At 46.8% G+C, this 70,876-nt stretch overlaps 2 protein-coding genes and 2 long non-coding RNA genes across 4 annotated transcripts in view; 3 read left to right on the top strand and 1 right to left on the bottom strand.

Annotated features, from left to right (window-relative positions):
- The first annotated feature begins 4,619 nt into the window (after positions 1–4,619).
- Positions 4,620–16,676, top strand: LOC132374056 (major histocompatibility complex class I-related gene protein). Its single transcript, XM_059937550.1, is given in 10 exon segments — positions 4,620–4,701; positions 9,214–9,474; positions 10,261–10,425; positions 12,035–12,064; positions 12,067–12,113; positions 12,115–12,141; positions 12,143–12,311; positions 12,920–13,021; positions 14,236–14,266; positions 14,456–16,676. Coding segments are annotated over 7 exon segments (654 nt in total). The 5' UTR covers positions 4,620–4,701; positions 9,214–9,359; the 3' UTR covers position 13,021; positions 14,236–14,266; positions 14,456–16,676.
- A 7,870-nt stretch (positions 16,677–24,546) lies between these two features.
- Positions 24,547–31,577, bottom strand: LOC132353030 (uncharacterized). Its single transcript, XR_009498938.1, has 4 exons — positions 31,515–31,577; positions 30,186–30,316; positions 28,476–28,540; positions 24,547–27,463 (listed from the first exon to the last, which is right to left on the bottom strand). It is a non-coding gene; the product is annotated as an uncharacterized LOC132353030 (long non-coding RNA).
- An 8,064-nt stretch (positions 31,578–39,641) lies between these two features.
- On the top strand, positions 39,642–41,797 carry IER5 (immediate early response 5). The gene has a single exon (XM_059903888.1). The coding sequence runs from the start codon at positions 39,848–39,850 to the stop codon at positions 40,832–40,834; it is 987 nt and encodes a 328-aa protein (XP_059759871.1). The 5' UTR covers positions 39,642–39,847; the 3' UTR covers positions 40,835–41,797.
- Positions 41,798–55,007: 13,210 nt separating this feature from the next.
- LOC132353042 (uncharacterized) overlaps positions 55,008–70,876 on the top strand; it is a 19,407-nt gene continuing 3,538 nt past the window's right edge. Inside the window, exons 1-4 of the long non-coding RNA XR_009498939.1 lie at positions 55,008–55,081; positions 67,997–68,255; positions 69,978–70,060; positions 70,317–70,433. This is a non-coding gene — a long non-coding RNA (uncharacterized LOC132353042). The remainder of the gene's footprint in view (positions 55,082–67,996; positions 68,256–69,977; positions 70,061–70,316; positions 70,434–70,876) is intronic.

A 70,876-nucleotide genomic window follows, 5' to 3' on the forward strand; every position in this document is an offset into this window, starting at 1 on the left:
CCTCTTTGTTTAATGTATCTGGTGGTAGCTGTGTCCCCCTGCAATATAGTTTTCTACAATATAGTTTTGAACAGCCCTTTCTTCATGGTTCTAGCTCCCATTAGGCCTCAGGAGCACTATTTGCTCCTCCAATCTCTACAGCCCTAAGGGTAGTAATGGCTTCCTATAGTTGCTAGCTTATGGGTGCCCTATCATCCCTCATCTGGTCCTGTAACTTTACTCATACCCCTGCGTGAAGTCCCTTCATTAAAGTTTCTTTATGTGACTCATCTAGGATGAAGTTTGTTACCTGCCAGGATCCTGACTGAGTGTTCTGAGCATTGAGGGGTGCTGACAGGGAAGGGAAATGGGGTTATGAAAAAGGTCTTGGTCTACTTGACATTTGGGCCTAATGTTAACCCTGAGTAGGAGCTTCTAGACATGGAAACGCAGGGAGGAGATACCAGAGTGTTTGGGGGTCACAGCTCAATGACAAGATCACTCCAGCATCACTTCCAGTGTGTTGATTTCATTGACTCCATGGCCTGCAGCAGACTGTGCTTTCCTTTGTACTTCCATAGCTCCTGCTCACAGTTTTATAACTTTCTATTTACCAAAATCTTTCCTGCAAGGCTCTCCTTAAAGGCAGGGAGAGAGATCTTCTCATTTTACTCTTCTTTATTTTCCTCGTACTTCCTAGTGACCAATAGGCACTTAATAAATGCCTCCTGGAATTTAGGTTCCAAGGTGATGTCCCTAAGAAATTGAAGTGATCTGACCGTGTGCCACAGAGAACTTGGTCAGCAATAATGACTAAATTTACAACTGTGGTTTATTCTAGTTGCAGAATTTGTATGAAAAAGAAAGATGTTTCATGCTTTACAGCTCCTCCTGTTCTTCATTTCAGCCTGTGGGAGACTGTGAGCTGGTGACGCAGGTGGGTGTAATCAGGGCGGGGGCATGCATGGGATCGCTCTTGCAGAGGCATATGTGGCTTGTGTGTTTCATCCTGAAAAAGCCAAGGTCAGTCTCTTGATATTACTCATAACTCTATGGATATTTCAATCTGCTATATCAATCTGCTTCATGAATGATGAAGTCCTTCACAGACAAGGAGTAATGATGGATAAGTCCCCTGAACTGTCAACTGGGCTAGTGTTAAAAGACAGATTTGCAAATTATCTGCTTAGAAATGACCTTGAGTTCAAAGAGTTAACATGAGAAAATATGGGCATTTGCTATAGACATTATTAGACTTCAATCTGTTTCCATGGAGCTGTTGCCAAGGCACATGCAGTAGAAATTTCTCCAAGATACTGTTTTACTCCCTTAAGGCCTTCTTCTTCTTGGTTGACATTGAATCTATCTAAATCTGAGAAATTCAACTAATTTGTAGATTTTCTTCTGACTAGTTGCAATGTTTGTCTATTCTCACTAAAACGCATTGACCTCAGTCATCCTGTTACTCCAGAGGATTGCCAAGGACTTGAAGGAAGGGGCCTAGGTTAAAGATCAAGCAAGTGGCTCTTTAAACACTTGCTTTATGAAACCCAAATTGAGACAGATGACAAAGAACATTCTTTCTGACAGCCAAATTTATATTTATTATGGAAAACCCTTCAAGAGTATAAGTACCAAATCACATTTTGTTACAACTTCAATGAATCATTTAAAAAGAATAAAATTCATAAAAATGTAATTCTTCTGGGAAATAGGAGAACATATGGTCATCATTGTATACAGAGAATACTGGGGAAAAAAAACCCCACCGGGGCACATTCTTTCATTCTCTAAAGCTCTACATGGCCCACAGTGATCTCCTTGCTATTCCTCAAATACATGGAACAGGCAACTTCCTTGAGGACTCCGGCTTGTTGTTCCATCTGAAAGGTTCTTCTCCTATGACTCACTTCCTCACTTCATTCACATCTCTGCTCAGACGCCACCTGCTCAGAAGGCCTTTCCTGGTCCCTCTACCTAAAAGGTCAGCCCTCTTCACACTCTACCTCCTTTCCTTGCTTTTTTTTCTTTTTCTTTTTTAAATTTGTTTTTCTCTTTTTAAACTTTTTTTTCTTTCCATTATCTTTTTTTCTTTATTATTATTTGTGTGTGTGTGTGTATTTCCTTTCCCTGCTTTATTTCTCTTCACAACTCTTAGCAGCAGCTGATCCTGTATTATATCTTCACCTACTGCCGCTCTTCCTTCTAGAAAGGAGCTCAGAGGGCTGGGATTTGATGTGTTCATTGCCGTATCCCTAGCAGCTAGGACTGTGCCTACTGGAAGTTCAGAAAAGGATAAAACTTAGAAGAGACATTGGTAACCTCCAAAGGGTAGCCTCAAAAGAGTAGCTAAAGAGTCAAACTGTCGCATTCAGCACTTCCGGGCCCTCGATGACTTCCGGTAGTGAGAGGAGTTGCTAGGAGAGGGACTGGCAGTTCTTGATGCGTATAGAACTACCTACATCACTGCATAGTTTGAGAAGTGTCCAAAGGCCCTCTTAACTAAAAATATCGCCCTCCACTTCTCCCCCTCATTCCCACGATGCCTGAAATTCCAGAGAGTAGTTCCCAGGAATCATAATCATGTTGACTGTATTAAGGCATCGGGCTACTTGGGAGGGCCAACAAATAATTGGGACTTTGTTGAACTGGATATCCAATTGGGACCCACAGCCAATTGTAGGAAGGTCTGGAGCCCGGGTCCCCAGGGACTGGGAAATCCAGGACAGTGAGTCATCCTTGACACAAGGGGGCGGGAGAGAGCAATGGTGATCCGGGCGAGGAGCCTGAAACAGAGCCTGGGGTGGGGAAGTGCCTCTGCTTCGGATCAGCTGGGCAGTCTAAGGCAAAGGGGCTTCTAACCTGAGAGGTCAGAGTGTAATTCCTGGGTCCTCCACTTATGGATTCTAAGGATGATCTTGGGCAATTTTCTTCAACTCTCTGCACCCATTTTCTACCTGTGAAATGGGAATTTTAAGACCTTTAAGACTCAAAAGGTTGCAGTGAGGAATAAATGTAACTCATGCTTATCAGAGGCTTAGCATGGTAACTAACACATGGCGGTACGTGCTCAAGAAATAAGTGCAGTTCTGAGGGTTATGATTCAGATTTTGCTGCCCTCCATGGCTCGCGGAAGGCCTAACTTCATAGCAGGTTTTCTACCTCCTCCTTGTGGATCCCTTTGTGTGAGAGCAGGATCTCTCTCCTAGCCGCTGGAACACCCCATTGGTACCTCTTTTGTGGCACTTACTGCTTGCTGCCATGTGTTTGCCCCCATGGAGGAATACCTGAAAACACTTTATCAATTATTTTATAATCTAGTGATTTTCACAGCCTTTTGTCAAAACGGTCCAACTAGTTAATCTACAGGTTAAAGGGAACATAATATAGGATGTAAAGTCACCACTGCATTTGGTCTAATTGCTGTTAGGTTGTGTTGTTCAGGACTTTCAGCAATGTCTATCCAGGCTATTGGGACAGAGCAGCAAATGCTCTTTGAGAAGCAACTTGACTGGCCTGGACAGAAGACCAAGTTCAAAATTGTAGATTTCAGTTCAATAAGTGGATTGATGTTCATGGAAAGGGAGAGAGAAACCTAATTTCATAATTATTGCAGCAAGAAGAGAGAATCAGAAGGTTAGATTGAATCATATGAAATTGCCATTTTGGTAGATCAAAAATGGTCAAGTACAGGTCTTTTCAAATGATTCAACCTTCACAGTTCTTGCAGAAATCTAATCATCCAGGCAACATATCCATAGGATATAACCTATGACAAGGTCTAATGCAACATGAGAGAAAGGGTACCACGGACTTTCCCCTATTTTTTCTGTGACTCAACATCTGTCAACCAACTTCCCATCACAGCTGAGGTAGCATTTTGGAAGCCCAACTGAGAAGCAAGTGTGACTCATACCTGTGGACGCACCAGGTGGGTAATTGTATCCATGGCAAACGAAGGGGAGAGGGCTGTGATGTTCTGGAGCAGAGCCATGCCACGGCTGCATGAGGCTGGACGGGCAGATGACTGGCAGATGGAGGCCAGCCTTTTGGGGCAGAGCAGCCTTTGAAGTCAGCGCTGGCTAGTGGAGAGAAACTGCTCCAAAACCAGGAATAAGGCTGAGATTGAGGTTGGAGAAAAGGGCGTTACACTGTCCTTGGACAGTATTAGCAACAGACCATGTGCCTCTCTATTTACCTCTTATAAACTCTGGATAATGCAAATCTTTATGAAGTTACATTTTTATAAGAAAGCGAAATTACATGAATTGTAAATATTATGTATGGAGATAATGTCAGTGATACTCATTTAGAAGAAATCCTCCCATTGAGCAGTAATGCCCCAAGTTGGTAATACCTTTTTTTTTTTTTTTTTTTTTGCTTGTTGGCATCTACTAGGCATGTAGACCCCAGATGTCATAAAAGGAAACCCAGATTCCAAGGGAAGTTCTATATGTCAATAACACAGCCTCTTCTTAAATCCCTTCTTCCTTGCTCTCTCCCATTCTTTGCCTGGAATTTGATTTCTATGAGGTTTTTTGCTATCAGTAACTGTGGAAGCCATTCCTAGCTATTTCTTTGCCTCTCATCCCCTCAGCTCCAGCCGCAGGCCTTATTGCTGCTGGAATGTGTCAGCTTGACCTCTCCTCAGGGCCTTTGTACAGGCCCCCCTGCCTGCACTGTGGTCCCCACATGTCTGCCTGGCTCCTTCACTCCCTGCAGGTACTTGTTCAGAAGTCTCCTTCTCGGAGCAGTCTTCCCTAAGTATTGATGTTTAGAATTATATTGCTTAGCCCTCTTTGCGAATTTTTCTCCATTGCACTTTTTTTAAAAAATTTAATTTAATTTAATTTTTTTATACAGCAGGTTCTTATTAGTTATCCATTTTATACATATTAGTGTATACATGTCAATCCCAATCTCCCAATTCATCACACCACCACCACCACCCCCCTGCCGCTTTCCCCCCTTGGGGTCCATACGTTTGTTCTCTACATCTGTGTCTCTATTTCTGTCCTGCAAACCGGTTCATCTGTGCTATTTTTCTAGGTTCCATGTATATGCATTAATATACAATATTTGTATTTCTCTTTCTGACTTACTTCACTCTGTATGACAGTCTCTAGATCCATTGCACTTTTTAAACAACATGTTATATGTATTTATTTTATATTGTCTGCCTTCCTCCTCTCCTCCCGTTAGGATGTAGGCTCCAGAAGGGCAGACATTTTTATCTGTTTTGTCTGTGGTGTGCTCAGGGCCTGGAACAGCGCCTGGCACAGAGGCGGTACTCACATGTTTGTTGAATACTCAGATGGAGACTAAAAAAGTGTGAGAACTAATGTTCCTGACTTGCTCTTCCTTTAGCCTCCATCTTAAAACAGTTGCATATCTGCAAAACCTTTCTAGAGGTGGAGAAATAGAACCGTTTGCAAAATCGGTTGCAGATTCAACCATATTACACCTTTTGCAGACTCCAGGCTGGATGTAAATTAGATTTCAGCTCTGCTCCTTTTATGAAAAGTATTTTTTAAAGTATAAGTTCCTGGGAATTCCCTGGTGGTCCAGTGGTTAGGACTCGGTGCTCTCACTGCTGGGGCCCCAGGTTGGATCCCTGGTCGGGGAACTAAGATCCCACAAGCCATGTGGCAAGGCCAAAATAATTTTTTTTAATTAAGTATAAGTTCAAGTGAAATAGATTCATACTCATTCCAGCATACTTAATTGTTTTGAAGCAGAGAAATAAAGTGTTTTGCCAACAATTTAATTCACAAATATTTACAAAGCACCTACCATGGGCCAGGCTTCCTATGCTAGGCCTTGTAGGAAATAACAGAGGGAAGAAAGTAAGTCCCAGTTCTTTTTTTTTTTTTTTTTGTATTTATTTATTAATTTATTATTTATTTATTTTTGGCTGCATCGGGTCTTAGTTGTGGCATGCAGGGTGGGATCTTTTGTTGCGGCGCACGGGCTTCTCTCTAGTTGTGGTGTGCGGGCTCAGTAGTTGCGGTACGTGGGCTTAGTTGCCCTGAGGCATGTGGGATCTTAGTTCCCCAACCGAGGATGGAACCTGCGTCCCCTGCATTGGAAGGCGGATTCTTAACCACTGGACCACCAGGGAAGTCCCGTCCCAGTTCTTAAGTACCTTAGGATTGAGAAGAGGGTAGGAGGTGAACAAAGACAAAGAGAATAGAAGGCAAAATGTGGCAGCTGTTGTTCTGGGGATAGAATTTGTGCTTCTGCTTTACCCTGGCTCTTGTCTTCATAAGAACTAAGACTTCTATGATGATCTTATGTCCAACCTCAGAGGTTTCCACTGTGTTGCCTCCCCACCCACACAGGAAGGGAAAGGGGTGGGAAATAAAAGGTCAAAGCAGTGCAGAGGGGCACTGGGGCCCTTATGCTCTGCCCAGGCCTGGGGGAGACCAGCCTCCATCTTACCCAGCACCGCAGCTGACATGCAGGATTCAACCTCCAGGGAGGGCCCACGGGGCAGGCGTGCCTGCTCTGAACCCTGCAAGCTGGCCCAACCCCAGCTAGAGGAGCAGGGAGAAAGGGGGGTTTGCATTGCTTTAACAGAACTGGTGCAATCAGTCAGAAGGGGCCCAGCAGGCCTGGTTCGGTCTCAGGGAATCCTGTGTCCCCTCATAATTGAGGTAAGAGTTCCCTGGCCTTGGGGTGATCAGTTCTAAAAGACAGTCTGCACGTTATGAATTCTTTCAGAAGCAGTTTTACAAAAAAGAAAATTACAGACAGACTTGCATGCACAGAAGCTGATCCAACCGTTTCGTGAACTGGTTTTCTTTTAATTTGATTTTTTTCCTTAAATATATATTTACAATGAAGAGGAAGGAGTAAACATTGTTAAGTGGCATTCAGGCTGGGGAATGGGAACCTGACCGCCATCTGAGGCTCTCCACAGTGACAAAGCTTATGTCCGAAGATCCGAGTGCTCAGGGAGCTCACAAAGGGGACAACAGCAATGGGATGGGCTACCTGGAAAAAATTGGGGGAAGTGTTGTCTAGTCCAGCTCTTAGACACAGTAAAGAGAAGCGTGGATACTGCCCCACCCTTTAGAGGGCCCCGCTCTGGCCCTCCCTTCTCCACATCCTTCTCCACAGAGCGAGGGGTCCATGAGGCCAAGGGGAGGTGCTCGCCCCATGTCAGTGCCACACCACAGGTATCTGGATCCTGTAGTTCGTTGCCCAGATGACTCGGGGCTGCTTGGGTTTACACAGGCCTCTTCCTTTGGTCCATCCTCCTAAGGATGAGCTATGCTGCTGGTGAGGCCTCTGCGAGCCCAAGAGGTGGCAAAGAGGCAGTGTTTATGTACGGAGACTGAATGAGACAGCAGGGGTGTCTACACATGGGCACAAAGCCCTTAGCAGGGCTAGGTAGAGCTGGGGTAGGTAGAGAAGGAGACCGGGCTCTCAGGCCAAGGGCCGGAGGCCCACTTTCTCAGCGCCACCACAAAGTCTGAGATTTTTAAATTTGAACTTGGCCTTTGAGGTCATATGAAGGAATATTTGTCGAGGTAGGAGGATAGAACATATTTAACAGTTTGTTAGCTTGATTTATTCCTTTAAAATATTTGGGTCTCTGGAATGTGGGCCTCCTTTGTCCTCTTGACTCAGCCATGCAAATGTCAGTGCTGGTCCTGGGAGTGTCTTTGGAGATGGGTTTTGATGACTGGGGAGGATGTAGATGGGTCAGGATGGCAGGAAGTAACAAGATAAAAGGCTCAGAAGTGGGCATTTCCAGACAACAGCGAGCAGAGCAGGGGAAGAAAGCCACCATGCTGCATGCCTTCTCCCCTCCAGCTCTTCGGCAGGGCATGGGGGCCCTTGGCCTTCTCAGCCTTGGCTCTGCTTACCTCTTGGGCGTCATCTCTCCTCTCCTCTGTGACGCTCACTGTGCTCCAGCGTCCTAGGCCATTGGTTCCCACAGCGGGCCGCGCTCTTCTATCCCCTGTCTGCACACATGGTTTCTACTCTACTCCCACTGTCCTCTCTCCTGTGTCCCTTCCCAGTCTCATTGCCTGCTCACCTCCTACCTGTCCCAGGATCTCCCCTAAGACATACCTTCTCTGGAAAGTCTTCCCTGAGGGCCCATGCCCCTCACTGACCCCATCACAACACCCATCCCACTACCTCAAAACTGCCCTGTTGGGCTTCCCTGGTGGTGCGGTGGTTGAGAATCTGCCTGCCGATGCAGGGGACACGGGTTCGAGCCCTGGTCTGGGAAGATCCCACATGCCGCGGAGCGACTAGGCCTGTGAGCCACAACTACTGAGCCTGCACGTCTGGAGCCTGTGCTCTGCAACAAGAGAGGCCACGACAGTGAGAGGCCCGCGCACCGCGATGAAGAGTGGCCCCCACTTGCCGCAACTGGAGAAAGCCCTCGCACAGAAACGAAGACCCAACACAGCCAAAACAAAAAACAAAAGAAACACAAAAAACTGCCCTGTCTGTCTCTATCAGCCTAGGAGCTTCTTTGTTGAGCTGAGAGAAGTTCAGTGCAGAAGCGGCAAAGTCAAACATTTCATTTTAGCCTACTTTTGACGCTTAGTGATTATTACAGATCTTATAGTGATGTTTGGCCAGAAGAAAAAGTAGAGAAGGAATAGGAAAATTGTTGATGGAGTTGGGTTGGTATAATAGGAAAAGCATTATGCTTTTTAAAAATTTTCCTCAGGAGGCCTGAGTCCTTATGTGGGTTCTCACTGTGGGTCAGTCAAGCAGACTGGCCTGGTGTGTGTGTGTGTGTGTGTGTGTGTACACATGTGCAAGCACAGCAGTGAGATGGGGCCCCTCACTTATCCACCTGGAGCCTCTGTTGGTGAAACATGAGGGTTGGGTTATCAGGGTTTTCAAACCCTCGGAGTCCCTCGGACAGCTCTCCCCTCCAGGGGCCCAGTGAGTGGTCCTGGGCCCTTCTCCCACAGACCAGAACACTCTACTTCACTTACAAGTTGAGTTACCTGTAAAAGTTCATCCTAAGGTTTCCAAACCTGAAAAACCAGGCTCCAAGTCTTGGTGAAAGCTCTAAAGTCCTTTCCGGGTCCCAGTTCCTGGGGTTCTGTGATTCCATAATAGGAAGTATCAGCTGGGTCCCAGGAAGAATGGGTGCAACTGAACATGGAGGACTAACATGGGGATTAAATGGAATCCAGCAGTTTATGGATCTCGATCAGCCGTGACTCTAAATATCTGCCTTCTTTGCCTCTCTCCCAGGGACTCACTCTCTGAGATATTTTCACCTGGGCGTCTCAGATCCCGGCTATGGGATCCCTGAATTTATTTCATTTGGGTATGTGGATTCTCATCCCATCACCACGTATGACAGTGTCTCTCGGTAGAAGGAGCCACAGGCCCCGTGGATGGCGGAGAACCTGGCGTCTGATCACTGGGAGAGGTACGCGCAGCTGCTGCGGGGCTGGCGGCAGACGTTCAAGCTGGAATTGAAGCGGCAGCAGCGTCACTACAATCACTCAGGTGGTGAAGGCAGCAGAGATGAATGCTTTCCGTCTCTAACCCCCCACCCAGTAGAGGTCCCTGGGCTGACAGTGAATGTGAGCAGTTGCTGAGTTGCATTCTTTTGGCAAAGCTTGGACGACCTGGGTTCAGTGCCTGCCCTCTGTCCTGTGCATCTTTCAAATTGTCTGTTTCTCCCCCAGGAGCCCTTTACCCCCATATCCCTATCCCATTCGCATTTAGGCTGCTGACCTGTATCTTCTCCTTTCTCCTCCTAAATTTGGCCAGCACGCGTCTCATTTCCTAGTGGCCAGGCTTAGTGAGGTGCTTGCTTATGCACAATGACGTACTAAATATATTAACTTTCCCAGGGATATTTCTGGCTCCCACATATCTCTCCCTTCTCCACTGCACTAAAAACTTTATCAGTTAGTTGTTCCCAATATAGGATCACTCCCAAGGCGGGAATTATCATACTCCTTTTGTATGCAGTAGGTACTCCGCAGATATCTGTAGATAAATGGGCTTACATCACAGGAACTTCCTGGCGACTCAGTGATGCCATGGCAGGCCTGTGCAGTGATGTATTCTGGGGTAGAAGATGTTTCCAGTCATGCCCCCTGTCACGTCACCTGGGCACCCACCTCCGCATCCCCTTGTCAACCCCTCCCTTCCTGCCTGCATGTGCATTCCAGGGCTTCCACACTTACCAGAGAATGATTGGCTGTGAGTTACTGGAGGATGGAAACACCACAGGGTTTCTCCAATATGCATATGACGGACAGGATTTCATTATCTTCAATAAAGATACCCTCTCCTGGATGGCTATGGATAATGTGGTTCACATCACCAAGTGGGCATGGGAGGCCAGTCGGCATGAGCTACAATATCAAAAGAATTGGCTGGAAGAAGAATGTATTGCCTGGTTAAAGAGATTTCTGGAGTATGGGAAAGGTACCTTACAAAGGACAGGTAAATAGGAGGGAGAACACCTTGTCCTCATATCCTCAGAACCCATGGTTTTATACGTAACTTCCTCTCATCTAAGTTACAGCGACCCTATTCTGAAATCCATTTTGTTACTATCATGTTCTGTAACTCTCCATGAAAACTTTCCCTGGTTACTTTTTATCAGCATTTTGACAACATTCCGCAGTTCTTGTCTTGACAGAGTGGAGTACCTCCAGGGACACTTCCTTTTGGGGGGGATCCAGTGAGACAAATCCTTCCATCTCCTGTCAATGATAAGTTGGGAAGTACTTTGGGAGGGGATGCAATTCTTCAAGTTGTGTAGTAACCAAGGGCTCACACAACACCAGGATGAGTGAAAATCTGAAATTACCAAGAAGACAAAGAGGGTCTTTGCTTTACTAAAGGAGTTAGGATAATATTCCTTTCAGTAAAACTCCTCTTATACATCAAAGATATGATTCAATTGGTCAACTTTTAGTTAACACAGAAATTTTCATGTACGATTTCATTATTCAAAACGAATTACGTCTGCATCATGCTGTGGGAAGCTCCCAGACAAAATGTGCCTTTTCCCGCAGGAGTGATTTTTGATAGTGGAGCTTTCCAGAGCTACGGCGGCCCCTCAGGGAGGCATCTGGGCCACAGGTATGAATATGGACTCTCTGTCCAAGTGCATCAGTTTTGGAGGCAGGTGACTGGAGTTTGTTTCAGTTGTCCCACTCACTAGCTGAATAACCATCTTAATTTTTTAAAGTATATTTATTTATGTATTTGTTTAATTTTGGCTGCATTGGGTCTTAGTTGCTGCTCGCGGGCTTTCTCTAGTTGTGGGACCAGGGACTACTCTTTGTTGTGGAGCATGGGCTCTAGGCGCACGGACTTCAGTAGTTGTGGCACGTGGGCTCAGTAGTTGTGGCTCGTGGGCTCTAGAGCACAGGCTCAGTAGTTATGGTGCACGGGCTTAGTTGCTCCACGGCATGTGGGATCTTCCTGGATCAGGGCTTGAACCTGTGTCCCCTGTATTGGCAGGTGGATTCTTAACCACTGCACCACCAGATAAGCCCCAACCATCTTAATTTTAATGGTTGCAGGTAACAGAAAACTACTCAAACTGGCTTTAGCACAAAGAATTTGTTGTTGTTGGCGAACCAGGGTTCTGGGTCGTTCTTGGTTTTAGATGTTTCCTGCAAAGAAGAAAATTAATTGGGAAATGCAGTTGCTGAGTTCTAATATTGTGTACTCAGTACATAAGATACTTCTGTTTAGGGGCTTCCCTGGTGGCGCAGTGGTTGGGAATCTGCCTGCTAATGCAGGGGACACGGGTTCGAGCCCTGGTCTGGGAAGATCCCACGTGCCGCGGAGCAACTGGGCCCGTGAGCCACAACTACTGAGCCTGCGCGTCTGGAGCCTGTGCTCCGCAACGAGAGAGGCCGCGACAGTGAGAGGCCCGCGCACCGCGATGAAGAGTGGCCCCCGCTCGCCGCAACTAGAGAAAGCCCTCGCACAGAAACGAAGACCCAACACAGCTAAAAAAATAAATAAATAAAATAAATAAATTTATATATATAAAAAAAGATACTTCTGTTTAACTTGAACTTATTCTTCCTAGAGCCCCCACTGGCCAGAGTAAATCACAAAGAAAATTTCCAGGGATTGCAACTCTTTACTGCAGAGCTCACGGCTTTTACCCCCCCAGAAATTTCCATGATCTGGATGAAAAAATGGGGAAGAAATTGTCCAAGAAATGGATTATGGAGACATCCTTCCCACTGGGGATGGGACCTATCAGACATGGGTGTCAGCTGAGCTGGATCCTCAGAGCAGCGACCTTTACTCCTGTCATGTGGAGCACGGCGGTGTCCACGTGGTTCTTCAGGGTTCCCAGGGTAAAGATGGGGTTGTGGCTGTCTGGGGAGTGAGACTGAGGCAAGGGGGGGAGCCGGAAGCATGGATCACTGCGTGCTTTAGAACGGGTCTGTTAAATCAGAGGTTCTCTCACTTTTCGGTCTCAAGCCTCCTTTATACTCTTAAAAAAATTATTGAGTAACCCAAAGAGCTTTTGTTTATTTAGGTTATATCTGTTTCTATTTACTGTATTACAAACTAAAAATTAAAAAAAAATTAAACACTAGAAAACACAAGCACATATTCCATTTGCTATCAGAGTGATGATGTCATCTCATATCATGTGGCCTCTAGAAAACTCCACCGTGCCCATGTGAGAGATGGAGATTTAAAAAAAAGGGAGGGAAATCATGACTTAGATCTCATGGACACCTTGATTGGGTCTTGAGGACCCTTGGGGCATTCAGACTATACTTTGGGAACTGCTGTTCCTCTGTTTTAGACTATTCTCCACAGAGCTGTGAAGTAAGAAGTGACAGTACAAAGAATAGTGTTGGGCTTCCTGGTGATTGCAGGGACAAAAGTTCCCAAACATTAACATAGAAGAGGAGGAGCACTTGTGGATTCTTCCTCATTTGCTTGCTTTTAGAATCGGAAACTATGCTTCTGGCGATGAAAGCTGTTGGGCTCATTGTCCTCGCCATTGCCCTCTCTGGAGTTGGTGTCGTAGCCTGGCAAAGGAAGCCCTGAGGTGAGAGGCCTGTGGAAGGATCCTAGGAGTTGACAGACTGTCTCTCCACAGCTCCATTGAGTTTTTTTTTTTTTTTTTTTTTTTTTTTTATTTATTTGGTTGCACCGGGTCTTAGTTGCGGCAGGCAGGCTCCTCAGCTGTGGCATGAGAACTCCTAGTTGCGGCATGCACGTGAGATCTAGTTCCCTGACCAGGGATCGAACCCCGGCCCCCTGCATTGGGAGTGCGGTGTCTTATCCACTGCGCCACAAGGGAAGTCCCCTCCATTGAGTTTTATTTTCTGCACCTGCCACTCTAAGCTCCATTTAGAAATGCGTTGGGCCTCACTTTACAATCACAGGACCTAGAACACCTCTCTCACCATATAGAGAACACACACCACGGATGATACTTGTAAGGAGAGTGGTCTGTTTCACAGGTGGTGCCTGACATCAACAAAGTAGTACAATTCCTGTCCAGGTGGACAGTCCTCCTAGAAGTTGGGTCAGAGAAGATACAGTGACATCGGTTTGTCTTTTTCCAAGCGATATTGTTATTATTAATTACTATCGACTTTTGAGGGAATTTTGTCCTTTGTTTCAAAACTTCAGTTAAGTTTTCCCATTTTGACAAACATTATTCTGCTTCAATCATATGGAAGTCACTTTTCTTCTAAATTCATCTTTCAACCCATGAAACGTGGAAGAGATACCTTTGGAAAATGGAATTCAGGGTAAGAAAAAGGGGAAGGAGAAATGGGAGAGATATAGGCTCTTAGTACCTTGGGGAAAAAACTTCATTCATTCAGTAAACATGTGTTAAATGCCTACTATGTTCTAAGCACTGTATTAAATGCTGGGATACAGCAATGCAAAAGACAGACATGATCCCTGTTAGAGAGCTTACAGTCTAGTCTTGTAAGGTCATTTCCCACCTCTGGCCTCACTAGGTGCTCAAGTTGATCACAGCATAATATTGATGAGTCCTGGATAATGGGTTTGAAGCCAGTGTGGGCCAGGAATTTGGCTTTGTTTCATAGCCACAGACTTAAACCTCGATTCAGGTGATACCATGCAAAGCATGTTACTAGTTCAAAGTAAAACCAACCCTCTACTAGAAAATTAACTCAGAGTTAATGGGCCATTATGTTTTCTTTAGAAAGTATAGCACTAATCCCAATCCAGCAAGTGATAGCTGCTGAAGCAAAAAAAAAATTTTTTTTTCTTTTTATACAGTGACACACCTCTCTCAAGAATGATACGCACCGTGAGTTCCTGCTTTTTATCTTGCGGAGTTTGTGAATTTGAGTTAAAATTTGTCAAGTACTAAGAGAATCTTGACCAAGTAGGCTAAAAATGTCAATGCCAGCTTCTCAGTCTTTGCTGAACATTGCATAATTTATTTTTGAGCTATAAGGAAAAATGCACATATCTGACTAAAAACTTTTCCTTTCAGAGCAAAATGGAGTTGTCTACCTTCCTACACCAGATCACTGATGGGAGATGGCTATTTTCCAGCTGTCTTTCCTCTAGGAACCATGGTCTCCTCTGTCCCATATGGACTCAAGTCCAGCGCTCAAAGCTCTTGACCACACCCACAACAGACATGGACATTATAGGATTAATTATTTATGGCAGACAGATAGGAGCTACAAAATGTTATTTGTTCTTTGGCTCCAAAAAGACTGTCAGCTATCAGGCTCTTTTGATGGACTCCTTCATTACATTTCCTCTAAATGTGAATGCTCTCATGGCACAACACTTCCTTAGGTCCCATTTGTCAACAGTGGTTTGCGGGTAGATTAGAGAATCTCAGGGCTGGGAGAAAACTTCAATCCAGGGCTGGAAATGTCTTCTCCAATGCCTTTGCCTTGAGCATCTAGCCTCCACTTGAATTCCACCAGTGCACATCACCTCGCTACGTCAAAAAAGGCCTCTCTCTTCTTTCATGAGAGTGTTGACTAGGCAAAAGCGGTGGGTGCCATGACTGTGACCCTACAGACAGGTTGGACCACCCCATGAGAGCAGTCAGCCAGTCTCTACGATGGCCTGTGTGCTGGTGTGATCATTTTACACCTTCCCTGGCCTGAGAGAAAGCAAAAAGTGCCCTGTTCTTTTGCCAGGCAGCTCTGCCTGGTAGCTTGGCATCTTGGAAATATACCTGGTCAGATCTGTGGAGGTGATCTCATTCTGTCTTTTGTAAGAAAGTAAGAAAAATAAGTATCGGACATTATCACCTTTAGTAGAAATACAGAGACTTGAACCCAATTGCTATCTTTTAATGTAAAAATGATAGTGTGTCTCAGAAGAGCGTCCAGTTCTAATTTCTGTCCTTCCTCTGCTGGCTTATTGTAGATGGGCCCGACTCACCTTTATACATGTGCTTTTTCTCCATACATCTGCCCTGGGAATAAATAAAAGTCCCACCGTGAGAATTAGCATCCCCTTGATCCTCCTTACTCTTCCCAACCCCCCAAAATCCTCACCATCATTTACCTCTTGTCCTGCCGTGTGTAGCCACTGGTCCCTGGGTTGACCATCAGTTATACATTCATCTGTCCCACTTCACTGACTCTGACCGCACACGTCAGCTCTGATACTCGCTTCAGTGGCCCCAACTTTGACAACTGACTTTGAACATGTATGTCAGACTTGACCTTTGCTTTCCCTTGACCAATGCATTTGCCCTCTGGCTTTAATCATCACAGCCACAGGTGCAGACATTCTCAGCGTGCTAGGGCAATTCCTTGCTCCGCTGTCCCCACCTCCTTCCATGGTTGAAGTTCCCACCCCGTGTCTCTTTACTGGCGCCCGCTGAGTTGCATAAGAGCACGATCGTGTTTGTTTATTTTGCTTTTAGGGTTGCCATGGGCAATTGCCATACCATCTTTTAAGCAGTGTTGCACTGTGCAGAGAGCAGCTTTATTTCTGGAATGGTTTCTTCTTACAATTAGAATAGTTAGGACTTAAAATATTTTTGTATGGACACTTACGGTGATTCAGATGCTGTATCTATATAAATGTCTTCTCCAACTGCCTGGTACTCTCATCAAAGACGTGAACGGTCAAAGCCTTTTTGTGCTCCCAGGGCCTTGCCCTACACTTAACATGTAATAAAAATGTCCATATGGATGAAGAGGAGGAGGCAGAGGCAAGGGCAAGGATGTGGTGATGAGACCTTCTGTAGTGCAATTGCAGCATCTCTGTTTCTCCCTTGGGGATTTTATAATATAAAGAGAGTTATCATATAAATATAATATCAAGGGATGATTTTTCAATAATACCTAAAATTTTGCACCTTCATTTTACAAGGGGCTCAAGATTACACTATTTCTTAATAATTTTAGACTTGAAATTGAGTTATTTGTAGTGAGGTGGATGGACCTAGAGTCTGTCATACAGAGTGAAGTAAGTCAGAAAGAGAAAAACAAATACCGTATGCTAACACATATATATGGAATCTAAGGGAAAAAAAAAAAAAAGGTCATGAAGAACCTAGGGACAAGACGGGAATAAAGACACAGACCTACTAGAGAATGGACTTGAGGATATGGGGAGGGAGAAGGATAAGCTGGGACAAAATGAGAGAGTGGCATGGACATGTATACACTACCAAACGTAAAACAGATAGCTAGTGGGAAGCAGCCACATAGCACAGGGAGATCAGCTTGGTGCTTTGTGACCACCTAGAGGGGTGGGAGAGGGAGGGTGGGAGGGAGGGAGACGCAAGAGGGAAGAGATATGGGAACATATGTATATGTATAACTGATTCACTTTGTTATAAAGCAGAAACTAACACACCATTGTAAAGCAATTATACTCCAATAAAGATGTTAAAAAAAATAATAATAATAATTTTACACTTATTGCTTCATTAACTCGTGTTTGTTGATTACAGATGCTTGGTAATTGGAAACTATGAAATATTTGATAACGTAATCTAAACATTAAAAACAAAGGACTGTGCTATCACCACAATCATGTTTTGACTTTGGATTGTCTTTACTTAATATTTGGATTAAGAACACTGGATGAGAAATCTGTTCAACTCTCTTCTTCATCATATTTTTTTTTAAGTCTATTGTCTATTTTCTTTTTAAGCACATACAGACCAAAATATAGTATATTTAAGTGGCAGTGTAACAGGGAGGGAAGAAAAGCAGTTTGAAGAGCGGGGTGAAAGTCAGGCAAAGTTTTCCTGGACCAGGCTCCTCTGTTGTAGGGGTGAGCTGTCCCGTCGGAGGGCTGGCCTTCTCTGCCTCTTCCGCTATTTTCAAGTTCTTCTGGGCCGTTCCTTATTTCTGAGGAACACGTACTTGGTTTTTCCTCTTCTGTCTACTTTTTTTTTTTTTTTAATAAATTTATTTATTTATTTTTGGCTGCGTTGGGTCTTTGTTGCCGCGAACAGCAGCTACTCTTCGTTGCGGTGCACGGGCTTCTCATTGCGGTGGATTCTCTTGTTGTGGAGCACGGGCTCTAGGCGCGCGGGCTTCAGTAGTTGTGGCACGTGGGCTCAGTAGTTGTGGTGCACAGGCTTAGTTGCTCCACGGCATGTGGGATCTTCCCGGACCAGGGCTCGAACCCGTGTCCCCTGCATTGGCAGGCGGATTCTTAACCACTGCGCCACCAGGGAAGCCCTTCTGTCTACTTTTGACCTAAGAGGAGATTGTTCTCACAGTTGTGGCCATGAGGAATAGTCGTTCACTAGGGAAGCCAGTTGATCGTTTTCTGGCAGGGTCCTTCTGAGAGGCCACACCTTATTTTGATTGCCCGTGTCTGGGGTCTTTGCCTTAACATGTGCAGGTCAAGCATCCCCACGGGTGCATAAACTGGAGTGCCAATGTATTCATTTACTGTGAGAAACACGATTGCCAAGTGGGTCAGATATTTGTCTCAGCTGGTCAGTACATCTTCCAGCATCAGAGTCTACGTGAGAACAACTAATCACAGGCAGAGCTGTGTGTGGTGGTCCCACAACTGGTGCATGGGGTGGGGTGGCGGTGTGGGACAATTCTTGCTCTTTAGCTCCCCCTTTCCAGGGTTAGCTGTTCTTTCACACACTATTCATTCACAGAACATTCTCCAGGGAGAGTGGGCAGCAGTGCTGGAGGGGTTCAGGGTCGCTTGTGTCCCAGCCCAGGTGTTTTCCACTTGACTGCACTGCCCTTCTCAGAGGAAAAGTCTCCACTGCCCTTCCTGAAATGTCTTCACCACCTCTCTTCCTTTGGACATTTGCCATCTTTTAGCCTTTGATCTTGCTGTAACATCTCTACATCTCGCTTTACTCTGGGCTCCCTCTCTCCAAAGTCCTTTTATCTTCTGGTTGTCCCAAACCCTGCAGGCTGTGTAACAAATCTCAAACCCTGCTGGTTTAAAACAACAACAATCGTTTTATTACCTTTCATAGTTTCTGTGGGTTGGGGATTTGGGTAGGGCTTGGTTAGGCAGTTCTGGCTTGGGGTTTCAAGTCAAATAGTGGCTGGAGTTAAAACAGTGCAGTACTGGAGGAGCTGGGGGTGGGGGGTGGTCAGGTATCTCTCTCTGTGGAGACTTGGGGGCTCTCCATGTGGTCTCTTTGTGTGGGTTAGATTGGGCTTCCTCACAGCATGGTGGCCTCAGGGCAGCGCGACCGCTTACATGGCAGCTAGCTTCCCTCAGAGCAAGTATCCCAAGAGATCAGGGCAGAAGTGCATAGCATTTCTCTGACCTAGCCTTGGAAGTCACATAATGTCACCTTTGCCCTACTCTAAGTAGTCAAAGAAATCACAAAATCCTGTTCAGGTTCAAGGGGCGGGTATAGAGATCCCAACACTCAATGGGAAGACTGTCAAAGTCACGTTGTGAGAAGAACATGTGGGTGGGAGGTATTGTTGTGGCCATTTTTGGAAAGATAGAACCCATCACAAGTGCCATGACCCACCATCTGCTCCCCATTCCACCTTGTATTAGTGTCCTAGGGCTGCTGTAACAACGTACTGCAAACTGGGTGGCTTCTAGAACAACAAAAAGTTTTCGTCTCACTGTTCTGGAGACCAGAAGTCCAAAATCAAGGTGTTGGCAGAGCTGTGCTCCCTCTGAAGGCTCTAGGGAAGTATCTGTCCCAGGCTTCTCTCCTAGCTTCTGGTAGTTCCTTGGTTCGTGGCTGTATAACTCCAGTCTTCAGATGGTGTTCTCCTGTGTGTGTGTCTCTGTGTCCAATTTCCCTTTTTATAAGGACACCAGTCATACTGGATTAGGGGTCCATGCTACTCCAGTAGGACCTCATCTTAACTAACTACATCTGCAACTACTCTATTTCCAAATAAGGTCACATTCTTATGTACTGGGGTTAGGACTTGAATCGGGGGTGTACACAATTCAACCCATAGCACACCTGTACCAAACCTCTGCAGGCTTCCCTCAATCCAGCAAAAGCTCCTTTTGCTCCAGTGAATCAGCTAGCACTTAGGAAATCAAACTAATTAAATGAATTCTCCCTATAGTGAGATTGACTAGTAATCAGTCCACCTTACCTTAACTCTCCATGAGAAGAGTTAGGTCAAATGAATCTGGCAGAATTTTCTATGGTTCTGGGGGAATTTGGGAGACAGCAATCCTTTCTTTAAATCAGGCTTAGTTGCTCCGTGGCATGTGGGATCTTCCCGGACCAGGGCACTTGGTTTTCCTCCATTTATAAGGCTCATCTCCCAACCTCTGCAGGACAAGGAAAGGTGTTCTTGACCTCCAACTTTTATCCCTGATGGTGAAGGCAGTTGCTCATTGATCTACTTGCCCAACAGCTTCTCCTCTAGAACCTGAGGCTTCTGATGCCTGCTGTCTTTGATTCTCTTAAGAAGGTCACATTCTGCCAGAGGGGGAATGCTTGTGTCTTTCAGTAGGTTAAATATGCGTTCAGACCCCTGGACATAAGATTTCTGGAAACACTTAGACCGTGGGCACCCCCTGCTGAGGAAGAAACCCAAACTGTGACTCCAGAGGAACTCACCAAGCTTTCACTGAGGCGTCCTTCTCCTTCTCTCTTGCTTCCCCATAGTTGGCTTGGCTGAGTAAAAAGAACACCAAATACCGCCACATACATGAGTGGCTTGCCATGTAGCTAGATAGACACCATATCTGCCATTAAATATATCTTTGTTGTAAATCTTGTTTGACTACAACACTAAACTCTGCACATTTATTCTATTTCTGGGGGTTAGGACCACAGCTAACCCATAAGGGACATTTGTGCAAATTAGAAAATTGTTCCCTTCCTCTGGGTGAACACTGACTAAGGCCGGGTCGCAGGGCTGAACCAGCAGAACATAGAGTGGATTTCTGCCCTGTCTGTCCCCTTGGTGGGGTGTCCTCGTACAGAGCACAACTTTACATGGCAGCTCTGGTCCTACCCTTAGAAAATGGATGGAAATTGGCTGTAGACTAAGATGAATGAATCAGTTTGGAAGAGAGGGGTAATGCTGGAAAAATACAGGTCAAGTCATTCAAAATGGTGGAATTAGAAGCCCTGTGTGTGGACACAAACAGCTAAAATTATCTGAAAGGTTTTACATAATCCTATCATCGAATTTATTTATGGCGATCTATTTTTAAATTTCTATGTCATATTAGACAGTCTGTTTGCACAAGGCCTTGTATGTAGTAGGAACTCAGTAAATACTTCTTGAATGAACCAGTACAGTATTTTAATTAGCTAGTCCTCATGTACTGGTGCAAAAGAACAGTGTCATGTTACAGCTGAAGTCATAGAGGGGAAATATCCCACTCAGGATTGTATGACATTCAAGGGGCCCAGGATGAACACTCCAAGGATTCATCTGAATTCTTTAAAGGTTTCATCAGCGTTAACATTCTTTACTTAATACTTTATCGTGTTATTGCCTTGTCTGTGAGCTTAGGGATCCCAAACATTCTAACCACACTCCTCCTCCCCGACACACATGTTAGGGACAAGGACAGATTTCAGAGGTTCTTACATGAGGCACCTTTTTCTGGAAGGCTTTGAGAAGAGGCACTGAGAAATGAGTTCTCAACCATCTTGGGGGCCCAAATGTCTGATACTTAATATATATCTTTTTATTCTTAAGGCCAGTAGAGCTGTTACATAATCTGAATTTTCTTTTCTATCATCACTTGGGTATTTAGCTAATGAAAGTTCTTGGGAATTCCCTGGCGGTCCAGTGGTTAGGACTCGGTACTTCCACCGCAGAAGGCCCGGGTTTGATCCCTGGTCGGGGAAATAAGATCCCACAAGCCACGTGGCACAGCCAAAAAAGAGAGAGAGAGAGAGAAAGTTCTTGAAATACAAATTCTATCAGTTCTTACCCATGACCTATGAAGTATAGGAAAGTGCTTGTTCTAAGGAGAATTGATCATGTATTTGTTCTCCTTTTCCCCTTCCTCCCATTCAGTGTTAGCTGAACCCAGCAGAAGCTTCTGCATTTGTTCCTTGGTGTGGGTTGGGTGTGAGAGAATGTTTGGGACCAGAAGGTTCTGAGTCGGTTGGAGCTGGACAGTTGGAGTGAACAGCTGAGGGGCAGCTGGAAGGCTGGGTTGGCCTGGAGCCCTGGCAAACCGAGGCCGGGGCTGAGGCAAGTGCCGTGGCGGCAGCCAGACCTGCAAAGAAGCAAAACAGGGGCCAGAGAGTGGCAACAACTAAGGAGAAAAACAACTTCTGAGAAAATAGCTTCTTTCTTTTTTTTTTAAATTTAATTTTATTTTTTTATACAGCAGGTTCTTATTAGTTATCTATTTTATACATATTAGTGTATATATGTCAATCCCAATCTCCCAATTCATCCCACGACCATCACCCCACCCCCGCTGCTTTCCCCCCTTGGTATCCACACGTTAGTTCTCTACAACTGTGTCTTTATTTCTGCCTTGCAAACCGATTCATCTGTACCATTTTTCTAGATTCCACATATATGCATTAATATACGATATTTGTTTTCTGAGAAAATAGCTTTTTAAATGGAAAAGAAATTCAGGGAACAGGAGGCTCCAGAACAAAATGGGAAGCCACTAGAATGGAAAAGGAAGTGAAACCAAGGGAAAAATGAGACATTTAACCCCAAGCTAAAGCAGTCTTTGCTTTTTTCCCTTTTTGAAGAATCAGTGTGGATTCTAAGGTGAATTTGTTAGCTGAACTGAGTAAAAGCTCTCTATTTTTTTAAAGCAACACGACAGTAGCCTAAATAGAGAATTCTGGGAACACCGGAAAAGACACAAACTCTAAAAGGTGACAATTCCAGGAAAATCTGGAACAATAAAAAGTAAAACATTTGGAGTCCCATCATCTACTGAAATACAACCCCTTGATGTACTTAAAAGATCCCAACGCATATACTCTGCGTATTACATAACAGCTACAGATACATGGGCCCTGTATGATGTACCACAGGAAGTTGCCAGACCAGATGTAACCCTCAGAGGCTGAGAACTTGGGCTGCCTGCCCCCTGACTTTAAAAAAACTGAATTAGTCATTGATCCCTGAGGATCAAGGAGGGTTGAGGACGAAAGGCAAGCTGCTCTAACCCAATTTAGGCCTTTGCAACTGAAACTGCGATCAAATTTCAAAGATTTGTAAATTGCCCAGCTTCATAGACCTGCCATCGGTCTACAAGATGACATGTTTATAGGCCCAATGATGACATTTTCAAGGATTGGCCTCTGCCACACGAATTAGTCGTTTCTCTGTGTGGCACTGTAGACACTATACTTTCATTAAAGCCACAGGGTTTTACTCCAGTTTCTCACTAATAATCTGCCACAGACAGTGATACTCAAGTTAAATTCTCATGTCTTTCATTAGTTAATCAGCCATTCATAGAAAGTATGTTCCATGAGGCCTGAGACTCCAGTGCCTGGCACACAGCAGGCACTCAATACATGTGCATATTGACTGAATGAATTTCTGTAATACCTACCACGAGCCAGACTATACAGGCAATAGTGCCCAATGACGTTCTGAAAATTAGCAAGTGCAGAGATGGCCCAGACCTGTGCTTGTAAGCAAGTCAAGCTCACATAACACAGAATGATTCTAGGGAAGGTAATCTGGAATGTATTTCTGTAAAATAGACCCTGGGCTTCATGTTAATAGAGGAAATACAATTCTGACAGTGACCTTGTGTGATAATGCTGAACAACACAAGTTGGATAAAACTTTAGAGTCTAATGGAGACAGGGAAGCCTGCATGTGAATATTGAATTAACGAAGGGGAGGAGGGAGAAAGGGGAGGACTGGAAAAAACCAGGGCTGCCCCCCTCCCCGCAGCAGCTGGGCTGGGCTTCCAGGGCCAACAGGCAGTTGTGATGGTGACATCTAGGAACTCAGGGATGTCCAGTGAGACAGAGTAAGCTCTAATCCTCTCGTTTCCTTTTGCCTTCCCCAGCTGTCCAGTCCTCAGAATTAACTCCCTCTCTCAACCCCTCAGTGCTCTTTGGCTCTGCCCCACAATGGACACTGGCTACTCCGTGCTGGAATTTATCTGTTTCCACACAGCTTATCTGTCTGGCTAGACTGGACACCGCTTAGGGACACAATTTGAATTCTATCTCCTTCGCTTGGTATCAGGGTGATCTTAAGTTATTTAACTTCTTAGCCTCTATTTTATAAAAACAGGTAAGTACCTGTTTCCCAGTGCTGACGTGTGAGTTAAAGGAGATGTGAGTGTGTGAAAACACACGGCGCAGGGCGTGCCATGTGCGGTGTCTCTTCCTCTAGGTTTTCTCCAGGGACTACTTCCCGTGTCCTGCATAATCATAGCTACCATTTATGGAGTGCTTACTATGAACTGGGCACTTCGCATGTATTATCTCTAATTCCTCATAACTTCAGCAGCAGGCATTCCCATTTCGCTGAAGTTCAGATAAGTTCTATTTCTTGACACGGTCACGGTTCATAAATGGCAGAGGCATGATTCAAACCCAAGTCCTTCTCCATATACAGCTGTGCTCTTTCCAGTACATCACCCTATCTGCACACAGTAGGCACTCAGTCGATGCTTGATGGAAATTATAAAGTATCATCTACCCTAAACTACGTTCCATAGTGAACCTCCGGAACAAATGAATAAAAACAACTTTACAATGTATCAGAAACTAATAAAGTCCCTTATAAATTGTGAAAGGCTGGATCTTTTTGCTCAGGCTTTGATGATGTGACTTAAATGCTGAATAGGGCCAAATGAAACACATAGGGAGCTGTCACACATTTCATGGAAATGTCAGTAAAGCCCATGGATAAGATTCATTCTTTGGCAATTGTTGGCAGATGGCAATAGCTGAGGCACAAAGGGAAAATTTAAAAAGCTCCTCATCTTGCAAACAAACTCACCCAAGGTAGATCCAGTGATACACAGAATTTTTGAACTGGGAGGTCATTTAGGGGTTATATAGTTAAATTCTCTCATTTTACAGATGAGAAAATTGAGGCTTGGAGAGAGTAAAATGATTTGCCAAAGGAAAATCTAAAACTAATTACAAACTTCATATCTTTATAACATAACGTCACTAGTCATTAGGGAAATGCAAATTAAGACCACAGATATCACTACATACCTATAAGAACAGCTAAAATAAAAAGTAGTGACAACACCAAATGCTGGCGAGGATGCAGAGAAACTAGATCACTCATCCATTGTTTGCAGGAACACAGAATGCTAAGAGCATTCTGGAAAATAGTTTGGCCATTTCTTTAAAAACTAAGTATATGGTTATCCAGAAATTATACTCCTGATAATTTACTCCAGAGAAATGACAACTTATGTCTACATAAAAATCTGTACACATTGCTCATTGCAGCTTTATTTGTAATAGCTAGAAATGGAAAACAACCAAAATGTCCCTCCATAAAACAATGGTACACCCATGCTATGGAATATTACTCAGCAATAAAAGAGAATAAACTCTTTACACATGCAACAATTTGGATGAATCTCAAGGGCATTATGCTGGTTGAAAAAAGCCAATTTCAAAAGGTCACATACTACATAATTCCATTTCTATAACACTCTCAAAATGACAAAATTTTGAGAGATGGAAAACAGATTAGTAGTGCCAAGGTTAGGGATGGTTGCGGAGAAAAGGCTGGGTGTGATTATAAAGGGGTAGCATGTGAGAGATGGTACACCTGTATCCTGATTGCAGTGGTGGTCACACAAATCTACACATGTGATAAAATGACACAGAACTGATGCAGCTCAATATTAAAAAAACAAACAACCCAATCAAAAAATGGACAGAAGACCTAAATAGACATTTCTCCAAAGAAGACATACAGATGGCCAAGAGGCACATGAAAATCTGCTCAACAGCACTAATTATTAGAGAAATGCAAATCAAAACTACAATAAGGTATCACCTCACACCGGTTAGAATGGGTATCATCAGAAAATCTACAAACAACAAATGCTGGAGAGGGTGTGGAGAAAAGGGAACTGTTGGTGGGAATGTAAATTGATACAGCCACTATGGAGAACAGTATGGAGGGTCCTTAAAAAACTAAAAATAGAATTACCATATGACCCAGCAATCCCACTCCTGGGCATATACCCAGAGAAAACCATAATTCAAAAAGACACATGCACCCCAATGTTCATTGCAGCACTATTTACAATAGCCGGGTCATGGAAGCAAGCTAAATGCCCACTGACAGCCAAATGGTTAAAGAAGATGTGGTACATATATACAGTGGAATATTACTCAGCCATAAAAAGGAACAAAATTGGGTCATTTGTAGAGACATGGATGGACCTAGAGACTGTCATACAGAGTGAAGTCAGAAAGAGAAAAACAAATACCGTATATTAACGTGTATATGTGGAACTTAGAAAAATGGTACAGATGAACTGGTTTGCAGGGCAGAAATAGAGACACAGATGTAGAGAACTAACGTATGGACACCAAGGGGGGAAGCAGTGGCGGGGTGGGGATGGTGGTGTGATGACTTGGGAGATTGGGATTGACATGTATACACTAATATGTATAAAATAGGTAACTAATAAGAACCTGCTGTATAAAAAGTAAATAAATAAAATAAAATTTAAAAGTATATCTATATATATATTAGGGGACTAAGAAAAAATTGCATAGAACTATAGGCACATACTGTATCAGTGTCAGTTTCTTGGTTTTGATATTGTACCATAATTATGTAAACTGTAACCATGGAAGAAACTTGGTGAAGGGTACCTGGGACCTCTCTGTACTATCTTTGCACTTTCCTGTGAAATCTCTAATTATTTACAAATAAAATATTTCTTTTAACTGAAGGACAATGCAGCAACTCATTTCTTTTATGATACTTGTAATTATCTGGCTTATATGAGACTAGTTCCATGTAAAGATTGGCCAAATAATAGAACAGTCTGATAGTTCTAGCTTGTTAAAGTGATCTGTGCCTGTTATCACAGCTACCCCAAAACTCCTTTTTAGAAAAATCCCATTTCATTTGCAATCAGATTGTAAACTAAGATATTTAAGGGGACCTGTTAACAATGGAATAATCTGAAAAGGCTGTCTTATTAGAGTTTGGTAATTTCATATTGTAATATTAAAATAATTTGTTTGGGGAGTGTTGGGAGCGTTTCCACTGTTTTAAAACCCTGTAGAAGAAAAAGCGTAAGGTATTTGGTGCCGGGATCCTGCTACCAACTTTTACAATTTGAAGGTGTCCCCACATAACGTAAGGTAAGCATCATCGACCTATGTGGCCAGAAATGCTCATCACTTGGTGGTGAGCAGCTCAAGATGATTTGGATGTTAAGCCTCTTTTTGCAGAGGCAGGGGGGCTACCTCTTAAGACTGATTATACTTCAGCCATTCGGATTGTCGGGTTATCAAGCTGGTTCCCTTGCAGCGGCCGTTTTCTACTTGTTCACAGCTGTACCTTGAGTCTGGTACATCACCTGTTTTCTGGGGCTCTTAGTGACCTAAGGGGTGTGACTAATGCTTTCCGTTATGACTGTACTGGTCAACCTAATGACTGAAATTCAGTTAACTGCATAGTTCCTTAGGGGCCGTTCCTCATGGAATTGATCCACATGTGTGGTTAGGTGTGATGCAGCTCACCTCCTTGTAGGGGAGACAGACAGGTAAGAATACAATAGAAATTCATCGTGATCAGTCCTACAACAGGACTACGTGCAAGGACAAAGGTGGGATCCAAGAGGGCAAAGGTAATTCTGTGATGAAGGGCGGGGGGGAGGCAAGGGGAGCACTGAGGACCAAGGCTCACGGTGTCAGAGAAAGAGGCTTGAGCTACTTTTTCTTCTACTAGTTGCAGAAGAGGATAAGGTACAGAAAGATGGGAGTGAGTGGAAGAGCTCCAGCTATCATCCAACCCTTAATGAAGCAGCATCTGCCCCCGAAGTGTGCTAGGGCACCGCACGTGTCTGTGTTGTCCACTGAGGTATCTCTAGCACCCAGGACAGTAGCTGGCACATAGTAGTGTTCAAAAAATAGCTGTTGAATGAACAAATAAAAAGAATACATTAAACACATCCTCTGTTCACTTTATCCCTAATGACTTTTTTGATCAGCTCAGAATGCTACACGGTGACATCCCAGAAGCCAAGGAAGGAGATTTCAACAAAGAAAGTGTATTCTGTGATGTTGGGTCTGGATGGGGCCAAACTCATCCAGGTGTTCCCAGGGCCCAGTCTAGGGCCCAGTACAAGTGGACAGAGCATCTTCATTGGATAAATGACATCAAATAGTTTTTTTTTAAGAGTTAACTAGAATGTTGTGATGGCTGTTTCTGTCCTCTTATATTTTGTTGGTTTAGAGCCCAAACTGCAGAGATTTTAATAAACCCTGGAAACATTTAAGAAACATCTCAACTCCTTTTTCCTTAAAATATTTCTCCACTGCCACTAACGTGGCAAATAAAATTGGGCTACACAAAGTCTTTTTCGTTCCTCTTTTTCTAGTGTGTTGGAGTTCGAAGGGACCTTAGATGAACCTCATCATTTCACAGATTAGGATCTTGTGAACTGTGAAGTCCCACAGCTTGCTCAGGGTCATCTGACTGGCTAGTGGCAGAACCCCGGGAGAATCTAATTCCTCATCCAGTGTTCTCTCCACTATCCCCTGCTCTCTCTCAAAACTTCAAAGCAACAGATGTTTGTGGGGTGCCTATTAGATACAAGACAGTAGGCTGGTTTCTACTGGAGAGACAGAGGTTGAAAAAAGGTCCCTATCTTGAACCATTTTATAATCAAGTAGAAAGACATGTATGTGGAAAATTCTAGAAAATACATGCAAAAATAAGTGACATGAAAAATCCATGCGGGAATGAACTTCAACTTGAAGGACTGGAGAAGACTCTGGGGCGAATGTGATATCTTAAGTGTGCCCACTCTGTTCCATAGGGAGAGTGGTGGTGGGTGTGTGGATATGGGGGCGGGGACGTCAAATCCTTCACTGGTCCCAGAGACCATTTCCCGCACAGCTGGTGGGTTGGAACGCTGCTCACCGCTCACTGTGTGCTCACAGGAGACGCCAGGAACCATGATGATGCTCAGGCCAACCACAGGTTTTCTGAGCAGAGAAAAGAACCAGGCTCAGTATTTCAGGCACATACTTACTCCCTTATCTTTTGTTAATCTACAGTGTTCATAAACGAGGGCTTTCGAGCCAATAGTCTTAGTTTGAAATTCTAGTCAATACAACTTGATATTGTAAAACCACCTCCAGAAATGCCCAGGATATTAAGTGAGACAGGACTGCAGAGAATAGTCAGTAGAATTAATGTGCTAATGAGATAGTAACACAGCTTTGCTCAGGGTTAACACTTTCCGGAGCCAACCAATTAACTGCCCATTCTAAAACCTCCCAGGCATATTCTGTGTTCAGAGCTTGGTAAAGCTCCTGGCCTATGTAAATCTCAGCCCTCCTATGCTTTTTGTTGTTTTTTGCAGGACTTGGGGAGTGGGAGAGGAATTGAAAATGAATGACCTAAAGCTAGATGAGTGATAAATCCCAGGTTGAGTTACCTTGTTGTTTTACCAAATGTTGGTTATATATCAGCATAATCATGTACTTGTTTAGCATCATAGCGGTCCTTCATGGATTCACACAGCCTTTCTCCAACCCCAATTTGGGTCAGGGCAGAAGTCATGCTCTCGGGGCTGCAAGTATTCTGACTGCTATTCTGCCACCAACCTTGCTCTCTAATTAACATCCCTCTACCATGCAGAGTCCTTGCCAAAACAAAAAGAATGAAAGCATCTCTGGATCCTAACGTCTAACATTTGAGTCAGCCACAGACGACTTTGTGGGAGGGTCCTTTGGAAATAGTACAGCACATACACACACCCATTACTCTCTTTACTCTGAAAGCCCTTCTCTGGTCTCCAAAATATCCATTCTCTTCATGAGGTATTTTTCTTCTTTAAGATGTTTCACAAAGTCAAAGTTGGGAAAGATAATGTCATAAAACACTTTACATTTGTGGCGCTATATACCGCTCCTCCATTCTCTTTCCGGGAAAACTTGCCCTCAAGGAAGGATAACTGTTTTTCTCCTTTCTAAATCATTAATTCAACAAACATGTGCTGAGTGTAACCCTGTGCATGCCATGTACAGTGGTAGGTGCTGAAGAGGATATATTAGGAACAACTCTTGTTGGAACATCAAAGTGAATCATATCACTTCTCTATTTTGTTTATCTGTTAGAAGAGTTTGCCAATTGTATATTCCCTTTTCTAAAATATCAGGAGAAAAAGAGATAATTTATGAGTATTCTAAGTGTCTTCCTCTACTATATATTCTCCCATCCATCCATCTATCCACTCACCCCAACACTTCCAACATTCTGTTGTCTCCTTTGGACCAAGTGCTGTGCTAGGCACTAAGGATGTACACCTATCTGCTGCCCTCAGGGAAGTCCCAGTCCAGAGGGACATGGTTGTATGATCAGACCATGAGCCAGAATGTTATTGTTAGAGTGGAAGCATGTACTCAATGCAAAAGGAACCAAGCCCATGGTTTCTAGCAGCTGAGGCTCATTGTGAGTTAATTCATGGACCAGGTTTCTGTTTTTGATAGCTGCTTTAATTCCCTTTGGGTATATTTTCAAGGAAATTTAAAAACAGCAAAACCTAGAATCCAATTTGATATGTTTAATCTTTTAATCCTTTGGGGGCATATTTGGTCCTTCAGTTTCTCCACCTCCCTCCTTTACCTTCAGGCTCCCGACCTTCTCGAAGTCAGGTCGCTGGTCTGTTCCCTTTGTTTACTGCATCGTGTGCTTTCTCTTCCCATCCACATCCCTTCTCATGACAGGAGACATTTCAGGACCCCAGAGAGCCCTGGCTGGCAGAACAAATTGACATGTGGGAGTGTGAGATGCCGTCTTTCAGAAAAAAAGCAAGAGGAAGAGGTAAAAATGGCAGGCTGAGAGAGCAGAAAAAGGAAAAGAGAAAAAAGAAAGAGGACAAGGCAGAGAAGAAAAAAGAGAAAAAAATAGCAACACCAGCCCTAATCAGATCTCTCCAGACCTGCTGTTGAGCAATTTCTGTAACTGAGAGTCAGGTTTAGAAAAAACCTGGCTGGAACGGTCTTTCCCAACACGGGGGCGAGGTGGGAGCAGAATTACAGGAATACCAGAAGACTTGACTCACTGAATCGCATCTTAAACGGAGATTTTGTTTCAAAATTATGAACTGGGGGTGTGCGGTGGGGAGAAAACCTTCCCAGCATCCATCATGTGTTGCTTTCGAAAATTATTATTTTGGAGCACAAGCTGTTTCCTGTCTTTAAAGCCTATTATCTATTTCCCTTCCAGGTGGAGCCTGGGCTGCCTGCTAATTTAATCCCCTGGGCTTCCCCCTCTGCCTTCAAGATCTCACAGAGATTCAGGCTTCCTAAAGAGGGCACCTTTGTGTCTTCCTCCCCTGAAGGCTCCCATCTACCCTAGCAGCCAAGGAGATGCTATTTTGGGTAACAGCAGCTGAGTGGGAAGGATTGTTAATTGTTTGTCAAAACCATCCAGTCTAGTTAGATCTCAGGGAAGGAAAAAAAAAAAGAACAAAGCCATACCCCTTCCTTCATTCTATTTTACTCTCCCAAAGCGGGGGAGGGGTGGGTACGGGTAGGGCCGTGGTGGGGGTGGGGGTGGGGGTGGGATAACTGGCTTCCTTTCCGCCTCAAGCAAAAGCACACAAACTAATGTTTAAAAAAAAAAACTAATTCTTCTAGCCAACTGGAAACACATAAACATAATATTGGCCCAAGAACCAAAGTAGTTTTAAAATCATTTACAAGCCTCAAAACAAACACACAAACAAAAAAAACCCAAACAAACAAGCAAAAAAACCCCAAACATAAATCCCATCACAACAAAAGAGACATCAGGGGCTCTGCCATCCAGTGGGACCACAGCATTTATTCAAACCACTGCGGCCAAAATGACTAAGCAGATCCCCCCACCCCGGCCAGCACCCACTGACACACTGGAAAACAATTCTACCCAGGCACACTAATCAGAACACCCACGGCGACACGCACTTACTCCATCACAGCGTGGACAAATTCAAAATCAAACAGAAAATGACCCACACTGAGAAAGGGCTCCTCAGGACTCTGACCTCAGGCAGGGTCCCCCACGTGACTCTGAAACTTCCTAAGCATTGCATCAGCCTACTAGGAAAGGGGACGAAAAGACTGGGAACCAAAATGTTACACTTCTTAAAAGGGCAATGCCACGAAAACATTTTATAACTGTTTTTTCTTCCTTGACCAATTCTCCTAAGAATGATGTGTAGACTTACTTGACTTTTAAAGAACACTTGTTTTTTTCACAATGATCTTTTTGGTATTTTCCGGGAATGCCAAAAGGAATTATTTCAGTAAGAAAGGAGCTGAACTCAGAGAAATTTATAAGTGATAATGGTTCAGGGGATGGATATGAGAGTGCTGCCTATTTTACAATCGTTTTCCCTCAAAAGAGCTCAGACTGCCTTATAAACATAAATCTGCTAATCCACACACTAGCTCCTGGTTAGACAGCAGATCTGAAACTTCCTTTTACACTGGAGGAGGTGTCTGTATAAATACTTACTCAGAATTTGCTTAGTCAAAATGAGCATGAGATGGGTTAGTGATTTAGGGTTTTCTAACTGAATGAGCATTCATGTTGAAATTTAGATCAGTTGTGTTGATCTAAAATGGACTTGACTGATGAATTAGAATTTGTTCCATTAGCTACAGCAATTAGAAGGGGAGTGGGGAGATGAGGCAAGACTTTCTTATTGGCTGAAAGAGATATCGCTTGCCCATAAATGAGGTGCTGATAGCCAGTAGGGTTTTCAGTACATCATAACCAGTAATGTTTAATTAGAACAGAGTAGGCAAGCAACTACTCTCTTAGTAATAGTGTCACATATTTGTAAATAGCATGGCAACAAAAGCAAACCGTCTATCAAAAAAAAAACCCCTTATTTTATGTGAAAAATGGCTTTTATAGGGAAATGGTAGAGCTTAGTGTCATGAATAATTATGAGCCAGGGTAAGATAAAACGCATTTGTGGTGATAGTTTGGTTGTTGCCACTAGAATAATTTGTCAAGTACTCTTTTTTCCCCCTTCTAGTTGGCTGTGTTCAAATATGTTAGCCTCAAATTTTGGGAACCCATTAATTGGTTTATCAAATAGTTACTGATCCCTTGATATGTACATAGCGATACTCAGGGTTCTGGGTGTAGTGGAAACAGGATGCAAAAAAGTGTAATGGAGCACCTCTCAGCACTTTATATTGTTATTGGGAAATAAATATGTCCACATCAAAGTTAAATAACATGTGAGTAAATAAAATACAAAACAAAAACATAAGGGTATCATAAGATAACAAGTGGTATTGTGGTTTTAAGTAACAAATGAATGTTAGGTTATGAGAGTGTGTGTGCCCAAGTGAACACATTGTAAATACCAGTGGGCATGGAAGGCTTCCTGGAGGAAATGGTGGTGCAGCGTTTGGGCAGGAGGGGAGAGTGCATTCTGTTGAGGAAGCAGCAGATGAGACATATACTTTTGATTAGACCTGTCCAGCTGAGGAAGAGGTGGGGCATTTATGTTGCTCAGGGTAGTAGAAAGGTTGGAAAGACTTGCCTAGATTCATTGAATCATAGAATTCTGGACCTGAAATGATCTTAAAACAATCAGCTAGGCCACTGGTTCTGAAACGTGGCTGCACATTGTAATCACCTACAGAGCTTTAAAAAATCCACTGCCTGGGTCTCACCCCAGAGATTCTGATTTTGAGTCATCTGGGGTGAGGTCTGGGAGACTCGATATTTAAGGCTCCCCAGGTGATTCTAATATGCAGCCATCTTCTGAGGACCACTGATTTAGTCCAACTGCCCAATTTTACAAGACAAGGACCACCTGCAAATCTGCCCATGCACAGCTGGTAAGAAGCCAGGCTCTGTTCCCCCATTCCATTCCAGGCTGTTTGTTTTTAACAATGTATGTAGTACTCTGAAGACCAGGCCAGAGGGTTGGATTTTTGCCATAAAGGTCATGGGGAACCACTGAAGGTTTTTGTGCAGGAAAATGGCCCATTGAAAACAAATGGTCCTGCAATTCCAGGTGGACTTCAGAATTGAAAAGAATCAATGCACCCTAAGAACGCCTGAGAATGAGGCTGTCCAAGTGAGTAGGCTTTCCTCTCTGAAATTTGTGTGCATGCTTGTATTTTGGATTTTAAAATAATATTGTGATAATTTATGTGTTATCACATTCAGATACGTAGAATTGGGCTTCTCTAACTTTGTGGCTACTTCTCAGTTCTAGAAAGAACTTTCTTCTGGCCAATTAGCTCTGTTTTTTACATTTTTCTTTGATTTTCTCCTCACCTCTACAACCATCTAAGTGTTTCATGTTTCACTTCCTTTTCACTCTGTCTTTCCTTTGCTCTCCCTCTTCACCAATCAAGGACATTTGTTAATTGCTCACAATATGCTCATACATATTTATATGTCCACACCTCCCTATCCCTTTATTATCCCTAGGGCAGTGCTGTCCAATAGAAATATAATTAGAGCCACATATGTAAAAAGAAACGGGTTAAATTAATTTTAATAATTTTATTTAACCCAACATATTCAAAATGTTATCATTTCAACATGTAACCATTCTTAAAAACATTAATGAGATATTTTACATTCTCTTTTTGATACTAAGTCTTTGAAATCTGCTATGTGTTTTACAACTACAGCATCAGTTTGGATGCTAACCATTCAAACCTCAAAAATATGACACAAGCTGGGTTTCAGTAAAAGGATTTTATGTTGTTTCAGTTTTTAGATTTGAATGAAATAAAATGTAAAATTCAGTTCATCAGTTGCACTAGCCACATTGGCCTAGGGGCTACAGTATTGAACAGTGCAGGTCTAGGGTCTTCTGTAGTGGTGTTTTTTCATTCTGTGGCTTGAGAGGGTACCATGCTCATTTTAATGAGTTTGAATGCTCTACTTATTGAGGGAATTTGTTTTTCTTCGGAGTATTAAAGGAGATGAGGTATGACAAAGATGATCATAAAAACATCCTAAGTTTCTCTGAACCAACATACAAACTTTAGGACAAGACAGAGGGTGGGGCTGTAACAGTTTTGGAAGGGAAACGGGGAGGAGAAAAAAAAGGCAGGTTTTGGTGCCCACCCCTAGTTGAACGCTATTTTTTTTTAAATTTGTTTTATTTTTTTTATTTTTGGCTGCTTTGGGTGACTTCGTTGCTGCGTGCGGGCTTTCTCTAGTTGTGGTGAGCAGGGGCTTCTGTGTGGGCTTATCATCGTGGTGGCTTCTCTTGTTGTGGAGCACGGGCTCTAGGCGCACGGGCTTCGGTAGTTATGGCACGTGGGCTCAGGAGGTGTGGCTCACGGGCTTAGTTGCTCGCCGGATGTGGCATGTGGGATCTTCCCAGACCAGGGCTCGAACCCGTGTCCCTTGCACTGGTAGGTGGATTCTTAACCACTGCGCCACCAGGGAAGCCCCAAATGCTCTTTGACGATAAAGAAATTCTATAGTTGTCAAGCCGCCAAGAGAAAAAAAAAGATGTAAAATATGCCAGAATAGCGAGAGAGAAAAATTTGAAAGGTGGATTTGCCTGTTCTCAGAAGAGCAAGAGGACTATTATTTACATAAAAGTGCTTATAATATATTTCTGTGGAGCTTTCCTCCTGAAGAACTCAGGATGCCATGCAAATGATTATTCACTTACATAAGCAACTTTGACCAAAATGAATTTCCAAATGTCCTAACATTGAAAGGTAGGACAGAACGTTATTTCACTCACCCACTTCTCACCGATGGTTACTTCTCACAGAGCTATTGTGTGCATGATCCATAGTGGGTTTGCATTGTTCTTACACAGACTAGACTCCATTTAAGGCAATATAAGCTCTGTAATCATCTGATAGTAATACTTAGTCTTCAATTCGTCATGCAAACGAGAAAGTCAACAGCAGTGGGCAGACAGGCCCTGTGTTAAAAGGAATCCTCAGGCCAGAGCCTAGACAGTGCCTGAGTGGGGACAGCCGTGGCCAGCACTCAGCGCGCTAATCTGCTCGTGCCCCAGGGGAGAAGATGGGGCGTGGAAGGGCAGGACAGACTTGATGGACATCCTCTGGCCACTTCTTCCAGAGCAGCTGCTTCCTCTGTCCTTCTGATACCCCCAGTGTGTCTCATCGTGCTACCAACTTTTTTTTTAACTGAGAGAATCCTAAAGATTGATGACGGCAAATTCTAACTCTGCTTTCTAAAGCTTAGAAGAGTACATTCTATACTTTCCCTTTTTTTTCCGATAGGTGGAGGTGAAGCTTGCTGATCATGAGAGCCTAGGTCCTCCAGAGATGAGTTCTCAAGGTTCTGTTTTGTTCTCAGGATTAGAGGAACTCCTGATAATAAGAGCAATCAGGCTCAGTTTCAAGTCAGCAAACATCTATTGACCATCTATTACTTGGTATAGTAGAAAAAGCATTCAAAATTCAACAAATGCTAACAGCACACCTACTATGTGCTTAGTACTGAGCTAGGCACTGGTATAATAATAACAGTCACGATAAATAAATGTTTTAATGGCACTAGGAACTGTACTAAACACTGTAGGTATTCTTATGATTCCCATTTTACACAATAGGTGACTGAGGCACAGAAAGATGAAATAACTTGCCCGTGTTACAAAACATAATTTTCTTTTTTTTTTCCCCCTAAAACACAGATTTTGTCTTTTTTTTTAAAATTTATTTTTGGCTGCGTTGAGTCTTTGCTGCTGCACGCAGGCTTTCTCTAGTTGCAGCGAGTGGGGGCTACTCTTTGTTGCGGGTGCGGGCTTCTCATTGTGGTGGCTTCTCTTGTTGCGGAGCACAGGCTCTAGGCATGCGGGCTTCAGTACTTGCAGCACATGGGCTCAGTAGTTGTGGCTCACGGGTTCTAGAGTGCAGGCTCAGTAGTTGTGGCACACAGGCTTAGTTGCTCCGGGGCATGTGGGATCTTCCCGGACCAGGGCTCGAACCCGTGTCCCCTGCATTGGCAGGCAGATTCTTAACCACTGCGCCACCAGGGAAGCCCCATAATTTTCTTATTTCACCTAGATGTGAAATAACTTTCCAAAGGTCACACAACAGGTAAAAAGTGGAACAAGGCAATCTAGCCCCAGAACCCCACACTCGAGCTTTAGAGTTAAATAGGTTCGGAGTTGAAGCCCACCCTCTCCACCTACAGCTGTAAATTACTTAACCTTTCAGAGTCCTAGTTTCGTCACCTGTAGATGGAGATAATGACGTGGACTTTCAGAACTTTATAAGGATGATACATAATGCCTATATGTGATTAGCTCAGTGCCTGGTAGACAATATCATTATTAGGGATTCATTAGTTCAAGTGCATAACCACTCAGTATGCACCTGGTATGGCCATCCCAAGTGTTAAAACCTTGAAATGCTTCCATGCCAGTTGGCAGAATCTCTTGAGTGCCCCCCTTCCAGGCCATGCAGCCCCTCCTGTAGGAGCCTGCCCATAGCCCGCAGCACTGTAAAGGCCTCCAGGACTCTGTCCTGATGGTCAGTGCCTGTATCCTACAGTTGTTAAATATTTTCACTATCTCCTGGCTACAAATATGAGATGGGCTCCTGCCTTTGATGAGAGCACAGTTTGGGAGGGGCCCTGGGCATGACAGGAGAAAGTAATGAAGACAGTGATGAAGGAGTCTGCTTCCACCATGGAGGATGGAGCAATGCCCAGCTCAGGTGGGTCTGGAAGTCTTCCCCCGAGGCTTGCTCTATCAGTGACCTGTTTGGGTGGGTGAAGGCATCCCATATCATCACTAAAGTTCCTTTTGTCTCTCGGCTTTTTCATTCTTGCTACCTCCACCTGGTTCAGACCTTTATTACTCTTTGCCTAAACTCCCGCAAGAGCTTTATAATTAAGTGGTCCCCTTTATAATTAAGTGGTAATTAAGTGTACTGACCGTTCTAGAATGCATTCTGACGTTCTCTTACTCAACAACTTTTAGTAGTTCCCTGTAGGAAGCCCCATCTCCTCACTGAGGCATCCACAACCCACTACCATGTAACCGCAGCTTCTATTCACAGTCTTTTCCACTTACTATAGGTGCCTGGCATCTCTGCCAAATGAGGTGTTCCCTACAATGGACTCTGTTGCTCCTGCTGGTTGGAACTTGTGGAGCCCACCTCAGGGTTTTTCAACACCCACCTCAAATACAACTTCTTTCTCCCATCTATGTTCCTGCTTTCCCCAGCCTGTTTTTCCACCCCAAGTCATGTGAGGAGTGATGTGTTCTAATAGCTGGCGTCCATTGCTAGTTTATTATATGTCAGGCTGTTCTAAGAGCTTTGAATGTGTTACCTTGTTTTCTCCTCACAAAAGCTCTAAGAGGTAGACACTATTATTATCATCTCTATTTTAAGATAAAAAAGTCCAAGACAAGTGAAGTAATTTTCCAATTCAGAGAAGTGAAGTAATTTTCCAAAGGTCACACAGCAAGTAAAAAGTAAAGCTGGGATTCCAACTCAGGAAGCTTGTCTTCAGAGCCTGAGCTCTTAGTGTTTTATAGTGACGGCCAGCTCTCAAAGAAAGAGAAAACAGAAGAAAAAATTTCTCATGTTATTACTCAAAACACATGGCTTGCTTTTGTAATTACTTGTGTTGTTATTTTATCTCCTTCTTTACTCGAGCTGAAGATTCCTAGAGGGGAGAAATTCTGGGTCCCATGAACTGGTGTCTGTTATCGTCATTAAGTTGGGGGAATAGATAATTACTGAGCCATCACATCCTTTGGGGGCCTCCTGATTATGAATTAGCCATAATCAAGCCCACCTTTCACTAATATTTTTCCTAACTAAATACACTACTTGGCCAAACCCTGATACAAGATCAGGCCAGTGTTCCACGTGGACTCCAAGAAAACTGTGCTTAGTTTTATAACTCAGATTGTTGCTGAGAGTTGTCATTTATCAGAAGATGCTGCATAATACAGCAGATGTGTATGTGATTTCTCCTTTTTAGAGTTGGATAAATTAAAGCATCCTAAGGTTATTTACCAGAGTCATCAGGCAGGTTTGTGGTGGAGCTTAGGTTGGACTAACTCAAACTGACTCTCCAGGAACCCAGTCTAGGACCCTGGACAACCCTGTGCTGTAAGGCTCAGTAAATAGACTAAGTTGTTGATTGACCAGAAAATTCCGGAACACTCTTCCCCTATATTTTTACCTTGACACAAAATAAAATTATGACATCATGATGGGAATACAGGACTTCTCTATTTGTATTTTTAGAACTTGTTAGATTTTTCCAAGGATGGACTGGTCAGTCCTGTTGAAGAAAAATCACTGTGGAGAACGTGTACCACCTTTCATTGTAACTGATCTGACAACTGTGTTGGTTCTAGAATCTGGAGAACAAAGTGATAGATGCTAGCTTTAGTGGAGAACCAAAAACTTTGTACATAGACACAAAGCTTTCATAAGCAGTCAGAAACTTTGGAACTTTTAGAACTCCCTTTTTCTTTCTTCGGTGTTAAAATTGACAGGTGCTAACGAGTGTATGTGACTCTAGAAGGCAAGGGATTTATCCAAAATTAATATCTGCTAAATATCTTGTAGTAACACTATTTGTTATCCAAGGGTATCCTGTGCCACGTTTTGCCATCATCTCCATTTCTGTCGGGTTGCCCCGGAGCTTACGGGTGTGTGACGCCTTGCAAACGGTGGCGGGGGAGGGAGGAGTGTTGATCAGAGAAGGATCAGGACTTTATTGCAGAGCAAAGTCCACCACCATACTCGGATGAAAGTTCGAATGGTTTAGTTCGCTTTGCTTGCGGCAAGTAGCGCACAGGCCAGCAAGTTTAAGTACAAACAACACCGTGGCCATCCGGTCCCCCGCCGCTCGGAGCACTGGCCGCGACCCGCCGGTCAGCGGTCGCGCGCGTCGCCCCCTTTAAGAGCCTGCTCCGCGGGACCAACGTTCGAATGGCCCTGGCGCCCCTCCTCGGTCTCCGATTGGCCGCGCGAGGCGCACGAGGGCGCGCCGATCGGCCCCGGAACGGTTGGCGGCCCTTCGCTATTGGCTGTCGGGAGGCCTTTATAAGGCGCCCGGAGGCCAGACTGCCCTCAGTTAGCGACCCGACCCCAACCTGGCTGCGAAGCTGAGGTGGGGAGGGCGCAAGAGCTACCGAGCGCGTCGCCGGAGCCGTTTCTATTCGGAGTCTTCAGAGATCCAGAGTCCACCGCCGGGGCGGACTCGTTGACGCCTATCGTTCCCGTCTCAGCCTCGGATCGTGGGTTGGGGCTCACTCTCTCACCTCCGCGCCAGCCCTGGGAAGGCGAGGCAGGATGGAGTTCAAACTGGAGGCTCACCGCATCGTCAGCATCTCCCTGGGCAAGATCTACAACTCGCGGGTCCAGCGCGGCGGCATCAAGCTGCACAAGAACCTCCTGGTCTCGTTGGTGCTCCGCAGCGCCCGCCAGGTCTACCTGAGCGACCCGTGCCCCGGCCTCTACCTGGCCGGTCACCCGGGGGCTCCGGCGCTGCCGCAGCAGCCTGGGGAGTCGGTGGCCGGGCCACCCGCGGGGTGGGGGGAGCCACCTCCGCCGGCCGCCTGTGCCGCCTGGCCGGAGCCCGAGCCCCAGATGGAGCTTCCTGCCGTCCCAGAAGTGCCACGGGTGGGTGACGCGGAGCCTGCGGCCACGGTGACGGGCGCCGGGGACACTCTTCAGGGCGGAGAGGCGGAGGCGGCGGAAGCTGCCTGGCGCCGCGTGGAGGGACCGCGAGAGACGGCGGTCGGAGGAGCCGGGGTTCCCGCCGGAGGCTCAGACGTCTTCCCCCAGGGACCTGGGGCAGCGCGCCGCCCCTGCGGCTGCCCCCCGGGGGACGAGGACAAGATGAGCGCATCTCCCCGCGTGGACGGCTGCCGCGCGCCGCGCCCCGCCGGGCCCGAGCCCCCTGTGCCGCCCCCCGTCTGCCCCAGGAAGCGCGGCGCGGAGGGGGTGGGCGGCGGCCCCGCGGACTGCCCGGCTCCCGGCTCGACCCCGCTCAAGAAACCCCGCCGGAACTCAGAAGAGCAGCCGGGCGGGGCGGCGGCGGGGGCGGCCGCGGAGGAGGAGGAGGAGGAGGAGATGGAGACCGGTAACGTGGCCAACCTCATTAGCATCTTCGGTTCCAGCTTTTCGGGACTTTTACGGAAAAGCCCCGGGGGCGGCCGGGAGGAAGCGGAGGGAGAGAAGAGCGGTCCGGAAGCCGCCGAGCCCGGGCAGATCTGCTGCGATAAGCCGGTGCTGAGAGACATCAACCCTTGGAGCACTGCCATCGTGGCCTTCTGAGCCCTCGGATCCCCGAGCGGGAAGAGGTTGAGCAGCGGGCGTCCCGACGTGAGGGCTGGGCCTCTCCGGCTGCGAGGACGCCCCAGAGGCCGTCGGCGCCGAGCGCGAGGAGGAGACCGGGTGCCGCCGGGCGGCACCGACTGCCCTCGGGCTTGGCGGCCGGCTGTGCGGAGCCTCTCGGGTCTCCTCTTGAGACTGGGGAGTGTGAGGCTTATCGGAAGAGCACGATCGTGGACTTTTGTGTCTGTGTGTGTCAGTTTGTGTCGTTGAATTAGGACTACTTTGTGTCTCTGGAGTGCATCCCCCCTTCCCCTGGGCTTGGGAGGTTGGGGGCAGACAGGGACTTTCCGCCGCCGGCAGCGCCGAGAAGGAAGCGGCGGGGAAGGCCGGGGCCGGGGAGTTCCCCGTTGGCTGGCGGGGGAGGAAGGGACTTCACACAGACCCCTCACGTGAAAGCTAGGACCGCGCCGGGGCCAGGAGCGGCGCTTCCTCGCAGGATTTCCTCGCACTAGAGGCATTTCGTCCGGACTAGGGGCTTGTGTGATTTCTCTCCCTCCCCACCTTTCTCTCTCCCTGAAGAAACGTTTATACTCGGTGATCGCTCTGGGAAAGGGGAACGTTAGCGGTCCTTGTCTTCCCGACAGGGAAGAAGCTTGATGAACTTCACGGCGGAGTTCAAGCTGGGAAATACGGAGTTTATAGATAAAAGATTTATTTTTTAAAAGCTCTAGATCAGACCTACTACACAGTGCTTTTAAAAACCGTTTAAGGAAACAAAGTTTACAGACAGCAGCCCTAAGTGGAAAGACCTTATGGGTTTGTAGATAGTGACTCCAGTCTTTGTTGTATAAAGGTTGGGGGAGCTGACAAGGTTTTTGTACAGTATTTTCTCCTTCGTTGTTTTGATTTTTGTATAAAAATGTAACTTTACGTGTCTGACACGTATTAAATATTTTGAAGCAACTTTACCGCCTCCTTGTCTGTAATCACCTGTCTGGGTTGGGAGGGAGGAAAGTGGGAGGAGGAGAAGTATGGTCCGCGTGGAAAATTGAAGGTGTGGTTCTTCATATCAGTTGTTCACAGACTGGGGACATTGTTTGCTGGCTTCACTAAGTATCCAGAGAGACACATTTAAGCTTTCTCCTGCACATCAAGAGGAGTGCTCTTAGATACTAATATCAGTGCTATGCCAGTTTCTTGAAACCTGCCACTGCAATTGCCTTTTCTAAAGTCTAGGCGATTTGATTTTTTACAGCCCAGTCTTACAGTGTCTAATATTAAATAACTTAAGTGCCAACTTCTGAAGCCCTTCCCATCCACGGAAGTGTTTTTCACTAAAATTTTTAGTTTTCTGTTAGGTAACGTGGGTCATCTTTCAACCTTGTTACTGAACAAAACCTGACATATGAAGGAAGCCTGATGAGATTGACATGCCCAGCTGATCAGGTCTACCTCTGCATTCCAGTGGATGTCAGGATGGAATTTTCAGTGCTTTAAAAAAAATCTTTTTTTAAAATTATATCTGTAGAAAGTAAATGCATCAGTGAAAGGAAATAGCTTGCGTCAAACTAGATGAGGACAGAGGCCAAGGAGGGCTAGACAAATTTATTTAGCAAAACCTCCTGATTTGCTTTTGTCACCCAAATGGTGACATCAGTGTTTGGGCCATGGTAAACACTTTGATGATGACAGCCAAGTCATCGATTGATTTTTTTTTTTAATACAATTACTGCATTTAAGAGCTTTTTGTCTAAGGCAAAATGTTCAATATTTGAAAGGTATTCAATAATCTATTTCAGAAGCAAATCAATTAGAGAATGGTGTCTTAAAATACGGTTGATAGGACTTTGAAAGATGGAATTGTTCTAAAATATCTTATGAATAAATTGGGTGTTTATGAGATGGGAGAAATTGAGGAAACATTAGACAAAGCTTTAAGAAAGGGTAATTTCCTTTGGGCAGAAGGAACATATGAATGGTGCTTTGCCCTCCCTAGAGTCCTGACAGTATGAACTTCTGTCATAGCCGAGTAGGCCCATGTTTTGATATTTTTGCAAATTTATTAGTGATTCGTTAAGCCTAAGGAACTTTCTACTTTATGCTTCATCACCATAAATAATATATTCATAGAATTAAACATTCCCTAATCAGGGTCTTGTTAAAATTAGTTTGTTTTTTTTTTCAGAGATTAGGTAAGTTCTGTTATAGCCACAAGAGATCCGTTGAGTGCTGGCTGCTTAAACTGAAGTTGTCCAAGGCCTTAATTCTGCAAACATTTCCTGTTGCTAGAAAGTAATTATTATGCTTGAACAGCTGTCTCAGTGCATTTTTATATTTGAAAGAGGGTAACATTCGGTGTGTTTGAGTTGATGTGTTTTGGTTGAGATGAAAATCCCCATTGATCCTTGTTTTCACATTAAGATGAACCATGGGACCATGTGTCTGCTTAATTTAGAGAAGGTAAATGGACATATTTGATAGTTAGGGAAATACAGCTTTGTAGGAAATCAGTAAAGATCATTATCTTTTTTACTATAGAAGCAGTATGTGTCATGCTTAGAGCTGGGATCTGGAGCCAGACTTCCTGGGTTCGTATCTTGGCTCTGCCCCTTATTAGCTGAGGGACCCTGGACAACTTACTTCATCTCTCTGTACCTCAGTTTTTTCGGATATGAAATTGAGATAATTGTGCCTACCTCATAGGGTTGTGAAAATTAATGTTAATGCCCCTAAAGTTTTTAGAAAAGTACCTCTTACATAGTATAGTAAGCATGCAATTGTTAGTTGTTAACGTAAAAGTTCTATGTATAACTCAGATCTATTATGGTCAAAGAACTGTGTATATTTGTAAGAAAGGAGGGGAAAGGAGAGTCTGTTTTTAAATTAATCCTATCTGTGAATTCTGGGTTCTTTTATTCTTGTTTTTCTCTGGACACTTGGCAGTCCACAAAGCTTAGAATAGTTTTGCTGTTCTCTATGTCTCACACCAACCCTGTGACTTTCCTGATTGTCTCAAACAACTCTATTTTCAGGGAGGAGTAAGCTGGAGTGAAAACACTCAAGGAACAAAGATCTTGTTGACACACAAATGCTTTCTGTGGATGAGTAGAGAAAAAAATAGCCTACAGGGTTATTTTTAGCCTGAATTGCTTGAGTATAGAATGTTTCTTAGGCCCATTTATTGATAGGTCCTGGAAAAGAGCCTTCCCAGTGCCAGGATGGGGTTGTCAGATTCAGTGTGACTAGAAACCATAGTTTTAGTACCTAACCACTTCTTGGCAACTCTGGGAGGGAGTTTTTTGATCAATTTAACCTTAGGTGTGGTCCGGGAAAAAAATTTTTTCCCGATGTTTAAAGTGCTTTTTGACAAGTACTACAGGAAGATCACATCAATAATGAATAAAGGTGATAAGTTTTAGTACAGTACTTCTCAACTGTGTCTCTTTAAGCCTGTCTTCCTTCTCAGAAACCACTGATTGTAGTTGGGGAAAGGAACTAATGATAGAAAGCTGGAAAGCTTGAACTGCCCCTTCGGAGTGACTGGCTTTGCTTTAAGGCACCTAACGGAGTAATAATAACTCTTGCGTTCCTACCATTCACCACTGATTAGATTTTGGGATGAGAAGTGGAAGGGAACGGGCCATCTAACAACTTTGGTAGAATGCGTCTCAGAATAAAGATAGAGTAAATATCGGGAACAGACTTCATGATGACAAAACTCTGTTTTATCACTGGATTAGTCTGAGCCTCTTCAACTTGCTAGGCATAACAACTCAGCTTAGAGCCTGTGAGATGAGGTCGAGAGGCTAATACCCACTGTGACATGCAGTCTGATGGACGTTTACTTCCTTATACTTTTTTAAAGTAGAGTTAGTTCAGTTCACTGAATAACCAAAGAACTTCTGATCTCTTGCCCTAAATATTTTATTCTTGTCCTATTTGTGAATTTTTTATTCTCCTAGGCTTGCTTTTATCCCAGCAGTTCCTGAAAGAAGACGAGAATGAAAAGAAACACTGATCTAACCCTCCCGTGACTATGAAAGAAGCCTTTCCGATTAGGTACAGAACTCTGGTGGGGAGTGAGGTCTGCCTCCCAGGATTCCTGGCACTCTTTCCAGTAATGAGCAGTTTGTCTCTCAGCCTTTGAACCATTGTTCAAATTTAAAATTCTACCCAGTGGAAAGCCTTGGGAGGAAAAATAGAGTAGAAGCAGAGTTGATGTTAGGAATCATTGTGATCTTAACTCATGGCCCTAGGAGTTTTTCAGTCACAATTCTTGAGGGTACACTGGAGAAGAGAATATGTAAGAACAAAAAGTGTAAAAGGATACGCACATCTAGCAGAATGCCCCCTTCCTGATCCAAGCACAGTTTTACCCAATGCCTACCACCACCCCCTGCCCCAAGTGGGAATGAGGGTTTTAAAAATAAAATCTCTGTCGAGCTGTTGCTCTCTCCCGGAGGAATATAGCCTGACTGGGATATTGCTGGACTGTATCCTGGGGTTTATCTCAGACCTTTGGAATTCTACAAGCTGGGAGGGAGAAGCCTCCAGGGACTGGATTCCTGACAGCGCCTCTCCCGCTCCCCACTCTGCTGACCAGCAGCAGTCTCCAATGCTGGATGCTGCCCGCTTCCCGGCAGGTGAGAAGGAGTCTTGGCTGTCAGCTTTGGGGAGCTGCAGAAAGAAGGGCTGGTCCCTGTCATCACCACCGAGCACCTCCAGCAGCAATTCTCTTAGGGGACTGGCATAAAATAGGCCTGTTGATATTTGTTGGTAGATCTACTTATTTTATATAATCAAGTTTTCTGGGACCTGGTCACACGAAGTCTCTGTGTGATAAGCCGCATCCCTAACTTAACAGGATGAAGGTGAGATGCAGCGTCCCCTTTTCGCCCCTTCTAGGCACCAAGTCAGCCCTGATCCCAGGCCTCTGCTTTCTCGCTGGGCTTTCTCCATGGGCTTTCAGGACTGGGCTTCTGTCAGGCTGCTCCAGCCCAATCATTCCCCTAGATGCCAAGGCAAGGCTCCTTTCAGTTTTTCTAGAACTCAGGGCTGTGCCAAAGCTATGTGCTCCCACCTGCTTGTTCTTCAACTCATTTGATCTCTCAAGTCTTGGGGCAGGGCAGCTGCTGGCAACTTGCTTTCTCTGAGGTAGAAAACCATTCTGTTCCCTCTGCTCAACGCACTGAAGTTGTCTCTGAGGGCAGGATTTCCTTAGGCTACTCCCCACACTTGATGCCTTTCCTGAATCCGGGACACCACCCATTAAGAGTCTTTCTCCAAATTGATCCACAAGTGCATGGCTCTTTCCTTCTAGCCAATCACAGCATCATCCTGCCCTTTGTGGCATAGATACTTTCTTCAGTGCTGTAGTTGTTTTGTTTTTCTGTCTCTGCTGTGTCTTTCTAAGATTCCCCTCCCTCCATCCTCTTCCGAGGGCACTCACATTTATTGTTTGCCTGGGGAAGGGTCTGAGGCACAGGGAAGAGCTGTGATTGGGAATGCTACCACCAGCTAGGAAGGAGCAGAGTTGGATTTCTTGACCTTGAGACTTGCAGTCTCCAGAGACTCTGCCCCCCAGGGATCAAGCCACAGCTGTGATTGCTGGTGGTCCAATCCCGGTGCCTCACCAGACCCCAGATTCCAGCATAATAGCAGGGGGTGGGGTATGGGAGTATCCATCTTAGAGACAGGAGCAGCCACTGAAAACAGGCTTGGCTTGGACCAGATGGGGGAAAGGAGAGGCAAAGTCAGGGGAGTCCAAATGTGGGCCACACAGATCCCCCTTCCCTTTGCCGGAACTCCCAGTGCTGCTTTCTAGAACAGAAAATGGATCCCCAGGCCTCCTGTGATGGAGAAGTCCCAAAGTGCTTCTTTGCTTTGTCTTTCCTCTCTAGGCTTTGATTGATCAATAGAAACTTTTTACAGTCAGTTAACAGAAGTGGGAGTGGGGAGTAGTTATAACCCACTGGAATCATGCAACAGAGGTGATGGGCAGCAAGTGAGCTGGAGATCGTGAAGAGGGACGGTGGGGTGGGAACAGTCATGGGCCGGGGGGCGGGGCGGGAATCGCCGTGGAGTCACGTTCTGCCGCAGCAGGTCGGCCTTGGGCTGAGGGAATCCAGGGCAGGAGCGCCCCTCCCGCTTTCTTCCCCCTGGCTTTTCTCAAGCTGCACCACAACCTCCTGTTTTCTTCAGACAATTTCCAAGTTTTTATTTTCGGCTTGGAAAAGGGTGAAAGTACCTTGACATCTGCATTTACCAGCACGAGCCTTCTCTCTCTCTCTAACTGCGTGACCTACTTTAGAGACTGGAGTTGCTTTTATTTTTATGGCCATGGGAGAAATCCCTGAACCCAAAGATTCAGTTTCAGAAGCTGAACTTAGACTACATGGGACGCTATGCTGAGGTCGTTATTACTCTGTGATTTCTGTGGTTTTCTCCCCACACGTCACTCACTCCCTCTTCAAAATGTCTTTTGAAAGGCGCTCCTAGTCTGCACTGCTGAGAGCAGCTGTAAAGATGCAGTGTGTGGACGATTCCGGAGCGTAGGCCGGCGCAGCTGTCTGCTTCTCAACCTTTTCGTCACCTCAGCATGAGGTGTCTGGCCTCCTAACATGGAGTTTGCCACTCCTTAAGGCTCCTGAGCTCCTCTATGAGAGGGGGAGACAGAGAGGGGAGGGTCTCCTACGGATCAGTCAGGAAAGAGGAAACAAGGTCCAGAGAGTGAGTGGGGCATCTTGCCTGGGCAGGTGAGAAGCCAGGCAGAGGCAGTGTTGGAATTCACCCTGGACTGAGATCTCTCTGAGCCAGGGACTTGTAGGCCAGAATCTGAAAATGTGACTCACTACTTGGAGAGTCATTCATCTTTCTTGGTTTCTATCCGTAGTTAAAAAAAAAAAAAAAAAAAAAAAAAAGTAGCCACTTGCCTCACGATTGTGATTTGAAGATAAGTTAGTGTTTGTAAAGCAAAGCCCGAAGATATAAGCAACTCAGCCCTGGGTTCCATCAATTAAGTATTTACAGGAACACCCAGAAGGAGCTCAGAAGGAACTCATGTAGGGGATACAAAGATGCAAACAACAGGATCCTGGCCCTCAAGTTGGGTTACATTCCAGATGAGAGGCAAAAACAACACAGAACCCGCCCCCCCCCCCGCCCCCCAGAAAATCTGACCATAGGTAGGTGTGATCTAGCCCCTTGCTCCTCAAAGTATGGTCCTTGGACCAGCAGCATGGGTCATTTGGGAGTCTACCAGAAATGCAAAATCTCAGGCCCCACCCCAGACCTAGTGAATCTGCATTTAACAAGATCCCCAGGTGATCTGCATGCACATTAAGTAAAAAGCAGTTATTTCCACTGATGGGGGGTGGTGGTGGTGGCAGGGGGTGAGGTGGTGTCTAGTGTGAGCTTCTCACCTTGAGGTCACTCAAGCCTGGCTCCCTCTGGCCATCCCTTTCCTCATACACTGCCTCCTGCCACGTGGGACTGGCTGCAGGCTTCTGCACCTTTTCATATGCTGCTCTCCAGGGGGAGCATGGCCGAGTTTAGGGATGATCCTTAAAGCTGACAGCATAAAGAAACTCTGCAGGCAAGAGAGAAGGGCAGACGCTAAGGACCTAGTGAAGGGGAAGCATGAAGTTAGGGGCTGGAGTAGGAAGAAGGCTCTGTCAGCAGGATCACAGTTTGTGGAAAGGTGGGAATCAGGCTTCTACAAAGGGAGATGGGCAACATAAAAGTTACGAAAAACAGGAACATTGAACTCAACATGGTCATTGGTGAATTTTGAGAGAGGTTCAGGTAGAAGATGGGAGAGAAAACTGGATCATAAAGGGACTGGAAAGAAGAATGTGGAGGCTCCGGCTGTAGCTTCCTCCCCAAGAAATTTGGCGTAAGAGGCAGAAGAGCACCAGGATGATAGCTAGAGAGGATGTTGCGTCAACTGAAAGGGCCTGTTGAAGTGAATGGGGTTTGAATATATAAACTACTAAGTAAGTGTCTCATCAGAAGGAATAAACAACTTTCGTTTCCTTCTCCTGTCAAATAAAAGGAGACTGGAGATGCTAATAAATCACTCCAGGGACCTTGTTAGTATCAGTCGCCTGCATTTTCTTCCTCACTCTCAGCCCAAGAAGACTCTTGCAGCTTCAACCCCAGCCTACCAGATGGCAAGGTAACAAAGTGCAAGAGGATCCCGGAGGATAAAGGATCGCTCCCCCAAACCCTAGCACCTGCCAGCTACTAATCTAAAGATGTATATTTCTAATGCTTCGTCCTCTTTATATTTTTGGAGTTTAAAACATCAGAATGCAGGCATGTGCTCTGAGGAAAGCAGGATCGGGGGTTTTGTCAGCAGAAAACACGCGCACACACACACACACACACACACACACACGTAGTCTGTTCTCATTTGGAAAGCCAGTTATGAATGAGCATGGTTTCCTGGGTAAGAAATTCGCCTTTCCTTCCCTCCCAAGCAAGTCTGACCTCATCTGTCATTCTCCGTGTTATGGAGGATTAGTCTGAGACTGAGAACAGGTTGAAACATGCCCAACAAAGAGGCCCTGGATGCTGAGAGGAGGGAGGGAAGCTGAGCAGTTTTAGGTCTCTTAAAGCAACTGATGAGAGGTTAAGGAGACGAGGGTAGGAGTGGGAGAGGAGAGAGGGGTGGACGGATGGTGAAGGCAGGAGCGACAGATGTCTGTGATGATTTCAAGAGAAACACAAGACTAAAATAAACTCAGAGTCAGAAAACAGGAAGAATGTGAGAAGGAGAAAAAAGGTAATGAACTGAGAACTGCTGTGTATTTGATATAGTGCCCTCCGGATGGAGAAACAGCATTATCCCCCAGCAAAGTCCTCTGGAACATGGGGGAAATGCAAAAGAATTAAATAGCTCTACTCGGTGTGGGATCATTTTGTGCTGAAGCTGGAGGAGAGATTTACCGAGCAGCACCATTCCTGAGCCTTCATCACAATTTTTGAAAGGACAAAAAGAAAAAAATAAAATGTAATTCCCTGGCGGTCCAGTGGTTAGGACTCCGTGCTATCACTGCTGAGGGCCCAGGGTTCAATCCCAGGTTAGGGAACTAAGATCCCACAAGCTGCGCAGCATGGCCAAAATAAATAAATAAATAAATAAAAAAGGACAAGATAAGGCCCTAGCTTGTTAGGCTTTCCATGCCTAGACCACCAAGAGACAAAAGCAACGCAGAGCTCAAAAGTCCTCCAGTCGGTTTGCTTTCTGTCCTAATTAGCTGAAGCTATTTCTAAAAACAAACAGGTCATCTCCTCTATCAGATTCCCGCGAAGCCCTCTTCCCACTGCTACCTGCATCCAGTGCCTTCTCATGACTTTGGTCTGCTTCCTGGTCTGCTTCCTCTATTCGAGTTCCTTCTCCGGCACCAGGGCTGCAGACCTTGGCCTCACCTCATCCCTCCTCCCCCTCTTAAACACATCCAAACATCTTGCTCAAGCTTCTAGCCCTACCTCCACCGTGAAGCTCATTTCCATCCCCTTTCCAGTCCCCACTGTAGCCTTCGTCATTCTCGACTTCCAGCCCTTAGTACTTCAGTCGTTCTCCCCTTTCCCTCAACCTCCCTCCCCCCAGCATTACTGAATAACTAATGGATTACTCAGCTTACAATATAGTTTTCGGGTATTATCAGCCTCTGACTCAAAAGCCTCTAATGACTTCCCATATTCTCTATGAGCTCCTCTGCCAGCTGGGCAGCCTTTCATCCAACTGTCATTTAGTGTCTACTCTGTGCCGGGCTCTAGGTACAAAGATGAGTAAGGAACTTGATGTTTACAGGGGAGAGGGATGGAAAACTCATTATAATTCAGACTTCATACTGTGGTGATAAGGGGATATTGATGAGGGTTGCTTAACTCAGAGTATCAGGGAAAGGTTCCTGGGAGGAGGAAGTTATTTCTGTGCTGAGTCCCCAAAGGCAAATTGGAGTTAGCCAAGTGGCCAGTAAGAGGAAAAGCATTCCAGGCAGATAGAGCTGCCTGTGCAAAGGCCCTGAGGCCAGAGAGACGGTAGTATCTGCACATCACAAATGCTTCATTCCTGTTGGAGTGTGAGTGTGGAGTGGGAATGGCTTCGTGGATTAGAAGAGGTCAGACTACAAAAGGCTAGGGTGCCATGTTAGGAGCTTTGGTTTCATCTTGGAAGACGTGGGGGAGCCAACAAGGACGGCTTCTAAGTAGGGGTGGGACCCAATCGGATTTGCGTTTAGCTCCATCACCAGGCTATAGTGTGGAGACAAGATGGGGAGTGGAAGAAGAGGAAAGCCTGGAGGCAGGGTGAGGCAGGGCCAGTTACAGGGCCGTTCAATAATTCAGGTGAGAAATGACGGGACTATTAGCTGCAGTGGTCCTTCTCCTAGGCACATATTATACGTTGCCTTGTATTGTTGTTTAGGTACATGTTTTTTTTTTTAACATCCTGAAATTCATTCCTTCTCCCTTCCCCACAGGATTGTAAATTCTTTGAAGGTAAGTGCGGGACCTTAATCTTATCTATGTAGAGGCCTTTCAGTACCAGGATCTGAATTGATATCAGCTGAACCAGAGAAAGTGGGAAAAAAAAAAAAGGGGGGGACTAGCCCAGCAGCAGTAGGCAGGGGGAAGCTCACAGCCAAACAGAGAAAGGAATGTGAGGTTTCTTTCACTCAGACCCCACACTTCCTGCAGCCCAGCTGGGCTCCCACTCCGGTTTCTGAGAAGAAAATTCTGAGTCACCTCTTTCTTCCTAAATTCTCTTCCCCCAAAGGGTTTGAAGGCTGTAGGGGTATTGGAGTAGGGAGGGTAGCAGCACCCTCTGATTCTTTCCCCTTTTCCCAATATAGACAAAGAGCAGTGATGTTGACAATGGCCAAACCAAGAAGAATGTAGCCAGAACTGAGCCCTCTGTCTCTGAGCCCTGAGCCCTGGGACCTTGCTTCCACTGAGGGTGGAATATCACTTGGAAAGTAGGCAGAGGGTGGTGAAATTAGCCTTGAGAAGCTGGGGAGGGGTGGGGTGCTTGAGGGAAGGCAGACATCCTCTCACAGAGTGAATAGAATCAAATCCTTTCGGCCGCTTCTCTGGTTACCAGTCTGTCTTGTAGGTAACTGCTTGTTTACTCACATCCAGATCTCAGAGGCCCGTCGGACCCTTGATGCTCTGGGAGTTGTGGTTTTACCGACCCCCCTTCTCCCCTCACCTTCTCCACTGTACTGAACCCGCTGGGAAAGAACAAAGACCAGAGTTCAAGTTCTAATGAGATCTCCAGTGAGGCAGAGGTGATAGTCTTCATTTCGTCCCAGGCAGAGGGATGTTGAAATCCCAGAACCAGCCCTTAAATTGGCTGTTGGCCTGGTGTGCAGAATGAGCACCCTGGGGAGGTGGGCAGACCTGCGGAACCCAGTTTCTGGGAGAGGGGCTGGGAGTGCATATAGCCCTTCTGGGTTCATTTCTTCCCCAACCTACAGTCTCTCCCCCAGAGAGGGCCTTTGAGTGCTGCGATTTAATAAGTCCCTGAAAGTCAGATATCACAAGTCATACTTTTGATAAACACAAGTATGCAACTTGTAAAGAAAACAGTAGAAGGTAAGTGAATCCTCGTATCCAACTGGTAAGAACTTGGACTAATGCTCCCAAAACAGAGCAGACAGATGTTAGTCCCTTCATTAACTACGGTCCTTTTCTGCATTTCTATTGTGAGGGATGATCCTGTATTAGTTTAAGTAAGACTCTGTGCGTCTGGAAACCAGCCATTCTATATAAACATTGACACTTGCTAGTAAAAGGCATAGGTATGCAATTCATATCTTCTCTTAATTAAAGCACATTATCACTTATTTACAAATGGTTAGGGCTGTAATAAACTACCCTTAGGAGACACCCCCCAACTCAAACAATCAAACAAAGATAATTTACTATAGAATCTCAATGTGAACCTAATTGAAGAGTTTACTGCTGCATCTCCTTAGGGATATTAGGTCCCTTAAGGACTGCCTTGATCTCTGTTCAAGTTCAGTTCTCTCTTTTGGACAGGGCCCTGGGGAGGCAATCAGAGTACTTGGGCAGGAAGAAGAGGAACAGTATCTTCAGTGGCCTGTGGAGCATCTCTGCCTCTTCCTTCCCTCCACTATACTCTGCTCTAAGCTGTACTTGTGGCTCCCCAAAAAGCCATGTTTTCCCAGGATTCCTCTGCCTGCAACGCTTTCCTCAAAAACCTGCTGGGCCAATTATCCTTGTAGACACTTTTCCTTGCTGTAATGATTTGTTTACATGTTTCTCTTCCTGACCAGACTGTGCCCTTCCCATCTCTAAATCACATTCATCTTTCTAGTCCCATAATCCAGATCAGAACCTAGCACATGGTAAGTACTTAGTGTTAGTTGACTAGATGTTGTCTGGGGAGACTCAAGTGTTGGTTTGGCCCATTCACAATCTGTGTGACTTTCAGCAAGTCACTTAATCATTCTGAGTTTTAGCTCTTTCATTTAAAAATAAATCCTGCCAATTCCAACTCACACAGTTAGGAATTAAAAATGAGACAACTGTGGAAGTGCTGAACAAAATGCCAGGTGGCAGAGGTGGTAGGAAGGGTGTTCAGCTCCAAGCAAAGACATATTTGTCTTAGTCTGCTCATGCTGCCATAACAAAATGCTACCGACTGGGTGGCTTAAACAACAGAAATTTATTTTCTCATAGTTTTGGAGGATGGAAGTCTGAGATTAGTGTGCCAGCATGGTTGGATTCCAGTGAGGGCTCTCTTCCTGGCTTGCAGACGGCTGCCTTCTCATTATATACACACTCTGGTGATGGTGATGGGGAGATCTCTCTTTTCCTTCTTCTTATAAGGCTACAATCCTTATGAACTCAATTTGAATTACCTCCTAAAGACCCTATCTCCAGATGCACATTGGGAGTTAGGGCTTCAACATATGAATGCAGGGGCTGGGAGCGCTATTCAGTCCATAGTAATATTAAAGGAGATTCAACAGCACATAGAGCCCTTCAGTCCTGCCCCCAACCCCCTCCCCCCCAGCTTGCACATCTGGCACCTGAGTCCATGCACCCTCTTGTCTTGTTCTCTGGACACAGATTGTCTTTCTGGTCCTGGGTCAACATTTATTCTTTTATAACTCCTTTGTCTTCTGGGCTGGGGTTTTGGTGCCTACACTTGGAGTGTGTAGTAGTTGAAGCTATCTTATAGGCTAAGATGTAAAAAGGGAGTCATCGGGCGTTTTGATGCCAAACGGAGCCAAAGATATAGGAGTGGCCCTGGAAAAACAACTGAATTTCTTCCCCGATTCAGAGGTGACTGGAAAGAGGTTGTCTGTGTCTTACTAGTATATCTGGAGAAATAACCAGTAAGGTCTTGGGAAAGTATTTTGCAGCTACAGTATATGAATTGTGACTTGTATACCAGTCCCAGTAACTGAAGCATTTATGTGGCATATCCTATGGCTTACGAAGAATACTTCATATTATCTCATCGTCACACTAATCATTTCTCAGACGAGGAAATTTAGGCCTAAATGGCCCAGCAAGTCTCATGCTTAGGTCCTCTGACTGTACATCCCCTAACTCTTTTGATCATACCAAGGTAACCCCACTATACCACTTCAAAGAAAACACAGGGCTTTAAGAATCAGCGAAGCTAACTTTTTATGCTCCTCCACTCTGACCATGGATAGCTGGAAACTTATTTGCCCCACATGAATCCTTTCTTCTGCTTTGGAATTTTATCCAACTTGAAGTAAAAAATATGTTTGGAATGAGGTAACATTCTTAGAGGAAAGGACTTTACAAATGCAGAGTATTAATTACTTTATTAGGTTCCTTTGATTTGGGGCCAAATTTCAAGGGACCCTGAACACTTTCTTAAGTGTATTTCCTTGGGATGCCCTGCCCACCCGGGACAACTGAATGACGGAGGCACTACTATATCTGGTTTTAATCATATCCCTTCATAAACGTTAATTTAGTTCAGAACCTTTTATGTGCCAGGGGCTCTGCCCTGCAGGAACTCACCTTCCAAGAAGTCAGGGGTAGACTCTGCCCCTGAAGAGGGATGGTGGAAGTGAAACTCTCTGGTCTGCCCCTTTCTTTCCTCCACGCCTCCCTCCCCCCATTTGGTCGGTCAAAGTCTCAGTTCTGACCCAGTCACCCTGGAAGCTGAGACACTCTTTTGGAGATCCGCAACACTCCCTGCACACCACACCAGCAAACCAAAGCGCGAGGGTAACGCAGGGTGGAAATCTTCCTCTGGGAGGGGAGGTGTGGGGGCGTCAATCCCACCGAGGAGCTACAAGGACTTTTCACAGGGTGCAGTGCAGGGGCTTCCTGGAACGCACGACCCCGGCGCCCGAGGGCGATTCCCCCTCCAGCCCAGTGCCCCCTCGGCCCACACTTCCCGGTTTTTCCCGGCCCCCCGCCGTCGGGCGGGAGAGAGCTTTATTTTTCCGGCCCCCCCTTCCACGGGGCTGCGCAGGCCGGAGACCCTCCGCCAAGGCCTCCACCCATCGCCGGAGGAAGGGTGGGGAGATTCGGGGAGGATTTCGAGGGGCGGGAGGTCAGGCGGGGCCGGAGGAGGCTCCGAGGAGACAACGCGGTCGGCGCGGTGCTCCCGCAGGCTCAGCCGCCACGGAGCTTCCTCCCCTGCTCCCGCCTTTCCGGGAGGGCAGGCGGCGGGGAGAGGAGATTTCCTGCGCCGGCTCCCGTGGCGCCTGAGGCCGGGCCCCTCGGCGGCCCCGCCCGAGAGCTGGCCGGGCCTGGGTTTGGGCCGCGGCGTCTGCGGGAGCCCGGGCCTAGCGCGCGGCGCCGCAGGCCGGAGGGAGGGGGCCGGCCGAGCGGCGTTCGGAGCTGCGCCCCGCCTCCTTCCTCTCCCTCCCCTCCTCTCCCTCCCCTCCCCTCTCCCCTGCCCCTCCCCTCCCTCCCCCGTTCCCTCCCACCGTGCGCCGCGGCCGCTGTTGCCAAGGTTACCGGGGGGGGCGCGCCCAGGTGGGAGGGAGTCTGCCTGGGCACTGGCCGGCGGACCTGCGCAGCGGGCGGGGCGGGGCGGGGAGGGCCTGGGGCGGGCGGCGGGGGCGGGAGTCGCTGCCTGGTCGCCATGGGAACGGCGCAGCTATTTCCAACCCGCGGGTGGTGCCAGTGGCGCGGTGCCAGGGTGCGAGGGTATTGCAGGACAGCGGCAATCTGCTGCGGCCTGGGACTTGACAATGCGCCCCTTCTGTAGCGCGGGGCCCGCCCCTCGCGCGTCGCGCCTCCTCCCCGGCGCTCCTCGGCGGGGAGCCCGGCCCCGGCGCTTCCCGGCTGCACGTGCTGACCCCGCCGCCGCCCTTGCCAGACAAAGCGGGACCCTCCCGGGAGAATTTCCTTGGTGCCCCCCTTCACTCGACGGACCCTTTGATTTCCTGCCACTCTCGTCTTCATCCCTCACTCGTCCCACCCCTCACAGCTGCCTCCTGGAGTGCCTTCTCTTTTGTGCTCGCCAGCTCAAGTTTGGCCCTCACTCCAGAGCTTTGCCTTAAAAAAGACTCCATTTGACCTTGCCCCTCCCGCACTCTGTCATCTCCTTTGCTAACTCAATGCTTTTGTTATGAGGGCGACTGCTCTGTCTTACCTTTTCTGTTGTCCGCTGGCTCCTCTACCTAACACAACCTACTTTCTGTCCTCAGCCTTTTCAAGACTTCCAGAAACCCTCTTGACATCTCTGCTTCTTTCCCAGTTTCCTTTCTGCCTTTTTCTCTCAGAGGACTGTGGACAGCAGAAGGGAGATTGCAGATGGCTACCTAGATTGAGCCCCCTTTGTATCTCGCTGACACCACCCTTTTTTCTGCGACCTGAAATCGCATTACTTGGGTACCATGGGTGACGCTCTGGTGGGATTGTGGGAGTTCTGCTGCTGCCGCCACAATTACCCGTCTCTTTGATTGTAAGCTTAAGTAAAGGAAACTTCTGGGAACTGGCCAAAGACCCTTGAAATGCAACTTGAGGAGTAAACGTCTCTGGCTTGGTCACTCTTTGCTTCAGGTCATACATCAACTGCCTCTTCCCACCTCTAGACTCCCTTCACCCCGTCCACGCCCCTGCCCCCCTCAACATAGCATTGTTCATCCTTTTGGCACCGGCCCTAGAAGAGGAAAGGGCAGGTCCTCCTCCCCAGGAAGGAAGGTGGGGCAGAGTAGCTCCTGCAGGAAGGGAAGGAAAAAGGAGGGAAGGAAGGAAGTGGCCAACAGAAGAAGGTGGAATCCGGTGGGAGGGCTTTGCATTGTTTTAACTCCTTTCCTTTTTAGCTCTGCAAAGTCAAGCCCAAGGTCATCCCAGAATCAAGGTTCTGCTGCCATCTCCCAGAACCCTAGCTGGGACTGCCTGCCTGAACCTGAAGGGGACCATCAGAAGCTTTGGGGAACATATTAAAGGGAGGTGGGCAGAGTTCAATGTATGCTGCAGATTCTAAGCACTTACATTTTTTGTGTATCCATCTCCTTTTGTTTCTTTTCTGTCCAACAAAGTCAGCTTTTATTTTGCTTTTTGTCCCATAAAAAGCCCCAGGGTAGAACTATGCCTCAGGTGAGAAAAATGTATCTAACATTTTCTGAGGACCTTCTACCTGTGAATCTGCTCTTATAGTCTGTAATACTTCACGTTTACTATACCTGGGGCTTTATAGTTTATAAAGGTCTGCCACTTAACTCTACCTCATCTCAACCATTATTATTATCCTTACTTGGTCCCTTTCACCCACTAACTTTATAACTCAGCCTTTCAGGGCATAAATATTCATCAGTATTGCTCCCTAATATCCCCTCCTCTCTTTATCTGGCCAAGGCCCAAATTGCAGGCCCCAGGAACGCAGGTAAGGAAGAGCCTTGGTCCATTTTAGGCCTGTGGTCCAGAAACAGTTATAAACTAAAAGAGGTTTGTCATGTGACTATTATTTGCATAGTGTATCATCTTTGCATCTCCATTCACTTAACATCCAGATGCCTAGAAAACTGCCAGCCAGTTTTTTGGCTCTACAGGCATCTTGTTCTTTGAAAGCCTCAGAGTGAAAACAATTGATTTGTGTTTTGGAAGAGCTTGTCTGAAACCTAATCCAAAGTTATCCTGCTGTTTTCTTCCCATCTTCTGGATTAGTTAACAGTGTCCTGAACACTCAGCAGAAGGCAGAGGGAGTAGGTTTTGTTTTTCTCAGTCTGAGAAAGCCCATCCTTGCTCTCTCTGTTAAGCATATCCTTCTGAGAGGAAAGTGTTATCAATAACATTTCGATGTCCTGGGATGGGGCTGAGGGTCAGGAACAGAGCCTAACAACCTAGGATCCTTTTGTATTTCTTCTGGTTTTAAGTTGCTGTCTCCTTGGTGGAGGAAACTATGAAGAGGGGTGGCGGCCTGGCTATATGGAGTTGGGACATGTATGGGCAGAGCCATGGGTCTTGGCTTCCTTTTCTTCTGTCTTACTTACCCAGTGCTCTAGAGAGAGTTTGCTACCGCCTTCGATTAGCAAGCCAATCTGCAAGCCAATCTGCCCTGGGCACTCCCTCCGGGAACTTACACTCTTGCAGAAAACACAAGCTCTGCAAACAGTTCATGTGTGGAGGGGTGTGGGACTCAGCAGTGGGGAGGGGAGATTTCTAGTAAATAGTAGAAAAGATTTTTCTCATAACTAGAGATCTCAACTATGACAGGGGCTGGGCTGCCTTAGGTATTCATGGTCATGGAGATGGTCAAGGAGTCTAGGCTAGATGTCCACCTGTCAGAAATCCTGCAGTACATATTCCTGTGCTGGGTGGAGGGTGAATGGATGACCCCTACGGGTCCCTTCTAACTCCAAGAGCCTGCCATTTTGAAATATATTAATGATCCTAGGCAGCGTTCAATGAATGACTCGAAATTTATAGGGATTCCATTCATCGATTATTTATTGAGTGTGTACTTTGTGCTGCTGCTCTGCTAGATGCCGTGGGAGATTCAGAGATATGAATGGTGGGGTTTAAGATCTTTGCAAAGGCCACTAACACTCAGAGCAAACTGAGGCAGGAAGGGTTCCAGGCCAGAGTGAGAGGTCCTGTCCCCCATTACTTCTTTTTTTTTTTTTTTTTAAATTTATTTATTTATTTATTTATTTTTGGCTGTGTTGGGTCTTCGTTTCTGTGCGAGGGCTTCCTCTAGTTGCGGCAAGCGGGGGCCACTCTTCATCGCGGTGCGCGGGCATCTCACTATCACGGCCTCTCTTGTTGCGGAGCATAGGCTCCAGACACGCAGGCTCAGTAGTTGTGGCTCACGGGCCCAGTTGCTCCGCGGCATGTGGGATCTTCCCAGACCAGGGCTCGAACCCGTGTCCCCTGCATTGGCAGGCGGATTCTCAACCACTGCACCACCAGGGAAGCCCCCCTCATTATTTCTTAATCAAAGCCCAGAGGACAGCATCCTCTTACACCATTGCCTTGTGATTTGTTTCTTCCTGAGATGCTGGATTGAAAGATTTCCAGGGCTTTTGATCTGGAGGAGAGGGGCAGAAAAGAGAACCCGTCTTAATCCAGAGAGAAGTGCCAAGGGAGTGAGGCCATGTCTGGAAGGGTGAAAGCTGGGTGAAGATAGACAACACCCCCTGCCCCCCAGTCAGGATATGCTGGGATGGGGACAGGCATGAGAACTGGGAGGAAAATGAGGTGGAAACGAATGGGCCCCCGTAGGAGGAGGTAATGAGGTGAATCAGAAAAATCTGTCACTGAGATCCAAGAAGAGACTGGGAGCTTTCATCTCTCTCGGTCTTTTTAAAAGATGAGATGTGTCAGTGAGAGGGCCTGGATTTATGAAGACATCTGTTTTGTTGGCTCCTACCAGGAGCCTGGGGATGGAGCAGGTGGGGGCTTGCTATGGCTGTTGAGAAAGATGATGATATCCCAGCACTTGGGCAGCTTGGAATCAGCTCTGGGGTCCATCTTTCTTTTCCCTTCTTTGGCAAGAGGAGTCCTGCTAAGCCCCAAGAACTCCTTCCCTGGCCGGTGCTCAGCACCCCATCCTCCCTCTCCCTAGGCAGCCTCCTCAGGAAGAGTCCGGGCACCTGTAAGCCAGGGAGAGTGGTGGGGTGGCGGTGGAGGGGATCACTGCAGGATGGCGGATGTCTGGGGAAAGGGAAGCGTCCCTCGCAAAGATTCTGATTTGCTTCTCTATTCAGGGGAGCAACTGGGAGTCAGTTTAATTAGAGTCCTTGGCATCCTTGGGGATGGAAACCTCTGCTTTGTTGGTTTACATTTGTGTGTGTCCTAAGTAGCCTCCCTCCACCACTGCCCTGGATACTCTCAGAATCTTATGCCCAGAATGTCCTTTAGGGGGTCATGTCTTACAGCTCCAGAAGCACCTGGGTGTGTGATTACAAGGGCCTTTCCGGGGGGAAGGGGGGCAGCCTCATGCCCTTAACCACGACTCCTACTAGCCTGCAGCTTCTGTTGGAATATTGGTCTACTTTGAAGCACAAGCTTCAGTTCTCACTGAAATGCCAGTGCTGCCTCTGTGGGAATGATGTCGCCCTGGATCACCATCTGCTGTAAGGAGCAGACTGGCAAGCACAGGAGGGCCACCCAGCACGGACCAGGAACTTGCAGGAATGGGATCTAGGACCAGGGAATTTTGCCGGGGGTAGGGACAAGTCAAGGGAGAAAAAAAAAATCCCAAATACCAACGCTACGGTTAGGAGCTGTTTTTGAGGTCTTCACTCCATCCCTGTGAGCGGAAGGACTCTGAAGCTGACCCCAGGTCCTGGCTGCAGGCTCAAGGTGTTCAACCACCTCTGAACTCTAGGTGGACCCTCGACTGTGGCCTAGGTCATCTCAGAACCTCTCTGGGTAGGAGGATGCTGGCATGGAATTTCATTCTGCTCTGAATTTGAGAACAGGAAGGCTGCTGCTGGGAGTTTTGCTCTTGTCTGCATGCAGATCATCGCAGTGTTCTTTGCTTTGAAGAATGAACGGAAACCAGGGGCTCAGTTTGACAAGGACTCTGCAGGGAGATTGCTGGATGCCGTTGTGGGCTTCAGGAAGCTCTTCTCCTGCCCAGATGATGGATGTGATGGGCCTCTGCAAAGGAGGCAGCCAGATGCTGGTTGCTTTTCTGGTTTTAGCCTTTGGTGGTGGGGTTCTGCTGGAAAGCCCTGGTAAGTATTTCATGCAAACCAAAGGAGGGCCAGAGGCACCACGCCTGAGCTCAAAGTCCTCAATGTCACAGACCTCTGGACGGCAGCCCTTGGATTTCTGCCTGCAATGGGCAAGGCTGAAGAGGGGAGAGGCTGAGTTGGCAGCTGAAAGAGATGGGGTAGAGGATGGACTCTTCAGCCCCAGAGGAACTGACCTTGAGGCTGGTGCATTCAAGGTGCACTTACGCAACGAACACTCTTCAAGTGTTGAGAGCTGAGTTGTTGACATGTAACCCAGGCAATGCAGATCAGCCATCCTCAGGTGCTCCAAGGTCACTGGGGTCTATTTCTGTGTTGACTGGTTTTATCTCCCTTTTTGGCTGAGATGTTTGAGAGCTAATTGGGCTTAGAGGACTAAAAGAAGTTTGCCTTCACTTTCAGAATTAAATCCAAATGCTTCAGGATTAGGTACTCAGGTCTTTGTGGTTCACCCCCTGCCTATCTTTTCTGCCTCATCTTTTGACACTATCCTGCATATATAGCACCGTCTAGTCACACTGAATTATTTGCAGAGCATGGCATCCTCTCATTCCTCTCTGTCTTTGCCCATGCTGTTCCCTCCCCCTGGAGCACACCCTTCCCTTCCCCAACTCCAGAGATGCCTGGCCTTCCAAAGAACTTGCATCTCATCTTGTTCCGGAGAGCCTTTCCTGATGCCCCCCACCCCTCCTCAGTCTGGAGTAAGATGCCCCTTCTGTGTGCTCCAGAGGGTGTGAGTAACCCTAACCCTAATCACAGCAGTTACCATATGAGATTGTGGTGCTTTGCTCCTGTGTCTCAGTGACAAGAAAACAATTTCTTCTGGGGTTTCCCAGTGCTCAGCACAGTGCCTGATATACAATCAGCACTTGTGTATTTGTTCAGTGGCTAATTGCCTGTGTCCCCTGTGCCCCCTCCCTTCCCCCACTAGAATTTAAGCTCCCTAAGAGCAAGGATCTTGCTTTCCTTGTTCACTGTTAAGCCCCTGTGTCCAGCACACAGTATGCCTGAGATAAATATTTGCTGAATGAATGGATGGGAGTCAGGGACTGTGATTCCCATTTTGGCTCTTCCCCTGAGTGCCCTGGAGATCGCGTGTAAGTTACTCAGTGTATCTAGGATGGTGTGGGGGGGATGTGCGGTGGACCAGAGCACTGCCCTTAGGCACCACTTCAAGCCTTCAGTGCCTGGGACCTTATTCCAGCCTTTGCTGCTGTGGCCAGTTCTGTGCAGAATTCCTAGCCTTGTGCATATGCAGCTCAGAAATACAGAGGAGTTAATCCTCTGTGGGACAACTCTTGGCCAATGGGGAACCATAGCCAATGGATAAATGCGTTCCCCCTTTCTTCTGGTGGATGATTTTTTTTTTTAACACTTTTTGTTGGACTATAGCTGATTTACAATGTTGTGTTAGTTTCAGGTGTACAGCAAAGTGAATCAGTTATACAGATATATATATATTCACTCTTTTTTAGATTCTTTTCTCATATAGGTCATTACAGAGCACTGAGTAGAGTTCCCTATGGTATACAGTAGGTCTTTATTAGTTATCTAGTTTATGTATAGTAGTGTGTATATATCAATCCCAGTCTCCCAATTTATCCCTCCCCCCTTTCCCCCCTGGCAACCATAAGTCTGTTCTCTACACTGGTGGATGATTTTGAGATACATTTCAAAGTGTCCTTAGATGGTCCCATAGGACTGGTCAACCAGTTGACCCTTATGGACGGCTTCATAGTGTACCGTCTGTATTGGTGCTCTCTCATGCCCTGTTTCTGCCTCCTTGGATCACGTTCTCAAATATACTACTCACGTATAATCAGGCTCTGCTCTTGGGGGACCCAGGTGAAGACAGGTTCCGCTCCTGGCTCTGCTACTTACTAACTTTGTCTTTGGGTCAAACCACTTAACCTCTCTGCTTCTGTTGCCTCAGCTGAAAAATGGGTGTTGTGATGTCACCCAATGTTTGTAATATTGGATAACATATGCGAGAGTGTCTGCTTCAGTCCCTGCATATATTAGGCACTCACTACAGGTCCCTTTCTTGTCCTCCTGCCTGTGTTTGTAAAAAGGCCTCTTTGTGAAGAAATGTGGCTAAGCGTGATCCCTGCTCCAGTGGGAGCAAAGGGTGATGAGACCGGATGACCCAGGCATTTGGCAACGGGATCATTCTTCTCTGGAGCATTCTGTAAACATTGGTCAATGGAGTCTTGCAACATTCCTGACAGGTGCGAAGTGGGAAGAGGCCAGGGTGTGGAGGCAGGGAGGGGCCCAGCGTGTTGCTCACAGGGCCAGAGGTGGTGCGTCTGAGATGCTCCTCTGGCACAAGCGGAGGCCCCATGTGTGGGGTAGTGACTTTCAAGTTCTCTTTCTGTTCCCCATTTGCCTTCCTATCGACCCCCTCGCCCTCTCCCGGATGACGTCCTTCTGCTGCAGAGAAGAATCCCGGTGTTTTTCATCCTTCCTCTCTGCACCCACCCCCCATCCCATGTTTTCCCTCCAAAAGAGCTTGAGTCCCAAAGCAATGAAAACTCATTTCTGGCCCTACCATAGGTGATGGGAGTCAGTTTGGGAGACAGGAAATCTGCTTGGCTGCCCCTTAAATTATACACTATATGCCCCTTTGGCCTACAGGTGAGGCAGGTCCTGGGCACATTAAGCCCATTGGCTACTGGGAAGCTCTTTGGGAAATGACTCAGGAGGGCTGGGTCAGCCTTCTTGGCATTTAGTCCTTACCTCTTTGAGCCACAAGGCCTCTGCTTCCCACCCTCCCTGGCGCTCTTGTGCTCCGCGAGCAGCCATGTGCACTGATGTGCAGAGAGATTGTCTCCCTCCTCCCAGGCCTCCTGGCCCTAAGGGACCATGCGGGAGGGAGGCTGGGCCAGGGTGAGTGTCTGGATGTCACCCCACCACAGAGGGGGCCCCTTCCCTCAGAGCCACCCCCCACCGCCTCCCAGGGGACTGGATTCCCGCTCTTCCGGAAATCTGGCACACATGCGGCTCTGGCCGGGTCCCCTGGAGGAGCCCAGGACGGGGAGGGCCAGTTGCCAGCAGAAGACAGGGGTGACTGGGGCTGCCCTGCCCCTGCCTCCTGCCTGTCCCGGACATTTGGAGCCCACTCCCAGCTGGCCAGCGAGTCCTGCCCTCTGAGCTGCTTACTGCGCGCAGCCTGTGCCCGGAGAGACCAGTGGCTCAGCTTCCTCTGCCTCCCCCCTCCCCCTTTCGCCACCCCCACCCCCCCCCCCCCCCCCCCCCCCCCCCCGCCTATGAGTCACCAGGGAGCCGAAGCTCAGGGAACTTCCTCTGGAGGGAAGCCACTGAGAATGGAGAGGAGAGGGAGAGTGGTAACAGAGAGAGAACTGGCAACTAAGTTGCCAGGGCCTTTCACCCCTAGGCTCCCGATTCCGGAACTGCTACACTAATCCTGGCATGAGCATCTAAATCGTCACACCTGTGTACACCACTTGTATGTGCAAACTTCCAATGTAGGTAGCTGGTCCTCAGCCTAACTCCTTCCCAGCCCCAACCCTCCTTTCCGTGTTCTCCAGTCCTCTCCATACTCCAGACCCTCGTAGCTGATCAGATCGTGTGGGTCGTGACCTTTTCACGGGGGTTCTCAAAGTGTGGACCGACAGCATTGGCCTTGCTTGGGAACTTGAAATGCAAATTCCCAGGCTCACCCCAGACCTATTGAATAAGGAACTCTCGGGATGGGGCTCAGCAATCTGAATTTATCGCCCCCCCCCCACAAGCGATTCTGAAGTTTGAGAACCACTGATCACAATGGTGATCACAATGTCTGCAATAGTCCGAGCAGAGAAACCCTTGTCCAGAGCCGGGAGGCCAAGGCAGCAGCTGCCAACTGCTCTCACAAGCCAGGCTTCCTGGTGAACACCCTACAGCTCTCAGAAAGTGCTGGAGGCCCCCACCCACTGACAACAACCCCAGAGGCATGCAGAGATGCTGAGCAGGCACTTCTCCCTGATGTCTCTCCCGCTGGGAGTGGGAACCAAGAGAGAAGGAGACATGCTCTTCCCCCGAGGGCCTGAGGAAGCTGGGAGAGGGGCCGTGAAAGGAGCAAGGGGAGGTGGCTTCTCCTCGAGGATGATGTTTGGGGGACAGTGACTTGAGTGAGGCAGCATGTGAGCTCAGAATTAAAATACTGTGGCGGTTCTGACTGTCTCTGGAAGGGGCACCTGTGATAGTAGCGTTTGGCAAGTTTGGTGAGTTGGGTGGCAATGCCTGATTTATGGAGGCGGAGAGTATTGTGGAAGGAGCACTGGATGAAGAGTCAGGAAACATGAACCCTTCTTCCCACTTTAGATACATCTTTGTTGTAACTTAGGGTAACTCTTTCTGGCCTCAGTTTCCCAACCTAGACAACAAGAGTAATATTGTCAACTTTCATTTACCTGAAAACAATGCCTTGAGGAAAGGCTAAGAAAGACCTTTGTAAAATTTTTTTTGGAAAAAGTTCAGAGTGTTTAGTATCAAATCACACAATGCTAGGTTTAAAAAAATCTCTATTTTGTGATCTGAACCCAAAGTACAAGCAGAATCAAGGGGTAGTTTGGTATGCTGGAAAGAATAATTGTCAGGAAGCTTGGGCTCCAGTTTCAATTTTGCCATTAACCAGCTGTGTGATTGTGGGTCAGTCACTTTCTCTCTCTGGGCCTCAGTTTCCCCATCTGTAAAATGGGGATATTGGATTAGCTTATATCTATTGTCATGCCAAAATTTAACAGTCTATGAGTCCATGACTTTGATTAGTTAGTCCCCATGGTCTGGATTCCCAGGTGGGCGCCATGAGGTTCTGGCCTTTGCCTCATGGAGGGAGAAAAACGAAAGAAAAGAGGTGGGCCACATCAGGATGTCATTGCTAGAGCCAGGATTTTGGACCCAGGGCATGGAGGAAGGCAGAGTGGAAAGCTTTCTGGAAGGATGACATGTCATTCTCAGAGAGACAATTTGGTGAAAGCCTGGGTATTTTCTTTTCACCCATGAAGCCTAAGTCAGCAACTCATAAACAAGGCTTCCTGACATGGGATGGAATTTTCTTTTACTCTTCCCAACCACAGTTGACAAAGTTGACACATGGAGACCAGAAGGGGGAAGGGTGGGGGGTAGGGGGTGTGGCTTAACATCCTCAACTCTACAACTCTACAACTGTTCCTCATCTTTAGCCTGGCCTTGAGCGGGCCACTCAGAAAAGAGGGCAGAGAGCAGGCCACTGGCTTCAGGAAAGAAAAAGAGAGCCCAGCAACCCCTTAGCAAGACCAGCGCCCCTGCATCCCAAACATCACCTCTGGTTCTCTTGGCCATGGATGTTCCCTGCCCCGACCCAGGCCAAGGGGGTGTGCCCTGAGCCTCACTTCCAACTTTCCTCCTTCTTCTCTGGGGGCCACTCACAACTTTGGGGAACAGCATAAGGGGCAGGGCTGGTGTCAGAGCGCCCTGGGGCTCTCTCAGGCTATAGCTTCTACTCCTGGGAAGAGCCTGAGGCTATTTCTACTCCCTTAGTCAGCACTAGGCGGGAAGGGTGAGGGCCTGGGAAAGGCCAGTGGTGTGAGCTTCTGTGGCAATTGCTCCTCAGTAAACACAGTAATAGCAGGTTTGGGATTATGATTGTCACCCCTGATAATTATCAGCTGCAGCGCATTTCCTCCTATGCGGCCACACCAAGCTCATCACAGCATAGGGGGCTGTGGAGGAAGCTCCGGATTTCCCAGATCTCTTCCTACAGTTGCTAGGCAGCTGGGAGTCTGTGCTGGAACAGGGGGGATCTCATTTAGGAAAGTCTCCCCAGGTCTCCCAAATCTCTGAAATCTAAATCAGTTGTTCTCCAAGTGGAGACCTTGGATGACTGACTGCTCACCTGGCCAGGGGGGAGGACGTCAGAGGCTGTCAATGAATAAGAGACCCAGCCAGCCCGGGGGTAACATGGGGGAAAGGAGGCTGGTCGGGGAGCCACCCTTCTGCCGAAATGCCATAGCTGCTGTGCGGGGCATGGGGCTGAGTTCACGTGTGCTACCGCTGTAGCTAGTCGGGATGAGAAGCAGCTCTGCGGGGGCTGCCTGGTACTGGCTGGCCAGAGGGGTCTAAGAGGTGACCCAGCAGAAGAGAAGACAAAGATGGGGAGGAAGGTGGGTTCGTGTAAGTTGGCTTGTTTTAGTGGCAAGTCCCCATGGGTGTGTTAGGTAGTAGGCCCTAGCGTCTTTTGCTCCATTCCAGTGCTCCATAGACCAGTTGTTTGTTTGTTTGTTTGTTTGTCCATGCCTCGCAGCATGTGGCATCTTAGTTCCCTGACCAGGGATCGAACCCGTGCCCCTTGCAGTGGAAGCACGGAGTCTTAATCACTGGACTGCCAGGGAATTCCCTCCATAGACCAGAGTTTGAGATCATAGGGGAGGAGAAAGCTCTTGGAGTTGCCTTAATTTCTTGCTAAAGGTGATGTAATTTGGTGGCCAGCCAACTGAATTTTCTATGTTAAAGGACCTAATGCATTGTCTTTGGCATGACTTAGGAATCTACCTCCGAGACCCTCAGCATCATAGGCTGAGACAGGTGCAGAGCGGGGAAGGAGGGGAAGAAGCAGCAGGGACTATTGGCTCCCAACCCCCGTAACTTTGACCCAGTGTGCATGACATTTTCCTGTTGAATTCTGTGGAGTGCGTGTAACTCTGCTTACCTGGAGGGAGCCCCTGGCTCAGAAGCAGAAACAAATCACAAAGGAATGAAAATTCAACAAACCTTCCTTGACCATGTGCTCAGATGGGAATGGTGCTGAGTACCAGGAGGAAATGGGGACCTGAGGGAGCCAGTTCCTTCCCCTCCGGGAGCTCACAGTCTAGCCAGGGAGGTGCCACATGCAGACTGCAACTAGAGGTGATTTTTTCTTCCTGGGAATGAAACCTCCTACAGCAGCGAGAGGTTGGGGCTTTGTCCTAAGGTGGAGGTAATAAAAACCTGTTTGTCTTCCCAGGGCAAGATGTGCCTCAGGGCCCCTGCATGTCAGTTTACCTGAGTCAGACAGGAGCACCTCCCTGTCTCTGGAATCTCGTTGGGGCAGGGAGGCTGTCAGGACGCGAGAAGAGGCGAGGTGCATCCCTGGCGTGGGAGCTGATGAGGTAGATGCAAAGAGCTCCTCTCTCAGCAGCTGGTCTCCTGGAAACCCTGAACACGGTCCTCTCCACATAGCCAGAACTGCCCTGAGGAGACCATGATGAACACGTGCAGTAAAGGTATTCAAACAAAGAAACATCTATGGTCACCATCACCTCCAGGTTCAGCGAACATTCAAGGAATTCCCACTATGTGCCAGCTAGAGGGCTTGGCGCTTTCCCATGGCTATCTTATTTAGTGAACATTCTCTCAATAATTCTAGGAAGTAGGTATCAACCCCATTTTACAGATGAGAACACAGGACCTGGGAGACCTAGGAGTACTCACCAGACTCAGTGAACACAGTGTTGCTTACAAGTTCTATAGGACACCACCTAGATGTCCTTCAAGTATTTCAAACTCATTTTATCCAAAACCAAGTTCACTATTATCATCTCCTCCTGGGTTCCCTGCCTAAGTGAATTGCCACTGGTCTAGCTGCCTGAAATATGGAGGTTAGCCTAAATAACTCCCTTTCTCTCATCCCTAATGTCTGTATTCGTTTTTCTTACCATCTAAACATCTCTTGACTCCACTTCCTCTTTTTCATTCCTGGGTCCACTGTGCTCATCCAGGCTCTAATAATTCATCAGCCAGTTCATCACATTGGCCTCTGCCTGGAGCCATTCCCACCCTTTCCCGTCCAACCTTCTGCTGAAGTGTACCTCTCTGGAGCTTTCAGGATAAAGGCAAACCCATTATTTTGACTAAAAGGCCCTTTTGGACCGGACCTTGATCACCTGTGGTGCCACGTCTCCTCTCCAGGTCCCCAGGCCTGGGACCTGTTCGCAGTTCCCTCGTGTGCAACACGCTGTCCTGCCCGCAGGTTTTCTCAAGCTGGCCTTTCCCCCCGGACTGCCCTTTGTCTCTGCCATCTCCACTCACCGCCCCAACTCCCATTTACGTCTTCTGTCCTAACCCGAGCTTCCCCCGTTTTGGTTAGCGTTTCCGGATGCCCGGGGTGGAGACGGTTGCCCCTCCCTTGTGCTAACCTGTCCCCAGAATGGAGCTTGGGTCTCTGCTGCCCAGAAGCAGAACGATCTGGTGCTTGACCACTGTAGTGGGTATCTGACGAACGAACAGCCTTAGAAAATAATGCTTTAAGTGGGGGAGACGCTGCAACATACCAATTACACAAAGAAGTTTTATAAAACTATCTGGATAAATCGTGGAGTTCATTATTCAAAGGAACAGCGTTAGCATTTGTTGAAGCCCCCTGTGGATGGTGCCGGGCCTTTGCGTATGTCATGTCGTCTAATCAGCCGGGCTGGGATGGGGCACAGACAGCCTAGATGGCACAGCACAGTCACTCAGCGGTTCCCTGCCAGACCTGGGGTTCAAATCCAGGCAAATACTCTGCTCCTTCCACTGCCTCCTGTGGCCTCTCCTGTTTGGAGGCAGGTTTTCCAGTGTGGGGATTGTCTTTTGGCCATTCGGGGGCCTATCAGGACTGTCGCAAGGGAGGCGATAGGGATAGCGGACCAGGGATGAGAGGATCAGCAATGCCTGAGGCCCCACCACTCAACCTTCTGATTTTTCTCGTGTGTATTCATCACACCTCACCGAGTCTCCCCAGAAGCACAGTTCCTACAGTGGGATTGTCACAGGTGGCCCTGAAGACTGAGGTTGCTGTGACTTACATGTCCGTATCAGGCACGTGGGGCACAGGCCTGAGTGGTGCATAATCAGCATGGAAAGAGGGAGAAATAGAGCAGAGCCCATGGGGGGTGGGGGGCGGGGGGAGGGCCTCCCGGAGCCCTGGGGGAGGGGCCTGCCACCCACCCCTCTCTCTTCACTCTCAGAAGAGTGCCTGGTGTCAGTCGGTGCTCAGCACAGGATTGTTGCATGAATGAAGGAATGATGGAGTGAGTTCCACGTTTGTCAGGTAGGAGGAGGAAGTATTTTCCCTCTTTCTTGGGCGTCTGCCCCTCAGCTGGGGGCATTTCTGCCATAAGCCATCCCAATGCTCCGCTGTTCTCCCCTTCTCCCCTCCCCCTCCCTCACTTCTCTCTTCTAGTCTCACTACCCGACCTGGGCGATAAGCATATTACTTTACCTTTGCTAGGCTTCAGGGTCTCCTCTAGAACAATTCCTTCAACCCTGATCCACCAGACATTCATTGTGTTCCTTCCCTTGCTCAGCAAGTGTGAGGCTCTGCCGGCGTAGAAAGGATGATGCGACGTGCCCGACCTTCTGGAACGCAGGCCGGTGCGGGGGCCGGCTGGTCAACAGGCGGTTGCAATGGAGTTTCATTAGAGGTGAGAACGGTGAGGGACATCCAAGAAGACTTGGATGATGGTGTTCAGGCAGGGCTTCTTGGGGGACGTGATATCTGAACTGAGCCAGGAATACTTGCACGACTCTGAGAGTGAGTCTCCTTAAATTTTGTACCCTAAGCCTCTATTTTGCCTTATTTTAGTCCCAGCTCCAGCCCTGAGGAGTTAGTAGGAAAGGGAAGATAGTGACTGTGAATAGAGCACCTTGCAAGTAAGGGAATCGCGCAGCAAGGGGCGGAGCCCTGAGGTGAGAGCCCCCCAGGATCCTCTCTGGAGGGGGCAGGGTATGGGGGGAAAGTTCCTGGTGCCTGCACCTCATGGGTCATGCCCAAGAGCCAGATGACTGTCCCACTCTCAATGTTGCCAGTGCTCTTGCTGGGGAGAGAAGGTACTTCGAGGTGGCATGGAATCAAGTGTCCTGGGCA

The sequence above is a fragment of the Balaenoptera ricei genome, chromosome 1 (assembly GCF_028023285.1).
Source record: "Balaenoptera ricei isolate mBalRic1 chromosome 1, mBalRic1.hap2, whole genome shotgun sequence".
NCBI classification, from domain to species: Eukaryota; Metazoa; Chordata; class Mammalia; order Artiodactyla; family Balaenopteridae; genus Balaenoptera; species Balaenoptera ricei.

What these genes read in the sequence shown, in the direction of transcription:
- IER5 (XM_059903888.1), top strand. Translation starts at nt 39,848, where the DNA reads ATGGAGTTCAAACTGGAGGCTCACCGCATCGTCAGCATCTCCCTGGGC.